This window comes from Anomaloglossus baeobatrachus, chromosome 10 (genome assembly GCF_048569485.1).
Source record: "Anomaloglossus baeobatrachus isolate aAnoBae1 chromosome 10, aAnoBae1.hap1, whole genome shotgun sequence".
In the NCBI taxonomy this organism is placed as follows: Eukaryota; Metazoa; Chordata; class Amphibia; order Anura; family Aromobatidae; genus Anomaloglossus; species Anomaloglossus baeobatrachus.
The window spans coordinates 140359186-140431274 of record NC_134362.1 but is presented as its reverse complement, the minus strand read 5'-3'; the positions used below and the strand labels follow the sequence as shown (position 1 = coordinate 140431274).

The 72089-nt window shown below is 45.9% G+C and overlaps 1 protein-coding gene across 1 annotated transcript; it reads right to left on the bottom strand.

Moving 5' to 3' along the window:
• Positions 1-15997: 15997 nt before the first annotated feature.
• On the bottom strand, positions 15998-56839 carry OSGIN1 (oxidative stress induced growth inhibitor 1). Its single transcript, XM_075326697.1, has 6 exons — positions 56766-56839; positions 27882-27977; positions 25170-25306; positions 23926-24117; positions 23746-23837; positions 15998-19532 (listed from the first exon to the last, which is right to left on the bottom strand). Exons 2-6 carry the CDS (start codon positions 27943-27945, stop codon positions 18545-18547), a joined length of 1473 nt encoding a protein of 490 aa, XP_075182812.1. The 5' UTR covers positions 27946-27977; positions 56766-56839; the 3' UTR covers positions 15998-18544.
• Positions 56840-72089: the final 15250 nt, after the last annotated feature.

Sequence of the window (72089 nt, the reverse complement as noted above, 5' to 3'; positions counted from 1 at the left end):
CTATCCTGCTCATATACCCCCATCCATGCTGCTATATACCCCCCATCCTGCTCATATACCCCATCCTGCTCATATACCCCCATCCTGCTCATAATATACCCCCATCCTGCTCATAATATACCCCCCTCCTCCTCATATAACCCCATCCTGCTCATATACCCCCATCCTGCTATATACCCCCATCCTGTTCATATACCCCCATCCTGCTCATATACCCCCATCCTGCTCATATACCCCCATCCTGCTCATATACCCCCATCCATGCTGCTATATACCCCCATCCTGCTCATATACCCCATCCTGCTCATATACCCCATCCTGCTTATATAACCCCATCCTGCTTATATAACCCCATTCTGCTCATAATATACCCCCATCCTGCTCATAAAATACCCACATCCTGGTATATGGCCTGTATCCTATGGCACAGAAAAAAAAACGTTTATGCTCACCTTTCCTCACTCCCTGCAGCACCGATCATCTTCCTCTCTGTTTCAGCTGCAGCGCCACTGTGTGGAGCCGTCACCGTTGTCTGCAGCATCGCAATGTCTTCCTGTCTGTGCCGGTCAGCTGATCTGTGTGTACACTAGCGGAGCGCACAGCGGTGACGTCATCGCTCTGCTCACCGCTCTCTACACAGATCAGCTGACCGGCACAGACAGGAAGACATCGCAATGCTGCAGGGGGATGGCTCCACACATGGTGACTGGTGAATACACTGATTCACTGCCCCCCGCACTGATAATGATGCACGGAGGGCAGTGAATGCACCCGCACATGATCACTCCAGGCTGTAGTTGCCATGGGTGATCATGCGGGCCGGCTGTTAATTATGCGCGCACCCCCTGCTCATCCCACCGCCCATCATCCTGCCCACCTGTCAGTGCCGGCTTCAGTGCTGAGAGATGATGGGTGGGAGGATGGGCGTGCATATGTAATGAGCGGGTCCACGTGGTCACGGCAGGCGCTGCTACAGCTTGCTCGTGCCGCTGATGACCCGCTCCACCGCAGCACCATCATTCCCCGCAGCCACATACAGACCATAAGACGCACCCCCCACTTTCCCCCAACATTTGGGGGGAAAAAAGTGCGTCTTATGGTCCGAAAAATACGGTAGTCCTGAAAAGATGTGATGGGTGCCTAAAAAGGACATTAAAGGGTTATTCCCATTTCCAAGATCCTGTCCCAATATGCAGTAGGTGTGATGATGATGATAATAATAATAACATTAGCAAATACCTCCAATTAGAAATATTGTACAATTCTTCTGAATCCCTATGTTGCTTACCTCATGTTCAGGGCATTGCAGGACCTTAGGTATCCATGGCTATGATCATGCATAAAGTCACAGTTATGCGGGCTGAATAGGATAACTGAAGTGAGCACTAATATATATATTATGAGTGCAAGCCAAGAGAATGACTTTTTTTCTACGGTTTTTATACAAGAAAATGCCATGGCAGATGACATGACCAGTGATGCCATAAATTCACCCTTGAATATTACCTGCTTAACCCAGCAGGAAGTACGCCGCCGCCTCGAAATCACTAAGGTTGACAAATCTCCGGGCCCGGATGGCATACACCCCAGAGTACTACAGGAATTGAGTTCTGTGATAGATAGACCATTATTTTTAATCTTCTCAGATTCCTTAATAACAGGGTCGGTACCGCAGGACTGGCGCATAGCAAATGTGGTGCCAATATTCAAAAAGGGGACAAAAACTGAGCCGGGAAATTATAGGCCGGTAAGTTTAACCTCTACGGTTGGTAAAATCCTTGAGGGTTTCTTGAGAGATGCTATACTGGAGTATCTCAAGAAAAATAACCTTATGACAGAGTATCAACATGGGTTTATGAGGGATCGATCCTGTCAAACTAATTTGATCAGCTTCTATGAAGAGGTAAGTTCAAGCCTGGACCAGGGAAATGCAGTGGATGTTGTGTATATGGACTTTTCAAAAGCTTTTGATACGGTGCCACACAAAAGGTTGGTACATAAAATGAGAATAATGGGGATAGGGGAAAATATGTGTAACTGGGTTAATAACTGGCTCAGTGATAGGAAACAAAGGGTGGTTATTAATGGTACGTACTCGGACTGGGTCTCAGTTCATAGTGGGGTACCACAGGGGTCAGTATTGGGCCCGCTTCTTTTCAACATATTTATAAATGACCTTGTTGGGGGCATGCGGAGTAGAATTTCAATATTTGCAGATGATACTAAACTCTGCAGGGTAATCAATACAGAGGAGGATAATTTTATATTACAGGGAGATTTATGTAAATTGGAGGATTGGGCTGAGAAGTGGCAATTGAAGTTTAATGTAGATAAATGTAAGGTCATGCACTTGGGTAGAGGAAATAACATTTATGATTATGTACTTAATTGTAGAACACTGGGTAAAACAGACACAGAAAAAGACTTGGGTGTATGGGTGGATGGTAAACTTCACTTTAGTGGACAGTGTCAGGCAGCTGCTGCCAGGGCTAATAAAATAATGGGATGTATTAAAAGAGGTATAAGTGTTCATGAAAAAAATATAGTTCTACCTCTGTACAAGTCACTAGTGCGACCGCACGTAGAATACTGTGTACAATTCTGGTCACCGATATATAAGAAGGACATAGCTGAACTGGAGAGGGTGCAAAGAAGAGCGACCAAGATTATTAGAGGAATGGGGGGGCTGCAATACGAAGACAGGTTATTAAACTTGGGGTTATTTAGTCTGGAAAAACGAAGGCTTAGGGGAGATCTAATCACAATGTATAAATATATGAGGGGACAGTACAGAGACCTTTCCAAAGATCTATTTACACCTAGGCCTGCGACTGGAACACGGGGGCATCCGCTACGTCTTGAGGAAAGAAGGTTTAATCATAATCACAGACGAGGATTCTTTACTGTACGAGCAGTGAGACTATGGAATTCTCTGCCGCATGATGTTGTAATGAGTGATTCACTACTAACATTTAAGCAGAGCCTGGATGCCTTTCTTGAAAAATTTAATATAACCAGTTATGTATATTAGATTTTATGACAGGGTATTGATCCAGGGAACTAGTCTGATTGCCGGATGTGGAGTCAGGAATGAAATTTTTTCCCCATTGGAACTTGTTTGCCACATTGGGGTTTTTTGCCTTCCTCTGGATCAACATGTTAGGCTACGGGTTGAACTAGATGGACTTAGAGTCTCCCTTCAACCTTAAAACTATGATACTATGATACTATGAAGCCAAAAAATACATACTACAGTTAGGTCCAGAAATATTTGGACAGTGACACAAGTTTTGTTATTTTAGCTGTTTACAAAAACATGTTCAGAAATACAATTATATATATAATATGGGCTGAAAGTGCACACTCCCAGCTGCAATATGAGAGTTTTCACATCCAAATCGGAGAAAGGGTTTAGGAATCATAGCTCTGTAATGCATAGCCTCCTCTTTTTCAAGGGACCAAAAGTAATTGGACAAGGGACTCTAAGGGCTGCAATTAACTCTGAAGGCGTCTCCCTCGTTAACCTGTAATCAATGAAGTAGTTAAAAGGTCTGGGGTTGATTACAGGTGTGTGGTTTTGCATTTCGAAGCTGTTGCTGTGACCAGACAACATGCGGTCTAAGGAACTCTCAATTGAGGTAAAGCAGAACATCCTGAGGCTGAAAAAAAAGAAAAAATCCATCAGAGAGATAGCAGACATGCTTGGAGTAGCAAAATCAACAGTCGGGTACATTCTGAGAAAAAAGGAATTGACTGGTGAGCTTGGGAACTCAAAAAGGCCTGGGCGTCCATGGATGACAACAGTGATGGATGATCGCCACATACTTTCTTTGGTGAAGAAGAACCCATTCACAACATCAACTGAAGTCCAGAACACTCTCAGTGAAGTAGGTGTATCTGTCTCTAAGTCAACAGTAAAGAGAAGACTCCATGAAAGTAAATACAAAGGGTTCACATCTAGATGCAAACCATTCATCAATTCCAAAAATAGACAGGCCAGAGTTAAATTTGCTGAAAAACACCTCATGAAGCCAGCTCAGTTCTGGAAAAGTATTCTATGGACAGATGAGACCAAGATCAACCTGTACCAGAATGATGGGAAGAAAAATGTTTGGAGAAGAAAGGGAATGGCACATGATCCAAGGCACACCACATCCTCTGTAAAACATGGTGGAGGCAACGTGATGGCATGGGCATGCATGGTTTTCAATGGCACTGGGTCACTTGTGTTTATTGATGACATAACAGCAGACAAGAGTAGCCGGATGAATTCTGAAGTGTACCGGGATATACTTTCAGCCCAGATTCAGCCAAATGCCGCAAAGTTGATCGGACGGCGCTTCATAGTACAGATGGACAATGACCCCAAGCATACAGCCAAAGCTACCCAGGAGTTCATGAGTGCAAAAAAGTGGAACATTCTGCAATGGCCAAGTCAATCACCAGATCTTAACCCAATTGAGCATGCATTTCACTTGCTCAAATCCAGACTTAAGACGGAAAGACCCACAAACAAGCAAGACCTGAAGGCTCTGGCTGTAAAGGCCTGGCAAAGCATTAAGAAGGAGGAAACCCAGCGTTTGGTGATGTCCATGGGTTCCAGACTTAAGGCAGTGATTGCCTCCAAAGGATTCGCAACAAAATATTGAAAATAAAAATATTTTGTTTGGGTTTGGTTTATTTGTCCAATTACTTTTGACCTCCTAAAATGTGGAGTGTTTGTAAAGAAATGTGTACAATTCCTACAATTTCTATCAGATATTTTTGTTCAAACCTTTAAATTAAACGTTACAATCTGCACTTGAATTCTGTTGTAGAGGTTTCATTTCAAATCCAATGTGGTGGCATGCAGAGCCCAACTCGCCAAAATTGTGTCACTGTCCAAATATTTCTGGACCTAACTGTATATAAGGATAAGGCTGCACATCAAACAGTATAATGCCTCAAGCATATGGAAAAATATTGGAAAATACAATGAAAAAATGCTACTTGCTAACTTGAACATGTGAATAATGAATTGCATACCTGCCATGAATATTAGGAAAAAGGAGATATTTAGCAATCGCATTGATCAATGTAACTGAGCCCCAAAACCTCGTCAAGGTATATCTCTATATTGGGGTCCCTAGCTCTGTGACCCTAACTGTGTCATCTCATTGCAATTAAAAACTGCCTCTCCTTTTTCCTAATATTCAAGGAAGGTATGCAATTCATTATTCACATGTTCAAGTTAGCAAGTAGCATTTTTCATTGTATATTCCAATATTTTTCCATATGCTTGAGGCATTATACCATTATCTAAGTTTGATGTGCAGCCTTATCCTTGTATAGTATGTATTTTTTTGGCTTGCACTCATAATATACATATTAGTGCTCACTTCAGTTATCCTATTCAGTTATATGTAGTTTTTTTTCTGAATGTGAACACAGCTCCGCCCCTTTCGGCCATGTTTTTTCCATCTCCTATATAAGAAAGTCCTTGGTTACCCCACTCCACCCACAGCAGTTTTTAATTGCAATGAGATGACACACAGTTAGGGTCACAGAGCTAGGGACCCCAATATAGAGATATACCTTGACGAGGTTTTGGGGCTCAGTTACATTGATCAATGCGATTGCTAAATATCTCCTTTTTCCTAATATTCATGGCAGGTATGCATTTCATTATTCCCATGTTCAAGTTAGCAAGTAGCATTTTTCATTGTATTTTCCAATATTTTTCCATATGCTTGAGGCATTATACTATTATCTAAGGTTGATGTGCAGCCTTATCCTTATATAGTATGTATTTTTTGGCTTGCACTCATCTATATATATAATTGCCTTATTCTGTCTGTCTGTCTGACTGTCTGTCTGTCTGTCTTGCTCTAAAATTGTGTCCTTACAGTGACAACCGTCGGATTGGCCGCTGGGCTCGGCCTGGCCCCGCCTCTCCACACGGATTGGCCGCTCGGCCCCACCCCCCGCATGGATTAACCGTTTTGGCCAGGCCCGCCCCCGCACGCGATGCCCGCTGGCCCCGCCCCCCGCATGGATTAACTGTTTGACCAGGCCATGCCCCCTGCACTCGATGCCCGCTAGGCCACGCCCCCCGCATGGATTAACCGTTTGACCAGGCCCGCCCCCCGCACGCGATGCCTGCTAGGCCACGCCCCCATATGCGGTGCCCTCTAGGCCATACACCCCACACGTGATGCCCGCTAGGCCACGCCCCCGCATGCGATGCCCGCTAGGCCACGCCCCTGCACACGATGCCCACGAGACCACCCCCCCGCACGCAATGCCCGCAAGACCACGCCCCCCGTACACGTTGGGCACCTGTACACCACCCCCCAGGACTACTCCTCCCATTATACTCCTCTTTCCCCAGGACTACTCCTCCCATTATACTCCTCCTATTATACTCCTCCTATTATACTCCTCTCTGAGGGGTTCACAGCATGGGGGATGGAGCACGATGGGGAGTGCAGCATGGGGGATGGAGCACGATGGGGAGTGCAGCATGGGGGATGGAGCATGATGGGGGGTGCAGCATGAGGGGTGGACCACGATGGAGGGTGCCCAGAATGGGGGGATGAAACCAGGGCCGGCGTCAGCACGCGGCATACCCGGGCAAATGCCGGGGCCCTGGAGAGCCGGGGGGGCCCACTCGGCCTCGTCAGTTCTGGTTCCCCTTGGCCGGGGCCCCCTCGCCTTAGTTCTGCTGCCCCCGGGCCGAGTTCCGGGGACCACAGTCCTCGGCAGGAATCTGCAGCGCCGTCCCTTTAAGGCGCGCAGACTTCCTGGTTTGAACTTCATCTGTGGGCGGAGCTACCAACCGGCCTGCTCAGTCCCACAGATGAAGGAGTTGCAGTGCCAGCCAGCGACCCCCAGCACAGCTCTTCTCTCCGGCGCTGTGTGGGCCCCCTCTCCACCGTGACCTGAGCGGTATGTGCCCTCCCCGCCCCCCGATTTATGGGCCCTGGTGAGCTGTATGGGCTTCTCCCCCCTTAGGTGTATGCCCTGCCCCCCCCCGGTGCTGTATGTGCTGGCCCCTGGAGCTGTGTGTGGGCCCCCCAGAGCCGCGTGTGTGGGCCCCTCAGAACCACGTGTGTGTCTGTATGTAGCAGAGCTATGTGTATATGTATGTAGCAGAGCTATGTGTATGTATGTAGCAGATTCATGTATGTATGTAGCAGAGCTATGTGTGTATGTATGTATGTAGCAGAGCTATGTATGTAGCAGAGATATGTATGTAGCAGAGCTATGCATGTATGTAGCAGAGCTATGCGTGTATGTAGCAGAGCTATGTGTGTATGTATGTAGCAGAGCTATGTGTGTATGTATGTAGCAGAGCTATGTGTGTATGTATGTAGCAGAGCTATGTATGTAGCAGAGCTATGTGTGTATGTATGCAGCAGAGCTATGTGTGTATGTATGTAGCAGAGCTATGCGTGTATGTAGCAGAGCTATGCGTGTATGTAGCAGAGCTATGTGTGTATGTATGCAGCAGTTATGTGTGTATGTATGCAGCAGAGCTGCATATGTATGTAGCAAAGCTATGTGTGTATGTAGCAGAGTTATGTGTGTACGTATGCAGCAGAGCTATGTGTGTATGTATGTAGCAGAGCTATGTGTGTATGTTTGTAGCAGAGCTATGTGTGTATGTATGTAGCAGAGCTATGTGTGTATGTATGCAGCAGTGCTATGTGTGTATGTATGCAGCAGAGCTATGTGTGTATGTATGCAGCAGAGCTATGTGTGTATGTATGCAGCAGAGCTGTGTATGTATGTATGCAGCAGAGCTATGTGTGTATGTATGTAGCAGAGCTATGTGTATGTATGTAGCAGATTCATGTATGTATGTAGCAGAGCTATGTGTGTATGTATGTATGTAGCAGAGCTATGTATGCAGCAGAGCTATGCGTGTATGTAGCAGAGCTATGTGTGTATGTATGCAGCAGAGCTATGTGTGTATGTATGCAGCAGAGCTGTGTATGTATGTAGCAGAGCTATGTGTGTATGTATGTAGCAGAGCTATGTGTGTATGTATGCAGCAGAGCTATGAGTGTATGTATGCAGCAGAGCTATGTGTGTATGTATGTAGCAGAGCTCTGTGTGTATGTATGTAGCAGAGCTCTGTGTATATGTATGTAGCAGAGCTATGTGTGTATGTATGTAGCAGAGCTATGTGTGTATGTATGCAGCAGAGCTATGTGTGTATGTATGTAGCAGAGCTATGTGTGCATGTATGCAGCAGAGCTATGTGTGTATGTATGTAGCAGAGCTATGTGCGTATGTATGTAGCAGATCTACGTGTGTATGTATGTAGCAGAGCTATGTGTGTATGTATGTAGCAGAGCTATGTGTGTATGTATGTAGCAGAGCTATGTGTGTATGTATGCAGCAGAGCTGTGTGTGTCTGTATGTATGTATCTAGCAGAGTTGTGTTGTGTGTGGCTGTATGCATGTATGATGTGTATCTATGTATGTCAGTGTATATGACTGTATAGATGTCAGTTCTATACGTATTTTTGTGAGTTTGTCTTTAAATATGTATATGTATGTGTACGTATGTGTGTGTCTGCGTGTGGATGGGGCCCACCGGGACTCTTCCGCCCAGGGCCCACAAAAACCTGGAGCCGGCCCTGGATGAAACACGATGGGGGGTGCGCAGCATGGGGGATGGAGCACGATGGGGGGTGCGCAGCATGGGGGATGGAGCACGATGGGGGGTGCGCAGATTTGGGGGATGGAGCACGATGGGGGGTGCGCAGCATGGGGGATGGAACACGATGGGGGGTGCACACCTCCCCCCAAAACACACACACCACCACGCACGCACCGCACAACACACCACACACACACTGGGAACTACAAACACCGCCCTACACAGACACCCACACAAACAGACAACGCCGCACACACACAACACCCAACACACAAACACCGCGGCACACACAAATACGCACATACCGCACAACACACACACTGCACAAACATACCTCCCCCCAAAACACACACACGCACTCCACACCCACACAAAGCGCGCAACGCACACAGCATCACACACACACAACGCTGCAGACACACAGCGCTCCACAAACAACGCAACACACAAACAACACCGCTCTCACCCCCCGCCACACCCAGACAACACCCAGAACATTTACAGCGCACTACACAAACACTTGGCAACTACACACAACATCTATATATATAACAAAAATCATACATTAACTACACAATACGTAAATTCTAGAATACCCGATGCGTAGAATCGGGCCACCTTCTAGTAATATATATATTAGTGCTCACTTCAGTTATCCTATTCAGTTATATGTAGTTTTTTTTTTTTTCTGAATGTGAACACCGCTCCGCCCTTTTCGGCCATGTTTTTTCCATCTCCTATATAAGAAAGTCTTTGGTTACCCCTCTCCACACACAGCAGTTTTTAATTTCAATGAGATGACATACAGTTAGGGTCACAGAGCTAGGGACCCCAATATAGAGATATACCTTGATGAGGTTTTGGGGCTCAGTTACATTGATCTAGCGATTGCTAAATATCTCCTTTTTCCTAATATTCATGGCAGGTATGCAATTCATTATTCACATGTTCAAGTTAGCAAGTAGCATTTTTCATTGTATTTTCCAATATTTTTCCATATGCTTGAGGCATTATACTATTATCTAAGTTTGATGTGCAGCCTTAGGCTTCTGCCACACTCACGTGTAAAAAACGTACGTGTGGTGTAGTCCGTTTTTTGTGTCCGTGTTCCGTATTTTGTGTCCGTTTTTCCCCTCCGTGTAGTGTCCGTATGCATATCGTGTGTCATACGTGTGTACGTGTGTGCGTTTTCCTGTGCGTGAAATACGTCAGTGTGTGTTCCGTGTGCAGTCCGTTTTTTTGTGCGTGTTTAACATGTTTCACACATTGAGATAATGGTTATCAGTTGGAATTAAATGACACATAGGTGTATGTGATTAGGACATAAATATAAGTTACCTATAAACTGTTTCCTGCTTGTATTCTGCCTTGCAGCACCTATGTGTTGTGACAAATTTTTCGCAATGCCATTATCCACGGAGGCCTTAGTGTTTTTATGTTGGATTATATCTCGTCGTTTTGGCGTTAGACGGCACATGTTGCAATATGATAATGTAAGAAGAAACAGATTGTGGGTGCATCCACTAATCATGATGCGGCCTATGCATGGTCATTTCCATACTTTATTTTTTGAGTTACGGAATTTCCCAGATAAGTTTTTTTCATACTGCCGTTTGTCAGTTGAGAGTTTTGATTACTTACTAAATATTTTACGACCTCATTTGCAACATCAGGACACTTGGATGCGGCTTTCCATTTCCCCTGAGGAGAGATTTATGGTGACTCTGAGGTATATTTTTTTTTTTTATTCTTTTTTAAATGTGTTAGGTTTCACATTGAAATGTGTAATTGATATTTCTTGATCTAATCTCAGTTTTTACTCAATGTTTGTGGTTTGTTTTGTTTGCTTTTCTTTAAAAAAACATATTGCTAATTGAAAATCATTCTTTGTCTTGTGTTCATAGATTCTTGGCGACTGGTCAATCTTTTAGTGCTTTACATTTTAATTTTTTGTTGGGGAGATCAACCATTGCCGTTATAGTACGTCACACATGCGACATGATATGGCAACATTTAAAAGAACAAATGATGCCTCAGCCAAACAGAGAAGATTGGTTGAAAATCTCTAAGGGCTTCAAGGACTCTGTGGACTTTCCTAACTGCATAGGAGCTTTGGATGGCAAGCATTTCAGAGTTAAAAAACCACCAAACTCTGGTTCACGTTATTTCAATTTTCATAAGTTTTTTTCGGTTGTTATTTTGGCATTGGTTGACACAGAATACCGTTTTATTTATGCAGACATTGGGGCCTATGGTAGTGCCTCAGATGCCCGTATTTTCCGTTCATCAAGATTAGCCCAACGCCTGCAAGAAAATTCATTATTGATCCCACCCCCAGTTGCCCTACCTGGTACATCTGGACCGTTGGCACCATATGTCATGGTAGCAGATGCAGGATTTGCATTAAACAAACATGTTATGCGACCATATCCAAGGAGATCAATTGATGACAGGAAACAGTACTTTAATAATCGGCTAACTAAAGCAAGACGTTATGTGGAGTGTGCATTTGGTATTTTAGCTAACAAATGGCGCATTTATCACACAACTATTCAGTTGCAGCCAAACTCTGTCAAATCTGTCATCAAGGCTACCATAGTGCTTCACAATTTCTGTCGGATACATGAAGGAGGAACTTATGTTGATGATGAATCTCAGATAAACCATGTTGTTAATCCAACAGGTGAACCTATGTCTCATAATTCCGTGACATCTGGCTTACAAATTAGAAAATTATTTACTGATTACTTTAATTGTTTTGATGCTAATAATAATATTGATGTTTGTTAAGATTTTTATGGGTATATTTTTGTTAAAATGTATTATTTTCACTTAGATGAAAATGTTTAATTAGTTTAAACAATCTAAGAGCTTAAAGCTTACTTGTATTAAAGTGAAAATGCGTTAATCACCAACTGACATTTCTGTTAACAACATGGATTTCTGAATGTTGTATGTATGTGTTTGTACATTTCTGTGTTAGTATCCAGAATTTTTGTTTGTTTAAACTTACAAAATTAATAATGTTAATCGTCTATGGAAAAAATGCAATATTATATATAAATTTAAAAAAGAAACAGAATCTTTATTTTGAAAACATATTTTTTTATTAATAATATGCCTATTATTCCATAAAGTAATGATGGTATTTTTTTTTTTCCCAATAAAAAATGAAAATCTTGCTCATCTTCTGTAAACTTTTACAAAGTTAACTTTTTTTTGTTTTCTTTACAAATTTTTAATATACTTTACTTAAAATAGTACACTTGTCAAATTTTTTTGCATTGCTTGCAATGTTGTTAAATTGTCAACCAATTATGTTGGTCTCATGTTGTACATTTACATAGACATAATAATTGGAAACTTGGTTTTGAGAATATAAGAACTCATCTACCCATCAAATTTGTTGGGTACAAATGTGTTCATAAAAAAATAAACATATCCATGGCATAAAACATATATGTCACCTGGCACAAAATATAATCACACATGCCTTTTTTTGTGTTTTGAAGACTCTGAGTTTAAACATTTTTGGCAATCCCTTTTTTTTTTTGGGTCACATTCATCATATTTGTTGGTTGAATGTAAAGATTACCAAAAATGTGTATCATAAGTCTACAAGATCTTCTAGGGAAGTAACCTGAGTGTTGCTGAGTATGTTGTTTTGGGTGGCCTCAGAAATAGTATTTTCAGGAATGGAAGCAGTTGTTTGCTGAACAACATTCCTATTACTAACTACAGTAGTGCGTGGAACAGTCTGTTCCATGCTGGTTTGGCCCAACACATTGCCTGTTGTTGAGTACACCTGTGGGTCTACATGGGTAAGTGGGTATTGTGTGTGTGTATGTTGTTGACCTTGAGGATAGTTGACTGATGTTTGTAAGTGTGGTGTAGGTAACATAGTTGAGATTGGATAATGAGGCATCATGAATGATTGTGGGTATGTTGAACCAGGAAACAAGTTAGGTAAACCACCAATATTTGTGGGTTGAGTAAAGTAACTAGTACTTGTAGTGGGTTGTAAATTCATATAGTTTATGGGTTGCTGTGAGGTAGCACTTTGTACAGTGCTTAAGGCGCCAGTATTGGTTGCAACATACCCTTGTCTAATTGGTGTTGGGAATACCGTACTTGAAGCAATAGAAGGTTGACCAGATTGTTGTAATACTGGATTAGTGACAATTACTGTTGCCATTGTTGTGTGTGTTGAAATGGTATTTTGATTGTCTGTTGTGTTTGGGACTGTATGTTGTTGCATAATGGTACGCCAATTTTCTATGGCCTCATAAACTCTCACTGGTTCCTGTTCTGCCTGACTAGCTGAAAGTAGGGTAAGCATAGCAGCACGTACACGTTCCTGCCTATCGGATGCAATTTTGGTTAAGCTAGTAGATAAAGACCGACAAAAACGCTCGGCATCTGTTTCTGGAATTAAAGTGTTCATTATGTGAATAATGCGTGTGTCAATTATTTCTGGTAAGGATCTCATTTCCTCAGGTCTGCGAATTCTTCTTGCACGGAGAGGTTGTGGTGCAAAACGTGGAAGTACATTTGTTTGTGTTGATTGTGTTGCTGGTGTTGTTGTTTGTTGTGTTGATGAGCCTTGTGTGTTGGTTTGTGCACTCTCTGTCCCACCCTCATGTGATTCAGTTGCTGCTGCTGCTGCATCTTGTTGAATCTCTTGATTTTCACTGTCTTCTCTGCCGGGTTCTTGTTCTGATGCTGAGGTGGCTGTAGCAGAGGGACCAGCTGTTGGTTGTTCATCAGAATCGTCGAGATTATTCTCCGTTCTATATTAAATTAGATAACATATTACAATCATAACATTTATATTTTTAAAAATAACTTCTGAAAATAAAGGAATTATTATGAAAAATTATTGTTTGGAAAAAAAAAAAAATAAAAAAAACAAAACACTTACTGTGTTACTTCTAAGATGGGTGCTAGGAAGCTTATTTGTTCATAATAAACATATCTGCGTTTGCGGCCTTGGCTGGATGAGGATGGTATAGGGTTGTACTCCCTTCGGTACTGATCACGTGCTGAACGCCAACGCCTTTTGACCAAGTCAACTGTTGAGTATAACAAAATATGTCACTTGCAACATTCAGCATAATTCTGCACACATTAATGATAATAATGTTTGCTAAATGTAATATACAATTTAAAAAAATATAGGTGGACAAATACATTAGAGGAAAATTCAGTATTTTATATATTGTTCACTAAAAAACATTTTGATACATTCACACATAACAAAAAAATATTTCTCAGAAAATAACTTTGAAGTAATTCTGATATAGATATTAAAAAGGTATGTTTTTTTATTAACAAGATAATTTAGGCAAAAAAAAAGAGAAATATTATTTTATTAATTTAGGTCATGATATTGAAATGTTATTATGAAAAAAAACCAAAAAAAACAATAAAACAAACATGATTAGAAATTGGGAAATAAAAATTAGACTAATAAAACATGGAATTGAAATTCACATGACAGTTTTATCTGTTAATTAATTAACTTCATGAAGAATTAAAAATCATATTACAAATTAAAGTTTACTTTGAATTATTGTACTTTTGAAATGTTTGGTAACCTTTATTTAAATTTAACATTAACTCAATAAATAGATTAATACATATAACAATTCTTCACAAAGTTAATTTTAATTAAAAACAACATTACAATAACAAAACATTCACAGTTTTAAATTATTAAAAAAAAAAAATATATATATATATTCAAAAAAAAACAAGATAAAAATAATATAAAAACTTACCATATTTAGCACGCTTTGAAGGCGAACATCTATCCCATGCATTATTGGGGTACACTTCCTCAGCAACTTGAAGCCAATGGTGGTCAACTGTCAGTCTGTCATGGTAACCATCAACACGTGTATCCCATAATGGTGGGTGAGTCTCGACAGCTGATATCAGTTTCTCCGTGTCCACCCGTGGAGCCATTATTATATTTGGAAGCAGAAATTGTGCTCAAAATAGTTCTTTCACAACACAGAAATACAACTGCTTGCTTGCTCACTCCTTCTGCAAATGCAAAGTAAGTTTTGAGCAAAAAAAATATGTTAGCTACGCCACCTGAAAGTATTTGAAATTGTAACAACCTTCAAATTTAAAACACGGACACGGACCACACGGATAGCATACGGAGGCCATCCGTATCACGTACGTGTAAACACGGACCCATAGGATTTAATGGATCCGTGAGGACGTTATGCCGGGGGAAAACGGACATGTCAGCGCTTTTTCGGCACGGTCAAACGTAGGCACGGAACGGACACACGCTCCGTGCCAAAACACTGACGTGAGGGAAATAAACAAGGCAGGTGCACCACCCTAAGAGTAATAAATAGTTAGGTGCTCACCCATGTAGCGGAAAGGGCTGAACAATGTATAAAGAAAAGAGCTACATATAACAGGGAGCACACCCACAATAGTATATATATACAAAAGGCAGTCTTTATTGTAACAGCAAGAATCCACAATGGTCCACAATGAGTTTTTATAAGCATGCTAAGAAAAGTGAGGATATGGCTGATAGACACTCAGGGATTCTGGCAGCAGAGAGGTGACATCTCGGCCAGAGATTTGAGTGTCATCACCATATAGGTGGTACTATAGGCCATGGGACTTTATGAGCTGTCCTAGAAAAAGGCAACGATGTAGAAGAGTAAGGGTTCAAGGACAGCAGCTTAAGGAACCCAAACAGAGGGCAGGAGATGAGATGTTAAACGTGCAGTTATGCGGGCGTCACATGATACGATCTATCGTGCGATCGCACGAGCGATCATACCCGCCCCCGTCATTTGTGCGTCACGGGCAATTAGTTGTCCGTGGCGCAAAGTCGTTAAACCCCCGTCACACGCACTTACCTGCTGAGCGACGTCGCTGTGGGCGGCGAACATCCACTTCCTGAAGGGGGAGGGACGTTCGGTGTCCCAGCCACCTCACACAGCGGCAGCCAATAGAAGCGCATACCACTCATCTCCTTCCTTCCGCATAGCCGGCGGGACGCAGGTAAGCTGTGTTCATTATTCCCGGGGTGTTCCACGGAGCGATGTGTGCTACCCCGGGTACGATGAACAATCGGCGCAGAGAAGAAGAAACGACTTTTTGAAAATGAGCGACGTGTCAACGAGCAACGATAAGGTGAGTATTTTTGCTCGTTCACCATCGCTCGTAGCTGTCACACTCTACGATATATCAACCGATGCCAGATGTGCGTCACTTACGACGTGACCCTGCCGACATAAAGCACGATATATCGTCTCGTGTGACGCCCGCATTAGAGAGGTATGAGGAGATCCAGAAGCAATTTAATCATTTGATCCTATAATATAACTTTTCATTTTGATGTGATGTCAGTCTCTATTGTAATTCCAATAAAGGATCATTTATGCTACCTTCCTTATTTAAATGAATTCACACAAAAGTTAATTTAGATACAGCACACAAAGACATTTTCTCCAATTTAATATTAATGTCATTATTGTGCGAATAATAAAATAGATTAAAATATAAAAACTTTAACAGTAGTTACAAAAATACAAACATTGAGAAAGAGTAGGATAAAAATACAAATGACAATATATAAACTTTTAAATAGAATGTAAAATACACAGTGAGTATACAATGTTTGGCATTTCATTCAGTGCAGTTTTATTTCATGTCAACTATAGCCACATTTATTTTAGTTTAAAGTGTCTTTTGACAATAGATCACATTTTTTCCCAAGACTAAAGGGTGCTTTACACGAGATGAACTATCGTGCGATGCATCGTCATGGTCACGGATTTCGTGACGCACATCCGGCATCGTTCACGACGTTGTCTCGTGTAACACCTCTGAGCAACACAGTATCGCTCACAAATCGTGAGTCGTTTATGCGTCGCTCAGTTACATAATATCGTTTATTTTCAATGGCGCTGATTGTTCATCGTACCCGGGGCAGCACACATCGCAGTGTGTGAGACCCCGGGAACGATAAACACATCTTACCTGCATCACGCGGCTCCCGCCAGCAATGCAGAAGGAAGGAGGTGGGCGGGATGTTTACGTCCCGCTTATCTTCGCCCCTCCGGTTCCATTGGCCGGCGGCTGGGTGACGTTGCTGTGACTCCGAACGTCCCTCCCCCTTCAGGAAGAGGATGTTCGCTGCCCACAGCGACGTCGCCCGGGAGGTAAGTATGTGTGACGGGGGTTACCGACTTTGTGCGCCACGGGCAACGATTTGCCCGCGACGCACAAATGACGGGGGCAGGTACGATCGATCGTGAAATCGCACGATCGATCGACCCATGTAAAGCAGGCATAAGACCCCCCAGCAATAGTTCTAATTAAGGATTATTACTCCAAAAGTGCCACCATGGAACGACAAAGTATTACAGGGTTCCGTTGATATTTAAGGTCCATATAGTGAACGGGTGAGACCCACTGTAGAAGCAATCTGCTCTGGTCTTGAGTAAAGGTCCATTTACACACTATGATATCGCTAGCGATATCGCTAGCGAGCGTACCCCCGTTGGTGCGTCATGGGCAAATCGCTGCCCGTGGCGCACAATATCACAAACACCCGTCACACATACTTACCTTCCTAACGACGTCGCTGTGGGCGGCAAACAACCTCTTTGTTAGAGGGAAGGTTCGTGCGCCGTCACAGCGCCGTCACACAGCGGCCGACCAATAGAAGTGGAGGGTCGGAGACCAGCCGCATTAACGACACGCCCACCTCGTTGCCGGAGGACGCAGGTAAGCTGTTGTTCGTCGTTCTCGGGGTGTCACACATAGCGATGTGTGCTGCCTCAAGAACAACGAATAACCTGTGTCCACAACGACCAACGAGATTTTGAAAATGAACGACGTGTCAACGATCAACGATTAGGTGAGTATTTTTGATCGTTAACACTCGCTCAGAGCTGTTACACGCAATGACGTCGCTAACGACACCGGATGAGCGTCACGAATTCCGTGACCCCCGACGACATATCGCTAGCGATATCGTTGTGTGTAAATGGGCCTTAAAAGTTGTAATTCAATTACATTTGACCTGACAGCCCCTGCATAATGACTTTTCCTATGGAAGTACTTTGAGTGAATTGGAACTGCTTGCTATAGGAAATTACATTCACATTTTTGAAAGACTTTTGCACATTTGTATCTGATTATACACAAAAAATGCAACAAAAGTCATAGGTAATGTTTCATACTGTTGGAACATATGCAATGATGTATATGGCTAAATAACAATAGCAAATGTAATCTTGTGAAATCGAATTCACCATTACGCAAAATGTAAACTAGGTTTGAGATTTAGTAGTTTGTTAGTTGATCTTCTACCTAAAAATCTTACTAATATCCTTCTTACTAGATATTATGTAGCACAATAAGAACATCTTGGAATGGTTGTCCACAGGCTTAAGCCAGGTAGGCATCAAGGTGATTACCAGCCTTAGCCCAGTATGTTAGCCTTTTTTTCTGAGTAGGCTTTCTCTTTTATGACAGGGGCTTTGGTTTTAAGTGCTTTAAATATGCTAAATGTATAAAATAATATATTATATTTTCATAGTTTTTTAGGTTGAACGTAGACATGAGTCCATTGAGTCCAACCAATAAGCTAATATGTTGATCGAGTAGGATGTCCGAGAACGTTTGCTAGGAGTTATTCATACATACATAACTGAATTTCATAATCCTCTCAATATCAAAGAAGGGCTCAATAGCAAAATATAGCCTTGTGTAACAGCAACAAGAAGGGAATGAGCCGAAATGATCTAAATAAGACGTTCTGCATTGTCATTTCTTCATGCTGATCCTGAAATTGTTGACCTGAGCCGTAGCTCTTCAAAGTATCCTGTAATGTGTTATTGTTCATCATTAGGGAGGTCTCTTCTGAGATTTTTGGATAGCGCTGGCCACAGCTAATGCACCGCCTTGTACAAAACGTACAAAATAATCACCAGCCAAGGGTCCAACTGCATACAGTCCTTTCTCTTGAATACATTCATAGGTGAATAGGTCAATATCAAGAGGATTCCTTTTAGAGTTGATTGGTTGCTCAGTATCCAAAGCTAAGTCTGTACCATTTTTGGGGAGGAAAGACAAGTTTGGATTGGAACCAATGAGAATCAGAACCATTGAGACATTAAATGCCTTATGCTGACCATGCTTATCTCTAAAGGTACATTTCTTCTCAGCATTGAAACACACAGCATGGTACTCTGGCAGACTCATGTAGCCCTTGTATGGTCCTCCCTGAAAGACTGATTGTTCTTTCATCATTTGGTATACCTTATGGTATTCTGGGTACATGACATGTGGTAACTGGTTGAAGATGAGTGCTGGATCGTTAACTCTTCTTCTGAAAGCATGGATTACTGGGATATTGTAATGATGAGCCAGCAAAATGGCATCTGCGGCAGTGAGTCCTGCGCCTATGACAAGCACCGGGTCAGAACCTTGGTGGACTTTCTTTGATTTTACTGCCTCTTCAAGAGCAGATATCTCATGTGAGACAAATGGGAGGTCTTCTCCTTGGATACCCAACCATGAGGGGCTGTCATAGGTGCCTGTTGCCAGAATGACATTCTCAGCATATAGGCAGAAGTTCTGCTCCAGACCAATATCATTTTTGATAAATCCACTAACTTGGAATACACTCTTTCCTTGGCTTGTTTCTTCGTCAAACCCTACATTATTCCAAATGATTTCATGCCCAGAAGTGTTTTCCACATCTTTGCTAATTTTTAAAACAGAGGTGACAACTGCACCAGATAAGAAATTATTCTCCAGTCTTTTATTCTTTACGTAGTACTGGTAATAATTCAGGATGTCCCCTGCTGTGGATCTATCATTTCTGAGGTTCCTAAAAATAAGAACAGTAAAACCTATATTAATATTCCATTCTACAGCCAATATTACCATAACTAATATACAAATCAAGTGATTTGTACAGTTAAAGAGAATAAAATCCCACAAGTCACAGCATATTACTGTACAGACATAGCATAACGTGGGCTTCACAAGATGAATCCCATTCTTTACAGAATATTTCTGTTACCATAGCAACCGAAGATCAATGACATATTCAGGTCTTCCTATTGCAGGGAATAGAGAAATATCCCCTTCCCAAGGAAGTTCATTTTAAGAAGTCCAATTTTCATCAATGCTACATTTTATAAAAAAGTCAATGAATCTTGCAGACAAGGTTACTTACACAGATTTCTGCCTATAGCAAGGTCTGGTAGACCATATGATAATTTGATCAGCACGCTTTTAAAGGCTCTTTTGCAGAGGTAAGCTGTCTAGGGTCGAACAGTCACTAATATGATCATTCGGTCCCCATACAGTTTGCAAGCTATCGGCTGCACATCCCTTGTTTACATAGGGAGATGTGCTGCCGACAATGGGTGTAAATGTTATCAAAAGAATGTTATAATGCTGAGAACAAAAGAGCGCAAAAAGTGTCTAATCAGATATTACAGTGCAGTGTTCATGATATTACCCTCACCTATTGGGGTTGTGATAGTCACAACCTCTATGAAGGCTTAAGGTAATGTCGCAGCCCCACGTGGGTTAAATTTCAGTGGCGGAGAGGAGAAACAGGGTTAAGGCTGCGCTGCTGCCGAATGAAGATACTGTTGATTATTAATAAACTTCTTTTATTTAATAGGTCTACGCGTTTCAGGGATCAAGTCCCCTTCTCCAGGACAAGAAAGAAAAATCAACAATATTAATAATCAACATCATCTTCATTCGGCAGCAGTGTGGCATTAACCTCCTTTTTCCTCTCCGGCACTGAACTCAAATGAGTGTTAATGGCTGCTAGATACAATGTTTACATTGTCCAATGATTGAGAACATGTGTTCTTGCAAACATTCTCTAGGCCTATTATCATGGAAATTCAGCCGGCTGGCTTCATAACAGAGCTGATATGGTCTCCTATGACCCAGCAGCTCTTGCTCCTTCCCTCTACACAACGATCACATGACTGCTGGGTTTGTAGAAGGAAGTGCCGATGGTTCTTCTATTATTGTATAGAGAGTGCTTCTTTTGCAATGTGTATATCGTGATAAAGCCATTATGGATGGTAATAACCCCTCTATACCTTGTCTATGGAGAGTCTGGCTGTGCCTGACAATCTGCTCCTTGCTCCCACAGCTGCATGATTGTAAGGAGCTGCTTATATACTATGCTGTGACTTTTTAGAACATTACTGCAGATTAGAACATGGACTGCTTGGACATTTAAAGTCTATGGGTGGTCTGCAAGTAATTAATATATTAATAGTCAATATTATCCAAAATGAGTGATGAAATATCACAAAAATGTTTACTGTTTGCAATGTAAGTCTGATTGATTAATTGCTCTCATTGAGAGAAACAAAATTATAATTATTTATTCTTTTAACTATCAATGTAAGTCTGGAATATAGTCAATTTTAATTGTACTTGACAAAGGAGTTATACCATTGTGCAAGTAAATAAAACGCTCAGTTTTTTAACTCTACAGCACTTTGTATGGGATACTGACAGCGCCAATATCACACTGCTTTTCCTTTATGGATGTTGGAGCACCATGAATGTTTGCTATGCACAAGTCCCGATTCTGGGACCCATATATATCTGTGTCAAGAAAACTCCATGTGCCCTGATATTTTGGTTTTATTTACTACACTCATAGTCAATAAGAAGAGACTCTGGAAGAAAGCTGCCACTGTATAATTGTTCTATGAATGAGCTGAAATTCACGTAGATCCAGTTCTGTTAAATCTGTAAACCTGTTTTGTAGGTTTTTTTGTTACGGTAATTTTTAGCAGAAATGTCAGGAATGTGTTTTGAATGTCATGAGGTTAATTATGCCTAAACAAAACCCATTATTTTAAAATATCTATTAAAATTAATTACTAGTCTGAACAAGAAGAGTGAACCGCGTGAGCATCAAGCTGCAAGCAATTTTTAGTGATTTGAAAATTGGCTATTCACGACCATTAAAAATGTCCTAATTATTTACAGTGCATAAACCATTAACGGCATAAAAACGAATTTTGGAATGTTCCCACCGGTATAATTCTATAGGGGGCTGTGCATCACATTGTGTTATTCCCATACAAGTTATGTGGTGTAGCGCCTGGTCCCGCCAGATCCCGAGGGGAGCGCTCTCCCTCACATCTGCCCAGCCCCAGCATGGCCCCCATGTGCACTCCCGGTCCCAGCCCCTGGCAGCGACATCCTTCCTCTTACCGGTCCCATGGCTCTGCAGGCTCTGCTCCTGGTTCGGGTCCTGCTGTGTGTCCTGCTCACTCCCGGGTCGGGCGCCCTGCTCCAGGAGCTGCTGCTCGTGAGGCCACGCCCCCTTTCTTAAAGCGGTAGCACCCCATTATCTGGAAGTGACCTCAGAGATCACCTGTTACCTTATGGGTATTTAGGTTCACCTCCCCTGGCAGCAGGCACCCGAGCAACGCTCCTACTAGTGCATTGCTAGTGTCCAGGCCCCTGTGTACTACCGTTTGTATCTGTGCATCATCTACCTGTTGCTAATCTTCTGTCTCGCCGTAGTGCCATCTGTACCTTTCCGGCTGTGGACGTCACCAGCCATACCTGCAGTGGACGTCACCGTGCCATACCTACAGTGAACGTCTCCGTGCCACCTGCTGTGAACATCTCTGGTGCCACAACCGTGTTCTGTCTGCTGCAGACGTCACACCCGTGCTACACCTGGCCGTACAGAGACTCCTACTACCGGTTCCTGGCTGCCGTGCATCTAGGCCCTTTGAGGAGGCACCACACAGTCCCTGTATAGGGGTTCGCTGCTAGTCGTCTTCTCAGGGGAGTCCGGTGCACGGTCCAGTGGGTCCACCTCCGGACGCTCGCCGCTCCTCGGTGAGCGTAACATGTGGGATACGAATAACTGAGATAAGGGACGTTACAATGCCTGGAGGCGGCGTGCTAATGTCACCTGCTGCAGATTGTATCTGCTGGATTGTATAACAGAATGCTCTGTACATAACATGTTCACCATTCTAAGCATGAAGCAACGTAATATATAGATAGGTGATAAAATGTGTATCCACGCAGGCGAGTACTAAGCTGTTCATACACATCACAGGAATGGTGTCCAAACATGCTGATTTCTGCAGGACGAGCCCACCCCATAACAGGAATGGAGGACACCATGTTCCCTCACATCAGATCTTTGTAAGATACAAGAATCGGGCCGTTGAACATCAACATGAAACTACATGCTGATGATTCTGAGACTTCTCATGTTAGAGTGGCGGCCATTCCTTGTCAATAGCTCTCCTCTGGCGAATACAGGAGAATCCTGAGTCAGGAATCTATGAGGTCCATATGCTCTAACATGTGTAAAGCCTGAGGATGATATTGGTCAATTTCTGAAAGATGTAGTTATTTACATATATTAAAGAGGAGGAAGCTTTAGCATAGAAAAATAGGCCATTTACTGCTTCTTTATTCGATTGTGTAAGTTCTATAGTTAACTACCAATAGCACTTAGACCAGTATATTTTTTATATAATATGATACATTACCGGAGGATATTTATATAGTTTTTTAACAACCAAGTGATCAATAGTCTGGTTTTCTTGTTGGATCTTCATGAGAAATGATGGTTGTGCAGTTTGTGAGCTTAACTTGTAGTAGATTCTTTTTCCTGCAGCTTTAGCTTTAGAGTTGTCTACCAAGGAAATGTTGAATTTCTTTGGCACTTCGATAGCATGGACTCCCATAGATCTCAAGAACATGACACTGGAGTGCTCGCTGTACTCAGCTATTTCCTACAGTCCAATTAATAATGAATGGAGAAGTGATGTAGATGCGGCTCCATCTCTCCAAAGTCTGAAGAAGTGAGGGTCCCTGCAGGTAAAGCCCCTAGGAGTAGCCAAGATTTCCCTGACACAGTGGATTGGTGATAACTTGTTATGGTGAACCATAATTGGAGCAATGAGCAGACATCAGAGATTATATCCATAGTGGTGAGCTTTATTTCAGTAGTTTTCTCATTACCTTGAACTCTTGAGCACTTAGTATATTTATCCACCAAATATTTGATATCTCACCTTTTTTTCATCCTCATCCAGTCCTTGAAGGATAAGTCGGGCAGCCCCATCCAGTCTCCACGGCTGAGAGTTATCATTGATCCCTCAATGGCCTGAAATAATAAAGTTAAGATTGGTTCTTATGGCTAATCTGCTACTTTGAGACCTAGATATTATTGGTTTTCCATCAGGAATACATACACTCCATGCTCCTCCGGGTGGGCCTCGCCCGAGCACCAGGTGACGAATCGCGCTTTCAGGTTGTAGAGACCACTGCAACACAGAATCCACATCTCCCAAAAAGTCAGTGTCCGGTCTGAGCAAAGTATCGAACAGTAGAGCGGCAGGACTGTTGGAGCGACCTTCTAAGCCCTCCGACAAATACTCCAGGTCCTGAAAGGGTTAAAAAATGAATTAGGGTTAATGGTCCATGGATCACAAGAAGAAAAAAGTACAATCATAATACAGTCTCTCCTTGTTTAAAGAGAAATATGACTAATAGGGAGATCTCTGTTAATCAACGGAACCGGGGGTAGTGTCCCGATGTAGACTTCATCATGTCAATTGTCCCATTGGCTTCATTATTGGCGTAACTTGCTAACGGAATGTGCACACCATGCATTTACTGGCTGGTATGCGCCACAACAACCTGAAAAAGCGCTAACTAAATATTCCAAAGAATGAACATATTAATTTCCATATTAAATATGACTCCCTTTAGTTTTTTTTTATCATCTTTTAATCCTTCAAAATTCCAAAGATGCCAAGTGATGAAAAGAAGTGACCTGACATTTCTTCAGGCGTTTTAAACCCTATAAACTCTGTACATCTTACAATACAAGTCAATGGGACGGTTCAGAATACACCCGGAAGACATCCGGGCACATTTTTGAGTGGTTTGACAGCATTTTTTGCTTAAAAATGGCTAATTGTTTCTTTGTTGAATGGAGTTCAGTAAAAAAAAGCTTCCCCAAGAACATTAGTAAAATGCTCTGTAACAGTGCCCTTTCCATAGGACAGGGTCTAGTATTTCAGACACGCACTATTTAAGCATTATTATTGGATATGCTTCCACTGTCATTGTGGACAGTATTTTGCCGCTGTATCTGTAACCCACGGAAGAAGCTTACATTTTTGCATTTTACTTTTTCTTTGTTTATTTTCCGTTCCTAGTTCCTGGTTTTGGCTTGCAAATACTGATGCAAATTCAGACCTAAATACTGCTTTATAAAAGTACAAGCAGCCCAGTAAGTGACAGATCATTGGAATAAGGGGCTCTGTCTCTACATCGTGCTGCTGGCAATTTAGTTAGCAAAAACCCAGTGACAGATTCCCTTTGACTTTTTTTCTAATATAGAACATAATTGTTAACAAAGAATGTGACAGAATAATATTAAATACTGACAATCTAACAGTTACAGATCATTTTTTGAGGCTATACTGACCTGTTGAGTGATAGCAACATTGGGAAGTTCTTCCAGCTTCCTTTGCAGTAAGGGGTTTGGATGTATAGCACCTTCTTTTATATATGGGGTATAACCAGAAAGCAGGTATGAGAGGCAGATGCCGGATGGACCGTTACCTGGAATAAGATATACAGAATTGTTTTTAAAATGTAATGCTACGAGGTATCACAGGCTGCATGTACTCATTGATCACAGGAGCAAATAAGATTTTACAGAATGTGAGCTAATAGGTAAGGGCGCTTTCACACATCCGGCTTTCGCCGGTTTGCCGGTTCCGGCGCATGCCAGTATAGTGTATGTAGTACAGTGGCAGCGCCGCAATTTTCGGGTCACATGCTCCGGTCACATGAAAGCATGTGACCGGAGCTTGTCTTGCTGCCACTGTACTGTATACACTGTACTGGTGTACGGCGGAACCGGCAAACCGGCGAAAAGCCGGATGTGTGAGAGGGCCCTAAGCAGCAGATTGTCATTCCTCAGGGGCCGGGTCCTCTCTCATTGCAGCAGTCAGGGCTATTACTGTATTTGAAGTAACATTGGTATCCAGGCGCTCTACAATGAAGCATCACAAAACAAAGAGAAGCCCATATTACATGTGACCATATAATGTGTACGAGGGGCTCCGGAGTCTCTCTCATTTGAAAAGGATCAGGCACTTTTAATTTTGGAACTCAATGATTTTTTGTCTACTATAATGACCACCAGCAAGTGCTGCACGCAGCTCACTCCAATACTATGAAGGTATAGGTTCTCTCTAAATCAAAGCAGAGGAGCTGCTCACAGGCTCCCCTCCCGGGCACAGGCTCCCCTCCTGGACACAGGCTCCCCTCCCGGGCACAGGCTCCCCCCCCAGGCACAGGCTCACCCCCTTCCCGGGCACAGGCTCACCCCCTTCCCGGGCACAGGCTCACCCCCCACCCCCCCGGGCACAGGCTCACCCCCCCGGGCACAGGTTTTCCCCCCACGGGCACAGGTTTTCCCCCCACGCACAGGTTTTGCCCCAGCGCACAGGTTCCCCCCTCACGCACAGGCGTCCCCCACGCGCACAGGCTCCCCTCTCGCACACAGGCTCCCCTCCCGCGCACAGGCTCCCTTCCCGCGCACAAGCTCTGGTAGAAGAATTGTATGTGTGCCACTGCTAAGTAATATACAAGAAAAATCAATTAGAAGTGCACAGCCATAATTTATATGGTAAATTTATCAGGAATAAGGGGGTGCACCTGTCAAGCAAAACCAACCATAGTAATCACAAGAAAAGCGTTTGACCAAAGGCACTCACTCCAAATTTAAAGTAATATAGTACGATTCTTTATTTATGTATCAAAAAGTTTAAAACCACACATACAAAATACAACACAGTGCAGACATATTAAAAAACACCAAGGACAATGGTAATGAAACCCAATCCAAAAAATCTTCTCCAAGAAATATATATTGTACCAGAATCACCATAGATAGTTCAAAATGCAAGACAATACAGATAAAGAGTCAGAAAAATAACCATCTTATAAATAGGTATATACTGAGACAGACATTCTATCTTTCAAGCAGCATTATGACCAAATGGTCAAAACAGCAGCTGCAATGCCTCATGGGCAAAGAGTTCCTATCATGGTGATTCCCTATCTAAAATGGAAGTGGAGAACCTGGCAAAACGCGTGTCACTATGTTAGCTTCATCAGGGGCAGTGGGTGTCAGTAGGTGATACCCACAGCCCCTGATGAAGCTAACATAGTGACACGCGTTTTGCCAGGTTCTCCACTTCCATTTTAGATAGGGAATCACCATGATAGGAACTCTTTGCCTATGAGGCATTGCAGCTGCTGTTTTGGCCATTTGGTCATAATGCTGCTTGAAAGATAGAATGTCTGTCTCAGTATATACCTATTTATAAGATGGTTATTTTTCTGACTCTTTATCTGTATTGTCTTGCATTTTGAACTATCTATGGTGATTCTGGTACAATATATATTTCTTGGAGAAGATTTTTTGGATTGGGTTTCATTACCATTGTCCTTGGTGTTTTTTAATATGTCTGCACTGTGTTGTATTTTGTATGTGTGGTTTTAAACTTTTTGATACATAAATAAAGAATCGTATTATATTACTTTAAATTTGGAGTGAGTGCCTTTGGTCAAGCTTTTTTCTTGTGATAACTACTGCTAAGTAATATATCTAATTAGCTAAAAGAAATTCATTACATTGTTTTATTTCTGATATTTCCTAATCTCCCCTGACGGTAGTTGAATTCAAGGGCATTTATCACACTCTTTAGAATATTTAGCAGACTGATAAGTCTCCTTAGTGCATTATTGTCTTCAGTAATGGAAATATGTTTCTTCTCTGTGGGAATATGTCCCAAAATTAATGAATGATTTTCCTACTTTGATGGTCAAGGAGATACGTTTAGATCCATAACAAGAGAGTTTCGCTCCCCGGTGGAGAACCTGCTGGGCAGCTTTTTCAAAAGGTTTATAGTGACATCAGCTGGCAGGCGCACAGCCTGGTTATGTAATGAAATACAAGCTGTAACTTGTCCTCGGGGACCCATAAACCAATGATTATATTAACGATGCTAAATTGGAGGTCACCGAGATATCAGAGCAGTCTGTGGCACGCACATGGCCATATATCCAGGGATATTATGGCGGGATGTGAAATGTAATGTTGGTCGGGGATTCAGAAACCTACCTATTATGAGCACCGGGAGTGGTGACGCCATGCTTGTGTGGAGCTCCGCTAACTTTGCAGACATATCAGTCACCGGTGGGAATCCAATCAAAGGTTCTGCAATGACAGGAGATTAATTGTTACTAACATAGAAGTTTATTCTTGCATTATATTACAAGATATATTTAAAAGAAAATTAATAATAAAGACAAAGATTCGCAAGCAGTGTACAGTATATACTGTATATGCTGGGCCAGAATGTGCATAAAGCCGGCACAAACCACCTCCTATTGTCGTCATTAGGAGATCCATTTTCGATCTCATTGGTGCACATTTTTCTGATGCAAATTTGAAAACTATAGTAGAAAAATACGCTGCTAAATGGCCAGGAAAATGCACATTAGATTTTTCCATACCATTAGCAGCACCCCCGCATCGTTAACTTCATTACAGCAAATGTCCATTTTCATAGATTGGCTGAAATATTTCAATTTTGCCCATTCATACAATATTTAAGATTAGACAAAGCCACATTGCCAGTCCCTGCAGAGATTTCTGTCCTGTTTTTACATTAGAATCTGTGAAAGTTCAGGTTCTGAGTGCATGATTGGCAAAATTAAAATATTTCCTGAAATCCATGAGATTTCATGTGTCAATGCCGCTCAGACAGCCCTGCCCATCAGATTCACCAATGCTGCTCAGACAGGCCTGCTCATCAGATTCACCACTGCCGCTCAGACAGGCCTGCCCATCAGATTCACCAATGCCGCTCAGACAGGCCTGCCCATCAGATTCACTAATGCCGCTCAGACAGCCCTGCCCATCAGATTCACCAATGCCACTCAGACAGGCCTGCCCATCAGATTCACCAATGCCGCTCAGACAGGCCTGCCCATCAGATTCACCAATGCCGCTCAGACAGGCCTGCCCATCAGATTCACCACTGCCGCTCAGACAACCCTGCCTATCAGATTCACCAATGCCGCTCAGACAGCCCTGCCCATCAGATTCACCACTGCCGCTCAGACAGGCCTGCCCATCAGATTCACCAATGCCACTCAGACAGGCCTGCCCATCAGATTCACCAATGCCGCTCAGACAGCCCTGCCCATCAGATTCACCACTGCCGCTCAGACAGGCCTGCCCATCAGATTCACCAATGCCACTCAGACAGGCCTGCCCATCAGATTTACCACTGCTATTCAGACAGCCCTGCCCATCAGATTCACCAATGCCGCTCAGACAGGTCTGCCCATCAGATTCACCATGTCGCTCAGACAGCCCTGCCCATCAGATTCACCACTGCCGCTCAGACAGGCCTGCCCATCAGATTCACCAATGCCGCTCAGACAGGCCTGCCCATCAGATTCACCACTGCCGCTCAGACAGCCCTGCCCATCAGATTCACCAATGCCGCTCAGACAGGCCTGCCCATCAGATTCACCAATGCCGCTCAGACAGCCCTGCCCATCAGATTCACCACTGCCGCTCAGACAGGCCTGCCCATCAGATTCACCAATGCCGCTCAGACAGGCCTGCCCATCAGATTCACCACTGCCGCTCAGACAGCCCTGCCCATCAGATTCACCAATGCCGCTCAGACAGGCCTGCCTATCAGATTCACCAATGCCGCTCAGACAGCCCTGCCCATCAGATTCACCACTGCCGCTCAGACAGGCCTGCCCATCAGATTCACCAATGCCACTCAGACAGGCCTGCCCATCAGATTCACCAATGCCGCTCAGACAGCCCTGCCCATCAGATTCACCACTGCCGCTCAGACAGGCCTGCCCATCAGATTCACCAATGCCACTCAGACAGGCCTGCCCATCAGATTTACCACTGCTATTCAGACAGCCCTGCCCATCAGATTCACCAATGCCGCTCAGACAGGTCTGCCCATCAGATTCACCATGTCGCTCAGACAGCCCTGCCCATCAGATTCACCACTGCCGCTCAGACAGGCCTGCCCATCAGATTCACCAATGCCGCTCAGACAGGCCTGCCCATCAGATTCACCACTGCCGCTCAGACAGCCCTGCCCATCAGATTCACCAATGCCGCTCAGACAGGCCTGCCCATCAGATTCACCATGTCGCTCAGACAGCCCTGCCCATCAGATTCACCACTGCGGCTCAGACAGCCCTGCCCATCAGATTCACCACTGCCGCTCAGACAGGCCTGCCCATCAGATTTACCAATGTCGCTCAGACAGCCCTGCCCATCAGATTCACCACTGCCGCTCAGACAGCCCTGTCCATCAGATTCACCAATGCCGCTCAGACAGCCCTGCCCATCAGATTCACCAATGCCGCTCAGACAGCCCTGTCCATCAGATTCACCACTGCCGCTCAGACAGCTCTGCCCATCAGATTCACCACTGCCACTCAGACAGCCCTGCCCTTAAGATTCACCAATGCAGCTAAGGCAGCCCTGCCCATCAGATTCACCAATGCTATTCAGACAGCCCTGCCCGTCAGAATCACCCATGCTGCTCAGACAGCCCTGCCTATCAGTTTCACCAATGCGACTCAGACAGCTCTGCCCATCAGATTCACCAATGCCACTAAGACAGCCCTGTCCATTAGAATCACTAAAAATGGATGAGAAAAGCACTTACTCTGAGTGTCATGGACCAGAAACATGCATCAGTTTTTTAAATGGATGTGTGAACAGATCAATAAACTCTATGGGCCAGTATTCTGTCCAATGTGTGAACCTATGTCTGACTCAAGACGTGACTCTTGGGCAAATGTTACAAAATCTCAGAATACCCCTATGCATAGCCTGAGGGGCAGTAGCCTGTGGCTTAAAGTGACTGTGGACATGATGGATGCACTTTATGTTTTCTGCTCTGAAAATGTAACAAGCACAATATCTCAAGGTTACCTTCTCAAAATGTGGAAAAACTAGTTGTAAGAACATGAGAAGTCTGTCACGTTCTAATCAGCTTTAGCGCCATATAAAATAGAATTGTGACCATGAGCCTATAACATGCAGCTTTCCCGACCTCCGCTGTGCTATACCAGCCACATTGCTCTAGTCTATATATACAAATTTCCCAGAATACAGTTTCAGTCATTTAAAATAGATAACGAGAGGAGAGGCTTTACCCATGCGAGTGTTTAACGAGATCTTAAAGGGAAAGGTCTGAGAAAAGCGGCTCAGTGTGTCTGTCCCCTGGCTGATAAGAGACCTGACTTCACCTATGGACGAATCTCTGGCCAATTCTTAGAATTCACTATCTGCGAAGAAAACTGTCTTAAGTTTTACGTACAACGTCCATACAATATACCTGTAAATAACGTTTGGTTAGATATTTTCTCCTATTAGTTCTATAGATATAGTATTTATGGCATTACGTAAGAAAGATAAAATATCTGTATGTCACTAACCGACTCCTCCTCCTCCTCTGTAAATCGCTATATATTAATGTTTGACAAAAGAAAACACTGATCTGGTAACACTGTAATGTTCAATATATGGAATGAACTTTGCCTCTTACACAATTCTACATTGAATGTGTGGCGCCCCTGACCTGGTCAGGCACCACTGAGTACTGCACCCATGCTGGGGACAGTACAATACAGGTAATCCAGAAGGCTGACCGGGGTGTGGTACACAGGCGCATAGTAATCAGCTCTCACACATGTACCCATGAGAGGACCCCTGGGGATCCCAGGAGGGGGAAAAGCCTTGACCTTCACTGGAATAGTGGAGGGGGCCAAAAGCCTCCATCTCCTCTCAAGGGGTGTGGTAAGAGAATCTGGTTGCTAGGTGGCGTAGGCAAGAACAGGAGAGGAGGGGCAGTGAGTCAGTTAGAGCAGAACTCCATAGGGCTCAGTGAGGAGCAGACCTGTGGGGCTGTTGCTGTCTAACAGCGCCCGCGCAGTGGCTACTGACGGGGGAGAACGGTCAACTAGGAGTGCTACCTGAAAGCCAGCTTCAGCTAGAGAGAAAGCACGGAGTGGGAAGTAAGGAGACTGCTAGAGAGCACCAGGCCCAACCGGGCGGCAGATCCCGAAGCGAAGATAGATCCAGCTTTCTTCTGCTAAACCTGCCGGTGTGGGGCTCTCAAAGCCCACACCACAACACCACAAAAGCCGCAGCCACGTAACCGCAGTGAGGGCCCATAGGTCACAGGAGGCAAGCAGCTGGAGTGGCCTGGTCCGGGGAACAAGCAAACGGCAAACAAAAGGGGGAGAGAGGCTGCAGCATCTTCCCTGGGTGACCCCCATAGGGACTCAAAGTCGGGGTCACCCCAAACCACCAAGGGCTAAGGAAGGCGAGTCAGTAGTCACCCTCATAAAGTCAGCCTGAAGGATACCTGGTTCCCATCTGGTTCATCCCAGCTACGCCCGGGCTACTCACCCTGCCATCAAATGTGAGTAAAGCCCTTGAAAGACAGCTCTGCCTGTGTGAGTCATTCTGCGACTTGTGGTACTACAAACCTACACTGGGCCCTGGGGCTTGCCTCACTCTCAGGAGGCTATTCCAACTAACTGCACACACCATCAGCCCCAGGCGACCCTCAACCTGCAGTGGCGGTCCCTACTGACCGCAATACTGAGAGTGGCGTCACGACAAGAAGAAGATCTCCTACCTGTGACCAGCACCAGCTACGTGGAGTCCCTGAAGGTATGCACCGACACAACACCTGTGGGGCTTCACATCTGGCGCTGTGAACAGGATAAGGACTAGACCTGTCCAGACAGGTGACCATGTGCCTGGGCGGTCCGCTTGAAAAATTGGAAGCGCCGCCATATTGCCACCATGAAAAGCGCGCTGAAAAACAACAGCAGCCCGCGCTGGAAGAAGTTACCGCCCACGAAGAGGTGCGGCTACCCAGAGATCCCCTGGAGAGTTCTGAGCTTGCCAGCGGAGAGAGCGGAAGCGTCCGGAGACGGCGGAGCAGGAGAGAAGCCAGCAGCTTGCTAGAGAAAATGGCGTCTGAGTGCAGAGACCCAGAGCCAGGCTCCGCTGCCTGGTGGTGTCGGGAGCTCGCCGAGTTCTGCGATCAACTGGAAGCCAGGGTCGGAAGGCTGATCAGAGAGGGACGCGAGGAGTTCCTATGGATGACCGCGGCGGTTCGGGCCTACGAGGAGAGAGCCGCGCACCGAGTGCCAGATCGGGCGGTGACAACTCAGACCCCGATGCTGCCAACGATGGGTGAGTCGAGTGATGCCCCGGCTAGCGCAAGTGCCCCGACCCCTACTGCCACGCCCGCGGTCCCTGAAGAGGCGCCCGGTGCGGCGACGCTGAACCAGGCCGCAGCCACGCCAGGTGCGGCCCGCCAAGCCCCGGCCGCCGCAACGATGCCCTGCTCGGCCCGCCAAGCCCAGGCCGCCGCAGCGATGCCCTGCTCGGCCCGCCAAGCCCCGGCCGCCGCAGCGATGCCCTGCTCGGCCCACCAAGACCCGGTCCCTGCAGCGACGCCCAGCCCAGCCTGCACGGATCCCATCGCAGCTGCGACGCCGATCCAGGCCGCCGCCATACAGGGCGCGGCCCGCCAAGACCAGGCCGCCGCCATGCCAGGCGCGGCCCGCCAAGACCAGGCCGCCGCCATGCCAGGCGCGGCCCGCCAAGACAAGGCTGACGTACCATTTACCCCGGCCCGCAAGGCCAGAGCAGACAAGGCTCCCCAGGTTCAGGAAGTCCCTGCTAGGCAATCCCTGGTAGGTGAGGACTCCGCATACTGGCAGCTAAAAGCCGACCTGGAAGCTAAGTTCCCACGGGAGATGGTGGAGCGGTACATGCTCCCTCCGCACACCCCAAAGAGTATCCCGACAGCTCCCGCAGCAACCACGGCAAAGAGTTCCCCACCTGGGCCGGCAGAAAGAAGTCCATCCCCAGCACTGCTACCCAAGGAGTGCCAGGAAGAACTAAGGGGGGGAGGAGGCCAGGAGGTTGAGGGGCTGACTCCAGAGCCATACCCAGAGCCAGAGATGCTGCCTTATTCTCGCTGGGATGAGGAAGACCTGACACCATCTGCAGAAGAAGAACTGCCCAAAAGCCTTACCTGGGAGTTTGTGAGCTGCACCCTACAGAATCCAGCCCGTAAGACACACCGCAACAGAACGCAACTATCCTCTGCACCGTCATCTCCAGAGCAGAGAGAAGTCACCGCCAGAGACCTGCAAGAAAAACGAGCCCTGAGAAGGTCCAAAGCCCAGGCCAGAGGACCCCTTTTCAGAGGAGTAGTGGAGGATTTTAATCTGAGAAGTGGATATGGATTCATCGTAGCACCTGGTATCAAAGAAGGGATATTTGTCAACAGAAGAGATGTGAGAGCTCATCTGCCTAGAGGACACCCTGGCAGAAACTTAAAAATGGGAGACTCAGTACAGTTTACCCTGCATCGAGGCGAAAGAGGCTGGTACGCGCTAGATGTAGCACCATGTCCCAAAGAAGAAAGAAAAGACAGAGATAAAGAAACAGATGCAGCAAAGGAAACAGATGAAGATCAAGAAAGAAAAGACAAGGAACCTACAGATGAGACTACCTCAGACGACGACAAAGAGCAAGAAAGCAGCAGGTGCCGCAGCCCAACAGGCCCAAGCCCTGGTATGGAGGAGTAAAGGAAAGTAAGAAGTTCAGCAGTTAGAAAGTTAAAGTTTTGAAAAGTTTGTTTTGCAACGTTTACGTTTAAGCATGTGCCCACAAAAACTATTGTGAGAAAACCATAAACCTTAAGGCTATGAACTGGCTATAGCCACAAACTCTCGCAGTGTAAATAGTTACACCAGAGGGCACCACCACCACTAGAGTCAGCCTGTTTAGGGGCTTGGCTCGTCTGCAACCAGGAGGAGCCCGTCCATATATAGGGCCTTGGCTCACCTGCGACCAGAGAGCATGCCTGTTTATGGGGCCTGGCTCTCCACCACAAAGAGGGTACCTGGTCAGCACCAACTGTGGAGGCCGCCTCTGCATCCTGCCAGAAGAGGCTGAAGGCGCGGATCCACCAGGCCAGGTATACCCTGAAACCACCAGCCCATGTAAGCCGCCTCTACATCCTGCCAGAAGTGGCTGAAGCCGCGGCCAACGTGAAAGGGTTTTGGGTGGGTTAACGGACTTGTGGGTGGAGGGTGGTGATGTATGGTACCTGGTGCTTTTAAATGTTTTACATGTTTTAATGTTTATGCATTTTAAAATGTTGTCTTGCAGCCCGAGGACGTGCTGGTGATAACTAAGGGGGAATGTGGCGCCCCTGACCTGGTCAGGCACCACTGAGTACTGCACCCATGCTGGGGACAGTACAATACAGGTAATCCAGAAGGCTGACCGGGGTGTGGTACACAGGCGCATAGTAATCAGCTCTCACACATGTACCCATGAGAGGACCCCTGGGGATCCCAGGAGGGGGAAAAGCCTTGACCTTCACTGGAATAGTGGAGGGGGCCAAAAGCCTCCATCTCCTCTCAAGGGGTGTGGTAAGAGAATCTGGTTGCTAGGTGGCGTAGGCAAGAACAGGAGAGGAGGGGCAGTGAGTCAGTTAGAGCAGAACTCCATAGGGCTCAGTGAGGAGCAGACCTGTGGGGCTGTTGCTGTCTAACAGCGCCCGCGCAGTGGCTACTGACGGGGGAGAACGGTCAACTAGGAGTGCTACCTGAAAGCCAGCTTCAGCTAGAGAGAAAGCACGGAGTGGGAAGTAAGGAGACTGCTAGAGAGCACCAGGCCCAACCGGGCGGCAGATCCCGAAGCGAAGATAGATCCAGCTTTCTTCTGCTAAACCTGCCGGTGTGGGGCTCTCAAAGCCCACACCACAACACCACAAAAGCCGCAGCCACGTAACCGCAGTGAGGGCCCATAGGTCACAGGAGGCAAGCAGCTGGAGTGGCCTGGTCCGGGGAACAAGCAAACGGCAAACAAAAGGGGGAGAGAGGCTGCAGCATCTTCCCTGGGTGACCCCCATAGGGACTCAAAGTCGGGGTCACCCCAAACCACCAAGGGCTAAGGAAGGCGAGTCAGTAGTCACCCTCATAAAGTCAGCCTGAAGGATACCTGGTTCCCATCTGGTTCATCCCAGCTACGCCCGGGCTACTCACCCTGCCATCAAATGTGAGTAAAGCCCTTGAAAGACAGCTCTGCCTGTGTGAGTCATTCTGCGACTTGTGGTACTACAAACCTACACTGGGCCCTGGGGCTTGCCTCACTCTCAGGAGGCTATTCCAACTAACTGCACACACCATCAGCCCCAGGCGACCCTCAACCTGCAGTGGCGGTCCCTACTGACCGCAATACTGAGAGTGGCGTCACGACAAGAAGAAGATCTCCTACCTGTGACCAGCACCAGCTACGTGGAGTCCCTGAAGGTATGCACCGACACAACACCTGTGGGGCTTCACAAATGCAGTCATCTATTACTGGAATATTCCAGACTTATCTGCTCGGTAGAGATCTACAGATCAGCAATCTTGTAACTGTGCGATGGCCTTGAGTATAACACCATCATCATGTATATGGCACTATACATCAGACATTAATATCGCTCTCTATTTTATTCCCTAGTTTTTATTTCATCAATACTAGCATTTGATTCGCTATTAGACAAATACAGTTTAACGTTTCTTCATGTAGATGTAGACAATAACATATGCACGTGATATTGTCTCCAAATAAATATGATGCAACATAATGGGAATATACTTTATACTCAAAGGCATGTATTTAGAGCTAAAAATTATTTATTATTCAAAATGTTGGACCATTTGCTTTATATAGCCTCAGCATTGCAGCCTCTAGTGATAGCTGCAGAATGAGTTTACTGAGTATCCATAGGAGAGCTTATTTTGACTTAATATGACAATCAGCAACAGTTAACAGATATGGAGAGTGAGGCAGCACATCAAGCCTGAGAAAACTCACTGAAGCTGAAAAGTCAGATGGTTTAATAAAGGTTCATTTCACAGGATGTGCTACCACATTCTACATATCTATTGAATTTTTGTAGCAGGAACTTAAAGTTGTTGAGTTTTGGACAAGATTTTCAGAGTTTCTACTCAGCTTCTGTTCTGTTGGGCTTGTATCTTGCGTGCACTGTCGTACCCCTAAGGTTGGACTTGTATCTTACGTGCACCGTTGTACCCCTAAGGTTGGGCTTGTATCTTGCGTGCACTGTCGTACCCCTAAGGTTGGGCTTGTATCTTGCGTGCACCGTCGCACCCCTAAGGTTGGGCTTGTATATTGTATTAACCGTCGTACCCCTAAAGTTGGGCTTGTATCTTACATGCACCGTCGTACCCCTAAGGTTGGGCTTGTATCTTGCGTGCACCGTCGTACCCCTAGTATTTGTAGTGGATTTGACTATCTTGTTTCCATTATATTAATGTTGATTATATCTTGGAATCATGTATCATGTAAATACCCCTTGTCATCTTTGTTAATGGGAATATACAAATAACCTTCCTTGATGGTTCGTACACATGTCTAAAATGATTGGTTAAAGCGCAATTTATTTTTTTTTCACGTACCTTGAGATATATCCCTGGGTTAGGCATTGATTTGTGTGTTCCTGCATATGTGTATGACAACAAAGAGTCAAGTGACTTTATCGTCTACACTTTGACTCCAAACATACCTTTTTTTGGCAGTTTAATTTGTTATTAATTCACTTAAATTGGCAGGGTACAGAGAGGGTCAGTTGATGTGGAAACGGGGGCACCCAAAAAATTATGTTGTCACACCCTCCTTTGTCAGACAGGAACGAGAACTCTTAGGGCATTATAGGGATCCCATAGTAAATTCAATTATTGTTCCCCTCTACTGTCCCTGTAATTGTGTTCACTAGCACTGGGTGTCAATAATTTTAATACATTTAAATAAAGATAATATTTTTTATTAGATTCTGAGGTTTTTCGTAATTACTAATTGAGCCTCAGTTCATTTGCAGTTCACCGTCGTACCCCTAAGATTGGGCTTGTATCTTGCGTGCACCATCGTATCCCTAAGGTTAGACTTGTATCTTGCACGCACCTTCGTATCCCTGAGGTTGGGCTTGTATCTTGCGTGCACCGTCATGCCCCTAAGGTTGGGCTTGTATCTTGCGTGCACCGTCGTACCCCTAAGGTTAGGCTTGTATCTTGCGTGCACCGTCATACCCCTAAGGTTGGACTTGTATCTTGCGTGAACCATCGTATACCTAAGGTTAGACTTGTATCTTGCGTGCACCGTTGTACCTCTAAGGTTGGGGTTGTATCGTGCATGTACCGTTGTACCCCTAAGGTTGAGCTTGTATCTTGCGTGCACCGTCATACCCCTAAGGTTGGGCTTGTCCAGTATCTTGCGTGCACCGTCGTATCCCTAAGTTTGGGCTTGTATCTTGAGTGCACCGTCGTACATCCAAGGTTGGGCTTGTATCTTTTATCTGTCTCTTTTTCTGGGTGCCTCTTAGCTGATTGATGACAAAAGACTACGTAAAAGTTAAATGTGCAGGGAAACAAAGAGCCTGTAGAGGCCAAACACTAAGAGTTTTAGATGAAACCCAATGCTAAAAATAATGAACCCTAAATTTATTATAAAAAAAAATCATCCCTAAATGTGAACAATCCCTTTAAGTTATGTTGGATAAACTTGTATAAATAACATTAGTGAATTGCAGAAATAGCAATCCATTCATTTCATAGTTGTAACCTTCACAAGTGAGTATAAAAATCATTTGTATAAGACACATATGACAAGAGTCACTTTCTCAGTTACATGGTGGTCCGGATTGAGCAATTGGATAGCCGAACCTCAGAGGGTGACAGCAGATCTGCATATCCTGTACATCAGGGAATCTTCTATAGGTGGGCTAGGCTTTCTGCTTGGCATAGTCCCGCTATCTTACTTGAGCAGAACAAATATTAAGGAAATTCTTTACACCTGGATATAATTATCACTAATGTATAAATACAACACACAGTGATTACAGAAGAAAGTGATCCAAAGGTGTGACCTGCCAACTACAATGCTGAGGGCAGAGGTACGACAGGTTACAAAAATGCATTTAGCGCAATGTGTGACCTGTGACCAGTCATGGTGCATTCAGGGATCTTAATTTCAGATGAAACTGTCCCTTATAAGTGTTGTCTAGAATTGGAAAACAATTAGAAATATGGTAAAAAGTAGCATCCAACCCTCTGCTGCTCAATTTTCTGCGGTTCCCCATGGTCTTTATTGACTTTGTTGTAGCAATTACATCACCAATATCTATGGACCGCTGAAGCCAATCACTGGCACAAGTAATATCCCTACTGAGGCCAGGGATTAGCTGCAGAGCTCTGGTTTTTTTATTTGATCACATTTTTAGCTTTTGGTAACCTTTTCCCTGACAACCCTTAATCTAAACCAGATTTTCCTTCTGTGTGAGGGACAGATCTGTGAGGCAGATGACGGTATTTACGTTATATCACTATAAAAATAGCTCTAACCGTCATATGACGAGGACATTGTGTGTGACAGGCTTTATGTTCTCTGCTTCGGGGGCTGCAGCTCCTTCATTTGCTCCAGTAGAAGAGGCAGCTTTAGATGCTACTCAAGGCCTAATGTAAGGAGATCGCAGGCATGTGAGAGATGTTACTACTTGAGCATCGTGCTGGGGTATATAATGAAGAACATTCCTCTAGTATCTGCCAAACGTGCACAAATTACATCTTACTACAGTCCCTGGAATTAATTACTATTGCATCGTAGAATGCCAGAGGCCATCATTTCATGTAATCTGACTCACACCCTCCATTACGCCTTCACCGAGGCATCCGGAACAGTGTAAGAGCTTTTCTAGTTTAGTGTAGATGAAGCCTTAAGACATGTTCACAAAATCTGCAGTGGGATTACAGTAATGCTGCAGGTTTTCGCCACATTTTACCCTCATTCCAATCTTCACCCTTGTGATATATAGGGTTTAGTTTGTGGTAATTCTGGAAAATACAGATTTTCCACCAGCATAATGTGCAGGAGCCTAAGGTTATGTGCACATGACTTTTTTCCGGAAACCTCCTTGAAGTAGCACTGACTAAATGCTCACCACTAACAGCCAGACTGGTTTGTCAGGTCTCCGTAAGGAGAATAGTCTTCCCCCGTGATCCCCCCAAAAAAGAACATATTCAATTCTATATAAATTTCTAGTATCTATTTCTAGTTCTACATAAAAGTCACTTGCAGTTCATACTTTCAGGCTTTAAATCTCAAGAATCCAAAGATGCTAAGTGGTTAAAAGAAGTGACCTGATCATTCTTCTGGATCTTTAAATTACAAGTCAATAAGAAGGCTCAAAAGATAAGTTCTCCTGGTGTTTTTGCTCAAATGCAGTTAAAAAAATATTTGGAAAGTTCAAACTTTCAATAAAAAAGACGTCCAAAAAGAGAGGAAACCTGAAGGTACATTCTATTAAGTGGATCTTATTTACTTATTTCTTAATTATATCTGTAAAACTTGGTGACCATTATCATGGCCGGCTTTAGGCATGTGCGACTTGTGCGCTCGCACAGGGCGCCGACGGCCATGCTTCAGGGGAGGCGCCGCAGAGAGGTAAGAAATAAATTTCTTGCCTCCTCTGGTCCCAGCACTGCGTTTTCACTGTAACGGCCGCCGCGCGGGCAGCAGGCTTTGTTGAGAGGAGCCGCAGGAAGACCCTATGTTTGAAGCTAAACGTACTGTCTCTAGCGTCGCCTCTCCATCCCTTTCTTGAAGCTTGGCAACCGGGCGCCAGCTGCCTCACTGTGCGGGCGGCCGGCTGCCTCACTGTGGCTGCCTGCGTCTCCGTGCTGGAGGCCCACCGGCTGCCTGTGTCTCCATGCTGGAGGCCCGCCGGCTGCCTGCCTCTCAGTGCTGGAGGCCCGCCGGCTGGATATCTGTCTGTGAGGGGGCTCCAGCTGCATGTAGGAGGCTGTGTGGGGGATCCTGCTGCGTGTATGAGGCTGTGTGGGGGCTCCTGCTGCATGTAGGAGGCTGTGTGGGGGCTCCTGCTGCATGTAGGAGGCTGTGTGGGGCCTCATGCTGCGTGTAGGAGGTTGTGTGGGGGCTCCTGCTGCGTGTAGGAGGCTGTGTGGGGGCTCCTGATGTGTGTAAGAGGCTGTGTGGAGGCTCCTGCTGCGTGTAGGAGGCTGTGTGGGGGCTCCTGAGGCGTGTAGCAGGCTGTGTGGGGGCTCCTGCTGCATGTAGAAGGCTGTGTGGAGGCTACTGCTGCGTGTAGGAGGCTGTGTGGAGGCTCCTGCTGCGTGTAGGAGGCTGTGTGGAGGCTCCCCTGCTGCGTGTAGGAGGCTGTGTGGAGGCTCCTGCTTCATGTAGGAGGCTGTGTGGGGGCTCCTGCTGCGTGTAGGAGCCTGTGCGGGGGCTCCTGAGGCATGTAGCAGGCTGTGTGGGGGCTCCTGCTCCATGTAGGAGGCTGTGTGGAGGTTCCTGCTGCGTGTAGGAGGCTGTGTGGAGGCTCCTGCTGCGTGTAGGAGGCTAAGTGGAGGCTCCCCTGCTGCGTGTAGGAGGCTGTGTGGAGGCTCCTGCTTCATGTAGGAGGCTGTGTGGGGGCTCCTGCTGCGAGTAGGAGGCTGTGTGGTGGCTCCTGCTGCGTGTAGCAGGCTGTGTGGGGGCTCCTGCTGTGCGTAGGAGGCTCTGTGGAGGCTCCTGCTGTGTTTAGGAGGCTGTGTGGAGGCTCCTGCTGCGTGTAGGAGGCTGTGTGGAGGCTCCCCTGCTGCATTTAGGAGGCTGTGTGGGGGCTCCTGCTGCGTGTAAGAGGCTGTATGGGGGCTCCTGCTGCATGTAGGAGGCTGTGTGGGGGTTCTTGCTGCGTGTAGGAGGCTGTGTGGGGGCTTCTGCTGCTTGTAGGAGGCTGTGTGGGAGCTCCTGCTGTGTCTAGGAGGCTGTGTGGGGGCTCCTGCTGCGTGTAGGAGGCTGTGTGGGGGCTTCTGCTGCTTGTAGGAGGCTGTGTGGGAGCTCCTGCTGTGTCTAGGAGGCTGTGTGGGGGCTCCTGCTGCGTGTAGGAGGCTGTGTGGGGGCTCCTGCTGCATGTAGGAGGCTGTGTGGGGGCTCCTGCTGCATGTAGGAGGCTGTGTGGGAGCTCCTGCTGCGTGTAGGAGGCTGTGTGGGGGCTCCTGCTGCAGGTATTTGCATATAGTTGTAGTGTGGCCTCTAGATATAACTCCTGTGGACCCCAGACACCCCAGTCCGACCCTGCATTCATCTATCTTTTATATAATACTAGCTGTAGTACCCGTCGTCGCCCGGGATAGTAACTGTCTCTGTCTCTCTCCCAGTCTCTGTCTGTGTGTTGCGGTCTGTCTGTCTCGCTGTCTGTCTCTTCCTTGTCTGTCTGTTTCTATCTCTCTGAATTTGCATCAGTCTATCTGTCTCAATCTCTGTATCTGTCTGTCTCTCTCTCTCTCTCTGTCTCTTTGCCTGTCTGTCTCTTTGCCCGTCTGTCTCTTTGCCCGTCTGTCTCTTTGCCCGTCTGTCTCTTTGCCCGGCTGTCTCTTTGCCCGGCTGTCTCTTTGCCCGGCTGTCTCTTTGCCCAGTCTGTCTCTTTCCCAGTCTGTCTCTTTCCAGGTCTGTCTCTTTCCCGGTCTGTCTCTTTCAAGGTCTGTCTCTTTCCAGGTCTGTCTCTTTCCCGGTCTGTCTCTTTCCCGGTCTGTCTCTTTCCCGGTCTGTCTCTTTCCCGGTCTGTTTCTTTCCCGGTCTGTTTCTTTCCCGCTCTGTCTCTTTCCCGCTCTGTCTCTTTCCCGCTCTGTCTCTTTCCCGCTCTGTCTCTTTCTCGCTCTGTCTCTTTCCAGGTCTGTCTCTTTCCAGGTCTGTCTCTTTGGACGGCTGTCTCTTTGCCCGGCTGTCTCTTTGACCAGCTGTCTCTTTGCCCGGGCTGTCTCTTTCCCAGTCTGTCTCTCTATGTCTGTCTGTCTTTTTCTGTCTCTCTCTATCCGTCTATCCTATCTTATACTAACAGTTTATTTTGTTCCTATAGCAACCACTGACAGTTGCTATTTATAAATAGCTATGGCTCCCAGCTCCATTTAGTTTAATGGCTACAGGATTTTTGTGGAGTAACTGGAAAGCACGGGGTTAAATTTTCCTGCCCAAACATAGTCTATGACGTTCCCTGAGTCACATGGGGCGTCTGTGCAAAATTTCGTGATTGTAAATGCGACGGTGCGGATTCCTTTAGCGGACATACATACACACACACATACACTGAGCTTTATATATTAGATGTACTGTATGTGTGCCATGTATATGGTGTAATTTATGCAGTGGCAAAATGACGGGGCCTGTGGGTGATGGGGGCCATTGCTATCTCATTGGATGCATGGTTGAACACCATTGAGGAGCAGTTGGCCACTGGCTCCCTGTTTCGCCCTTGCTCTGCAGCTGTGGGCCCCAGATAGGTGTAATGACATCAGGGGGAGCCTGTGACGTGATGCCAGTGGGCCCTGCAGCTGCGGTCAGAGTGGGTGCAGAGCATATGTAGGGGGTAATATATATATTTATTATACACGCTACATATGCCCTGTACCTGTCACGTGTAATGTAATGTAATTCTGAATATTGACCTGCCATATCCTAAAGGTGTGTAATATGTGCTCTGTTAGGATTTCACTTGCTGGTTCGAGTGGTAGTCATCTGATCTCTCACATGCGATTTACCATGTTTGGTCATTTGCAGAATGATGTCTCCTCCTGTTTCTCTCAAATTGAAAATTATAACAATGAGAGAAGCAGGAGGAGACGTCATTCTGCAGATGACCCCCAGTCTGCAAATCACTGGTGAGCGATCACATGACCACTCAGATTGGCAAGTGAAATCCTAGTCATATATTATATACTTTGGGGATGCGGCTAATCTGCAGAATGTCACACAGGGGAGACACTGGTCAGTGCAGGGCAGCAGAGCAGGGAGAAGCCGCTGGGGACCGGCCTCCTGGGCTCGTCATCCTGGTTGCATTGTCCCTGGACAGATATTAAATGTGTTTTATTTGAAACGCGGCAGCATCAGAGTAAAATATACACGACTGCAATAATGGAGCCAGTGTCTGATTCCTTCCACCCGGGGATCGTGCAGAGGAATCAGCGGTCAGAGAACTTATGCTGTAACAAAATAACAGTGGAGTCTCATACGTGACATGGCGTCACTGCCGTCTCCACATCACATGGAATGGTTACGTGTAGGTATGAAGGCCATTCTATCAATGTAATGCATCGCTAGCAGCTGAGGTGTATTATGAGCAGCTGCAGCAGCTGAGATGTATATTATGGGGTTCTGCAGCAGCTGAGGTGTATTATGAGGATCTGCAGCAGCTGAGGTGTATTATGGGGTTCTGCAGCAGCTGAGGTGTATTATGAGGATCTGCAGCAGCTGAGATGTGTATTATGGGGTTCTGCAGCAGCTGAGGTGTATTATGAGGATCTGCAGCAGCTGAGATGTGTATTATGGGGTTCTGCAGCAGCTGAGGCGTATTATGAGGATCTGCAGCAGCTGAGATGTGTATTATGGGGTTCTGCAGCAGCTGAGGCGTATTATGAGGATCTGCAGCAGCTGAGATGTATATTATGGGGTTCTGCAGCAGCTGAGGTGTATTATGAGGATCTGCAGCAGCTGAGGTGTATTATGGGGTTCTGCAGCAGCTGAGGTGTATTATGAGGATCTGCAGCAGCTGAGATGTGTATTATGCGGTTCTGCAGCAGCTGAGGTGTATTATGAGGATCTGCAGCAGCTGAGATGTGTATTATGGGGTTCTGCAGCAGCTGAGGCGTATTATGAGGATCTGCAGCAGCTGAGATGTGTATTATGGGGTTCTGCAGCAGCTGAGGTGTATTATGAGGATCTGCAGCAGCTGAGATGTGTATTATGGGGTTCTGCAGCAGCTGAGGTGTATTATGAGATTCTGCAGCAGCTGAAATGTGTATAATGAGGTTCTGCAGCATAGAAGGTGTGTATGATGAGGTTCTGCAGCAATTGAGATGTGTATGATGTGGTTCTGCAGCAGCTGAGGTGTGCATTATGAAAGTCTGCAGAATATCACGATTCAGCGCGGATTTATCTTACAAATTTTCCAACAAAATTATTTGCAGCATTGCCAATTGGGGTGAGCCCAAACTGGTTAATAAATGGATTGCAGTATATATCCATAGTTCTTCAATACACAGGGCCTCTCGCTCATGATGTGTATGTGGTACTGCAGCTTAGTCTATTCAGGTCAGTAGAGCTGAGAGGCAGTGACACATACACAGCACTCCTCGTCCTCAAGGTGTGTATGTGGTGCTGCACCTCAGTATGTTCAAGTCATTAGAGCTGAGAGGCAGCGACACATATAACCTGAGGACTCTATATTACATAGCAGAGATTTTTTTTCTAATTTCGTACATTCCCCTTTAACATCTGTATTTTGGACTTTTTGGTCCGGCGTACACACAGCATCGGCCGCCGGCTCCATCGTGCATTATCTGGCATCATCCTGTACTTTTATCCTCAGGATTTGTATAGTAGATGCTGATCCCACCAATGAGACCACGACCTGCGCCGCTCTAAGTGTATAGGAATTTATATCATCTCTCTATGAAGAGCGGCAGCGCCTCATTCTGCAGATACATGTGCACCCCATTGGGTGGATCCGCATGTTCCATCCATGATTTAATATCCAGGGATACGGCATAAATGGTTGAAATCGGAAGACCTCTAAAAGAACGAGATCAAACGTGGTGGATTTGAGGTGCAGATTCTCCAGCACAAATATGGAGTTTATTGTACATTTGAAGAGATCCATTTTATTAGGATATAAAAAAATTGGCTCCTGTCATCGTTTGTTTCCTGGGAAACTGGGTAAAAAATCAGTAGGGGGGGGGGGGGGGCACCAAAGGGCAGTTTTGCACAGGGCACCATTCAGGTTAAGGCCGGCCCTGACCATTATCACCACAACCAGGTGGATTGTCCGGTTCCCAGAGGCCTAATGGAAAAATGCCTCATTATTCGCCAGCATAGGAGGGAAGGCTTCATTTTAGAGCTTTCCTGAATGACAGTTTTGTTGTGACAAGAGAAATCTCCGCAGGGTGAGCTGATCATCACAATAGCAATGTCATGAGACCGCTGATACTTTTATTAAGTGTGTCTAGTGTTCTAAGCTCCACATGACTGTGTCTTATCAGCGCAGATTGCCCTCCTCCTGCATCCCTCCTGCTCCTCTGTTCTGCCTTCATTAATCATTCCTGTGCACACAGATATGCAGAGCCACACCTGACCATGTGACACTTCAGACACGTGCTTCTAAGTACAACCGTGAGTTTGTAAATACAGAGGAGCGCAGGCCCTGACCACGCATCGCTCTACATGGAGGTCTACCATCATTCAATTGTTTTTATTGATTTTCCATGTTAAAATGAAGACCATGAGCTGGGATAGCATAGAGTAAGGCTATGTGCCCACGTTGCGTTCTGTCCCTGCAGATATTTCTCCAGCAATTTGAACAGCACACGTGCACTTCAAATCGCTGCAGAAACAGTCCGTAATGAAAAGCCAATTTCATGCGCTCTAGATGCAGCCCCTCCCATAGACAGAGCGGGGGCTGCATGCAGAGCGCACGAAAGAAGTGACATGTCACTTCTTAGGACGCAGCGATTCAGCAGCAGACAAAGCGCTGCATTCTAATACGCCACGTAGGCATGGATTAGACACAATCTTCTTAGATTGTGCAGGGGACGCAGGACGCATGCAGTTACGCTGCGGTGCAGATCGCAGCGTAACTGCATGAAAATACGCTACGTGGGCACATAGCCTAACAATAGGAAAAAAAAGGGTCATGGTTATAAGGGTTAACTTGGGGGTAATGGAGATCTATTGTGAGCTGCAAATATTTCTATATCAGAGTGATAGGTCAGCAAACATTTACGGAAATGAGAAGTTATACTTCTGCGTTCCTGGTTGTCCAAAGTGTTGGGTCTATGTATCAATATACATTACATCAGCTACACAACCTCTGGGAGGGAAACATTTTGTTGTGACCCACATTGATGGTAACTGATGCTAAGCTGCTCTCCGAGCCCTTGTCTGACCCATCTAACAAGCATTGCACTTGTAAAGAATTTTTTAAAGAAGTCCTAAGTTTATGACATGGCAAGCAAAGTGTACTCCATATTTCATTTCAGGTATTGAGTTTGGTTCAATTTGTCATCTGTCATTTGTCACAAATGGTTAGACCTTTGGTATAAAGCCAAAAACATTATTGTACTCATATTTGTCAAAATTAAAAAATAAAATAAATAAATAATTATATATATAAAATTAATTTATTAAGTAATATTATTTTATTATAAATGTATATATGTATACACATTTAAAATAGAAATTATAATAAAGTAATATTAGATCAATTATAAATAAATTCTGTTTATTTAATAATATTGTATTATATATTTATATATATATATATATATATATATATATATACTGGCTGTAGTACCCAGGCGTTGCCCGGGATAGTAACTGTCTTTCGGTTTCTCTCCCAGTCTCTGTTTGTGTGTCGCTGTCTGTCTGTCTCTCTGTCTGTCTCTTTCCTTGTTTGTCTCTGTCTATGTCTCTGTCTGACTATTTCTATCTCTGTCTGCATTTGTATCAGTCTATCGGTCTACATCTCTGTGTCTGTCTGTCTCTATCTCTGTGTCTGTCTCTATGTGTGTGTCTGTCTGTCTCTTTCCCCGTCTGTTTCTTTTCCGTCTGTCTTGGTCTGTCTCTTTCCAGGTCTGTCTCTTTCCAGGTCTGTCTCTTTGCCCATCTGTCTCTTTGCCCGTCTGTCTCTTTCCCCGTCTGTCTCCTTGCCCGTCTGTCTCTTTGCCCGTCTGTCTCTTTGCCCGCCTGTCTCTTTCCAGGGCTGTCTCTTTCCAGGGCTGTCTCTTTGCCCGTCTGTCTCTTTGGCCGTCTGTCTCTTTCCAGGGCTGTCTCTGTGCCCATCTGCCTCTTTGCTCGTCTGTCTCTTTGCCCGTCTGTCTCTTTGGCCGTCTGTCTCTTTGGCCGTCTGTCTCTTTGGCCGTCTGTCTCTTTCCCCGTCTGTCTCTTTGCCCGGCTGACTGTTTCCAGGACTGTCTCTTTTCAGGGCTGTCTCTTTCCCCGTCTGTCTCTTTGCCCATCTGTCTCTTTGCCCGTCTGTCTCTTTGCTCGTCTGTCTCTTTGCCCGTCTGTCTCTTTGCCCATCTGTCTCTTTGCCCATCTGTCTCTTTGCCCGTCTGTCTCTTTGCCCATCTGTCTCTTTTACCGGTCTGTTTCTTTCCAGGTCTGTCTCTTTTCCCGGCTGTCTCTTTGCCCGGCTGTCTCTTTGCCCGTCTGTCTCTTTGCCCGTCTGTCTCTTTCCAGGGATGTCTCTTTCCAGGGCTGTCTCTTTCCAGGGCTGTCTCTTTCCAGGGCTGTCTCTTTCCCCATCTGTCTCTGTCTGTGTCTCTGTCTGTCTGTCTTTTTCTGTCTCTCTATCCATCTCTCCACCGACATCATATAACCTCCCACATTAGCTTCAACTAACATTTTATTTTGTTCCTATAGCAACCACTGACAGTTGCTATTAATAACCTATAGCTCCCACCTCCATTCAGTGTAATGTCGGCAGGATTTTAGAGACTAAAGGTCCAGTCACACATAACGAGATCGTGAACGAGATCGCTACTACGTCACAGTTTCCGGATCGTTGCTGAGTCGTTGGTGAAATTGTTTGTGAGGTGTCACACACACCGACTTTAGGAATGAGCATGCGACCCGTATGACAATCTTGTAAATCGTCGGGACCCTGTCACACAACAGCTGTGGTAACGATTCCAATCCTCGATTAGGGGCGTAGTGAAACGCAGTGAGCCACATAGGCGTGCATTTGCGTCGCCTTTTCAACACCCCTCCGCTCCAATTGGTGGCCAATACTGCATTCTGATTGGGCGGGTGGGCCGGCCTAAAAGGTAACTTTTGTATCGCATCATCCTTTGTCACTTCTTTTGAGATTTGCTTTGAGAATAGAACCTGCGACACCACCCTGATCCATTCGTACTTTGTACCCGGTTGCTTGCTTGCTTTTCGGATCGAAGCTGCATCTGCACCCGGATTCATCCCTCCTTCGTTCCCGAGTGTTTATCAGCGCCAACCAATCGGTGCAGAGGGGGCGCGGAAACAGGGACGCAACTACACGCCTACGTGCCACACTAAAGTTCTAATCTAGGTTGTTAACGAAATCGTAGGTAGGTGTCAAACATACAGATCCATCTTGCCCAGCAGGACTCCAACGAGCCAAAAATGGCCCAGGCTGTTCAGCATCGACCAACGATTTCACAGCAGGGGGCGGATCGTACGTGTCAAACATGACGAGATCGCTAGTAAAGTCGTTGTTGCGTCACAGAAACTGTGCCGTAGCAACGATCTCGTTCACGATCTCGTTAAGTGTGAAGTGGCCTTAACTGTAAAACACAGGGTTAAATTTTTCTGTCAAAACATAGTCTACGACGCTCCCTGGGTCACATGAGGCATCTGTGCAAAATTTTGTGATTGTAAATGCGACGGTGCGGATTTCTTTAGCGGACACACACACACACACATACATACACACATGCATACATACACTCAGCTTTATATATTAGATATACATACATACATACAGGATATATATACACATATATACAATATATATATATAGATATATATATATACATATATATATATATATATATAAAATTGTTTATTTATTTTTAATATATATGTGCACGCTATCCCCTGCCAGTTCATTAGCCCTTTTTGTCCACCTGCTGATCTTGTGTATGTTTTTAAGAAGCCCAAAAAAGATACAGTGTAGAGTAGGACCCAGCAAAGGAGGGTACCGTGAAGTGGTGCTGGGCTAGTGTTACAATGGCCATTCTAATATTCTAAATACCTCCAAAAAATTGTTTTTTTAGGAAGAGTATTTTTGTGTTTTTTCAGTGTGCGACTGTTATTTTTATTTACATATAGTTGCATCATCTACAGATTACGCACCTGTTCACATTGGTAGGTGCTGCCAGCCAAGTTTGAAGTCAGATTAGTACCAGCATGGGATTCCGGCAAGGGAACCCCTGTTTCATTCTTTATTCATCATACATTCTCTCTCTCTCTCTCTCTCTCCATATAAATAATTTAAAATATATATATATATATATATATATATATATATTTACTTAAAATATAACTTATTATAATAAAATAATATTAAATAAATAATATAAATATAGACATATTTTATTATAATAATTTATATTAAATATTGCTACCACCTAGCTACACTGTCTTGCCTTCACTGCATTTACCCACTTTAATAAAGGTAGGTGAAAAGTACTTTCCCGTAAAGACAGAATATTTTACAAGTAAAAGTACAGCATCAAAAATAAAGCACTCACAAGGCCACATTGGAGGCAGATGACATACGAATATATGCAGGAATATCAGGAACAGCCTTCGTAACAGTGACTATGCAGAATATTTATTGAATTCTATCACAAGGACTCTGCGTAATCTCTGCAAGTTTATACAGTGTAGGTCACACCTACAGAGACTATTAAACAGCTTTGTCGGGTAAATAAATGCCTACAGTGATATTATGTATTTATATTAAATTAATCTCAGTTTCCCAGTTACAAAACATACCTTTGAACAAGCAAACTCTATTTTGATGGTAAATGATCTATAAAACGCCTGTCAGAATGATAAAATTGTTACATGAATGTATGAGTATATATATAGTACATTATACATACATATACATTTAATATCATAGGCATAATTAATGGAACCACTAATTTGTATAGGTATATTACAAAATGTTAATGATAAAATGAAAACAAATATTTCAAAACACCTTGATTTATTCTGTATTGTGTATGAGCACCCCACACCAAAATCCCCACATTTACACACTGGATGATATTGTCGCGGGCGGGTAGGTAGGGTCGGCAAGGTGCAGGGTCGCTGGGACTGCGCAGCATGGTGCCGGAAGGCACAGTAGTACGCTCTCAGCCACAAATGTACGCAAAGTCTCTGGTAAACCAAACGGCTGGATGGACAGGTCCTGCAGCCGGCTGCTGTAGTTTCTCCCGGACGGTTGGTGGTGGCTGCCTTTCCTTGCACCTGTGTGTATGTTCGGTCCCGATGGATTCCCACCGGTAACCCGCTCCCCAGCGTGTATATGTGCCGGAGGAGCCCTTTTGCCCGCAGGCTCTGGCCCTTGGAACTCTAGCTGTGGCGGTAGCTGTATTTCCTTTTGCTGGTCAGACGGTTGCCTTCAATCGGGTCTTGGCTGTTAGGAAACCCCTGGGGTTCCGGTCACTGACAAATTTGACCTCTAATGGCGACTCCAAGCCTGGTTGGGGTCTGTAGGCCCTGCCTGTGTGTGCTGGCTTCACTTCGCTCCCCGGTTCGGTACCGGTGGGCCACCGCCCGTCCCCGGTCCTACGGTTCCGCGTTGATCTGCCTCTCCTGCAGACGGCCACCACCGTCTGCCAACCTTGCTCTTGGTGCCCGGGCCACACACCCGGACACGGTCAGTTTGCTCCTCACTCCTTCACTTCCCTAACTGATCTGTCTTCCTTTTCCCGCCTCCAGGACTGTGAACTCCTCAGTGGGTGGGGCCAACCGCCTGGCTCCACCCCACCTGGTGTGGACATCAGCCCCTGGAGGGAGGCAACAAGGATTTTGTGTCTGGCTGATGTTCCTGTCTCGGGGTGGGGGTGTGTGTTGCAGTACCTGTGACGACCTGGCTAGTCCAGGGCGCCACAATATCATTGAGGTTAATAATGGTTGTCAGACAAATGCTCTGCCACACTGAATACAATTGAGCAGAGAGATCATCAAGATCGGCTGCTGGTAGCTTCCTTTCTAGTTGAAGTCCAGTGATGTCTCCCAGATGTGGTGGGTGGGAGACAAGTGGAGAGATGCTGCAATTGAGCAGAGAGATCATCAAGATCCGCCGCTGGCAGCTTTCTATGTAATTGCCGCTCAGTGATGTCTCAGATGTGCTCAATGGGAGACAAGTGGAGAGATGCTGCAAGCCATAGCAGCCCGTATAGGCCATGCAGGCTGCTCACATTGGGCTGGCACCTATCAATCCACCGCTGTTAAGGCCGCTTTACACGCTGCGACATTGCTAGCGATGTCGCTGGTGATCAAACCTGCCCCTGTCGTGTGCGCGTCACAGGCAAATCGCTGCCCGTGGTGAACATTATCGCTAGTACGTATCACACGCACATACCTTCCTAACGACGTCGCTGTGGCCGGCGTACAGCCTCTTTTTTAAGGGGGCGGTTCATGCGGCGTCATAGCGACGTTACACAGCGGGCCACCAACAGAAGCACAGGGGCGGAGAGCAGCCACATTAACGCCACTCCCACCTCGTTGCCGGAGGACGCAGTTACGCTGTTGTTCGTCGTTCCCGGGGTGTCACACGTAGCGATGTGTGTTGCCTCAGGAACGATGAACAACCTGCGTCCCAAATGAGCAACGATATTTGGGAAAGGAACGACGTGTCAACAATCAACGATTTGTGCTGCTTTTTGGATCGTTAGAGGTCGATCGTTGGTGTTACACGCAACAACGTCGCTAACGAGGCCGGATGTGCGTCACGAATTCCGTGACCCCAGCAAGATCTCGTTAGCGATGTCATTGCGTGTAACGGGGCCTTTAAAAGGCGACATCCTCAGCCACCACACTCTCAGTACTCATATCCCGCTGCTCTGTTCCACTGATGCTCCCGTTGTTAATTTCTTCACCTTCCAGCTTCCTGCGTAAGCTGTGCTCACTCATCTGCCTCTCTAAATCTCTCAGCTCTCTGCAGGATTCGCTGTCAATAACACAACACTGACCTCTGGCTCTGCAGCCACTATAAAAGCTAAGTTAGTGCCACATCTAGAACGGTCTGGCTATACTGTTTAAAGAGGCTTTCCCTTTCCAATTAAATTTCTTCTCTGAGCATAAAAACAAGCTGCGCTGTACTCACCTTCCCCGAGTCTAGCAGCGAGTCTCCGCAGCTGCTCCTGGCATCTGGCATTGGCTGCATGTCACATGTTAATCAGTGAGCTCTGCCAGTGTAGACAGAACACTGCACTCTGGGCCACTAATTGGCAGCAGTACAGTCTATATGATGTCAGCGCTGCCACCAGGCACTGTGAGCAACAGCAGAGGCTTATCAGTGGACCCGAGGGAGGTGCAAGGTTTAATTTTTGTATAAACGTAAAAACATTAATGAGGCTGTCCACTACTTGAACATTGATGGCTATCAATGTCTGATCAGCCGGGGTCCAACACCCAGCATCCCCACCAATTAGCTGTTCTCAGTGCTGGCAGCAGCAGCAGACAGCTGGAAATGCTCAGTTCCGGAGCCAGTCCATCTTCTAATAGCGGCCGTGGTAGGGTAGCCACTGTCACAAGACAGAGCAGATCCAGAACTGAGCATTTCTCGTTGTCTATTGCCACTGCCGGCACCAAGCACAGCTGATTGGCGGGGATACCAGGTGTTGGACCCCGGCTGATCAGACATTGAAGACCTATTCTAAGGATAGGCCATGAATGTTAAAGTAGTGGACAGCCTCTTTAACTGAAAGATGACAACCCCTTCAACTATTTATACAGGGTCCCCCTCACTTTTACATTCTAGGAATAGCATACAATGTATTCTCCTCTTTCACTAATCTTTTTCTGATATGTACAGTTTGCGGTAAACAAAAAAAAAAATAAACTGTGCTTTACTCACCCTAACCAGGTCCAGTGCTGAGCCTCCGACACTGCTCCATTAACTATTACTAGGCTGTTAAGTGTTGATGTAACGTCGAATTGATACAGCCAATCACTGAGCCGTCAATCCGCAACTCTGAGCGGCTCATACTTATTAGACGGACAGAACTGCTGCCCTTTTCCTCAGTGATGGACAAATAACAACGTAGGATACACAATGTAGAAAACAGTGCAGGACACGAGCGCTGCTGATACTGCCCGTCCAAATAATAGAAGGTTCCTTTATTTGTAAAATATTCTGGCTACTACTTCAGTATCGTAATGAGTATTCAGAATATTTTACCAATACAGGAACTTTGACTTCATCTTCTATTACAAATACACATATATTTCTATATAGAGATGTAGCTATTCTTCATTACATAACGGCCCTCACTCAATTCCCTAAGAGGCTCCCGGTTGGTGTTCTCGGCTTTGTCAAGCACGAGCCACTTAGTTATAACAAGTGTAGAAGTCCCTCATTCTGCTGACCAGGACCCCCACAGTAAGGCACCCCTCCACGGCATAGGATAGGTTATAACTTCTTGTCACCAGAAAGCTTAAGAATGGTGACATCTACCCAGATAGGAAGTTGAATGCATGACTAAGCCATGGCTGAAACGCGTCGGATTCCTTAGTTTTTCACCACGGTGTCATTTTTTACTCTAGTCTGATTGAATGATATACATTTTCTACTGATGAAATAAATGTGAAATGTTACAAACACTACTTTTTTATTATGGGATGGCTCTCTATTGCTGGACTCCTCATCGTTTACTGAGTATCACTATGCCTTGCCAAGGATTTTTCCGTGCTGATCAAGAGGACCAGGATACATCTGGTGAACACAGTGAGCTGAGTGACAAGTTTTCCCTCTCTTCCATTGAATGTTTGCTTTCTATAGCTTCTTTGTGCTCTGTCTATTGCTGGCTGCAGAATGAGTTAACTGAGAATCCGTCAGGAATCTCGTTCTGACTGTCTGACGGGAGAGTTTGTAACTCTTTTATCTGTCTTTTCCTGAGCTCCTCTCATCTGATTTATGACCACAGACCACATCGACGGTGAATGTGCTGCCTGTAAAAGCCAAGCGGTGCTACATTTTTAATGAAGACTAATTGCAAAAATGATTTTTAGCCCAAAATACATGTAAAAAAAAAAAGGTGGACAACCCCTTTAAGGAAGAGAATATATAGATGTATATATCTTTTTATAGATATCTATTATGCAAACAACCTGTGTGAAATGTTGGTGACATATTAACTGTGTCATATGTCACTGCAGGCCTGTGCGCTTCTGTTCTGTCTGATTGTGTTATCACGTCTACCTAGTCTGATGGTCTTTATACTCTGAGGTTATAGATATAAAGTGTAGCTTTACAGCGCAGTTTATGGTCTTCTCATATTATCACTGTAATGTGCTCTCTCCGGAGCATCCATAGCTGGCACAGAATGTGAACATTCCAGACTAGTGAGATGATATTATACACACACATTCCTAATGCTTCATTATAATGCATTATTCTCGTAAGGAAGCTTTACTTTACTTTAAAATTGCTGTGAAGAACATAATAAATTGCATAAATAACAGTTCCCTTCTTCACTACTAACAAACTGAATCTTTTTGTTAAAGTTAACCATTTATCGAGCTCAGACAGTTTAGTTACTACAGTGTACATTGCTTCCCTGCAACAGCTTTTATAGGGGCTATCAGGCAGTCTCTTCATAGAACTGATCTGTCCCAGATTAATTAGGAATTAACATAAGCAAAAATGGCAACCACAGTGATATCATTCAAAAGGACACTGTGATTTCAATAAACATCTGCTCAGTTTATGACAAATAAGAAGTACTTCACCCAAAAAATTGATACAAGTAAAATATATCTTTGTACCGTGTTAGCCAGTAGAGATAAAAAAAATTGTTTAAAAGAACTGAGAGTCCTCAGTGGTTGATACCTTTTAATGGCTAACTGAAAAGATGGTAATAATTGCAAGCTTTCGAGACTACTCAGGTCTCTTCATCAGGCATGGTATAACACAAAATCTGAAGAGTCACATAATTTAATGGCCACAAAATTTATGGCCACAACAGTTTGCCCCCTGCCATAGAGATAGTTCTGTTTTATATAACTTGTTTGTTTTTTTTTTGTTGTTTTTTTTTGTTTTTTTTTTACTGCACTATTCTGTGTCCTGTTGTGTATAAATATGTGACTCTTCAGATTTTGTGTTACACCATGCCTGATGAAGAGACCTGAGTAGTCTCAAAAGCTTGCAATTATTACCATCTTTTCAGTTAGCCATTAAAAGGTATCAACCACTGAGGACTTCAGTTCTTTTAAACAATTTTTTTTTCACCCAACAAGACATTTTCACCACCAAAAATCACTTCAAAGTGCCAGGCAGTAGATTTCTCCCTTGTGTGTAACTTGACATCCTCCGCCTGTTGTCAAGAGTGATCCGTCATAAGCAGCTGAGAAGCAGAGACTGATAGGAACAGGGGACGTTATCTGCGCCTTCTCTCCTGTCTGTCAAATTGTATCTGCTGATATAACAGGACAATTGGACAATGGCAGACTCAATGAATTCGGTGACCTAAGAGAACAAGTAATAATGTCTGCGCCTATAGTGCTGGCAGAATAAGGATAATGAATGAATGGCAAGTTGACATGATATAGTCGGTGAGCCAAAAGGGCTTCTAAATTGATATAGGGGCCAGCTCTCTGCGCTCTTTAACCTGTGCACTGATGGCATTTTAGCAATAACCGTATACAATCTATGAGGTTGTCACTGCATTTGTAGGTGTGACGTTGTGTTTTAATTTCACAGCCACAAACATCCCGCAGTGTTCGATTTTTTTTTCCGATTATTACAAAACAAAATCTATTGAATCGCGTATCTGTATCACACAATCAATGGGAATATTGCTGAATTACAAGTATATGTGTCGTCACCCTAGAGCGGTCTGATCAGTGGTCCTCAAGCTCTTCAAGGTCTTCAGGTTTTGCATTGATGGGCAACACTGCCAGAGCATGCTGGGAACAGTAGTCTTATCACAGCTTAACCTGGTCTATATGGAAATAGTAGACTTCAGCAGATGAACTTCATGGGTTTATTAGAAGTTCTCATTCATTTCAGCAGTATTTCCATGACAGCCCCCTGTAATAACCCCATACATGAAGAACAGTAGGTCAGGCTCTTACCAGATGCAGCAATCAGCAGTGTCAGTCCTCTGGTCCTGATCTCTCCATGTGCAGAGCTGTCTTCCCTGCTATATATAGCTGGTAACAGGTAGTTTGATGTAGAAGGAGGAGCTGGGGACTTGGAGGAGGAGGTCTACACATTTCATGGGATAAGCATGAGTCAGCATGGCTCTTGTTACTGAGCTTATGAATGGGCTCAGCCTCAGTGACATAACTAACATGACAGTGATGAGGCTGGAGAGGGAGAACCCAACCCAATGAGGAAAGAAGAATCCGGAAAAGAACAGGCTGCGGAGGAGACTCAAGAAAGGGGGCGACTTCGGGAACACAAAGGGGTGCAGTATTCTTCCTTTTTGCATGTCATGTATGACTGAAGGAGGAAGTCAAACTTTAGAAACTGCTTCTGCTCCACAAATTGCAGATGTAGCAGAGCTGACTTGGTCATTTGACACTGTTGTTATGTAATCACACTGCTTTTACATAGGACTGCCGGTAATGTGTATATTTCTAGATACGTATCACAATTCCCAAACAATGTGAGGCCAAAGAATAAAGAGAAAAATCTTTGCTCTGTAGAAAGATGTAAGATACAGCTGTAAAAATCAACAGAATATCGAATATTAGATACAAATGTTATACTGCAAATATGCACATTCATAGGGGGTGCATTATACTGTATGGAAGACTATGGGGTATGCATTATAATATATGGAGGACTGTTGGGAGGGCATTATAATATATGGAGGACTATGGGGACTGCATTATTGATATGGAGGACTATTGGGGATACATTACAATATATGGACAACTATGGGGTTCGTTACAATATATGGACAACTATGGGGGATGCATTACAATATATGGAGGACAATGGGGTGTGCACTATAGGTTATGAAGGACAATACAGTGGATTATACTGTAAGGAATACTATGGGGAGTACATTATAATATATGGAGGACTATGGGGAGTGCATTATAATATATGGAGGACTATGGGGAGTGCATTATAATATATGGAGGACTATGGGGAGTGCATTATAATATATGGAGGACTATGGGGAGTGCATTATAATATATGGAGGCTTATGAGGGATACATTATTGATATGGAGAACTATTGGGGATACATTACAATATATGGACAACTATGGGGAGTGCATCTATATATATAATTGCCTTATTCTGTCTGTCTGTCTTGCTCCAAAATTGTGTCCTTACGGTGACACAAACTGATTGGCCGCTGGGCTCGCCATGGCCCCGCCCCCCCACACGGATTGACCGCTCGCCCAGGCTGCGCCCCCACACGGATTGGCCGGCCGCTCGCCCAGGCTCCGCCCCCCCCACAGATTGGCCTCTCGCCCCGGCACCCTGCAGGCATTGGCAACTCGGCCACGCCCCGCCCCCCTCACGCAATGCACGCTAGCTCTGGCCCCGACCCACGCATTCCCCGAACTGACACGGTCACAAAGCCACGACTACCAGGTGAGTACTGTACCCCTGGGAGCCCACATCAGCGTACGCCGCCAAACCAGCCGACACATACCCTCGCATTGCTGGGGCTGGCCGGCGTATGCTGGTGTGGGCTCCCATGCGAGCGGGGGACGAGATGCGCTGGTAACCATGGTAGTATAGTTACCAGCGCATCAAGGTCATGCAGCGGCGGAAAATACACACACGCACACACATAACAGCACACACACACACATCAGATCACACTCACTCTCACACACACATCACATCGCATCCACATACTCACAACATCCTGGGATATCGCTTGCTTCTCGGCGGCGATATTGTGCTGTGAGCTTCCAGGACCTGCCGGAGGATCACATGGCCAGAAGCATGTGGTATCTCCGGATGTTGTGAGTATGAGCGCGTATGTGCGATATCGTCAATGTGTGTGTGTGTGAGTGTATGCGATCGGGTGTGTGTGAGTGTATGCGATCGGGTGTGTGTGAGTGTATGCGATCGGGTGTGTGTGGGTGTGTGTGAGTGTATGCGATCGGATCTGTGAGTATAGGCAGAGGAGCACGGCGTGCTGGAGGAGGCTGGGAGGAGAGAGGCTGATCCTGGGGAAGGCTGGGAGGGGGAGGCTGAGAGAAGAGAGGCTGATGCTGGGGGAGGCTGAGGCTGGGGTAGGCTGGGAGGAGAGAGGCTGATGCTGGGGACCGAAAAGGCATCAGCTGGGGACAGAAAAGGCTGATGCTGGGAGGAGAGAGGCTGATGCTGGGATGTGAGAGGCTGATGCTGGGGACAGAAAAGGCTGATGCTGGGATGAGAGAGGCTGATGCTGGGATGAGAGAGGCTGATGCTGGGGACAGAGAGGCTGATGCTGGGAGGAGAGAGGCTGATGCTGGGGACAGAAAAGGCTGATGCTGGGAGGAGAGAGGCTGATGCTGGGATGAGAGAGGCTGATGCTGGGGACAGAAAAGGCTGATGCTGAGAGGAGAGAGGCTGATGCTGGGATGAGAGAGGCTGATGCTGGGGACAGAGAGGCTGATGCTGGGAGGAGAGAGGCTGATGCTGGGGACAGAGAGGCTGATGCTGGGAGGAGAGAGGCTGATGCTGGGATGAGAGAGGCTGATGCTGGGAGGAGAGAGGCTGATGCTGGGGACAGAGAGGCTGATGCTGGGGACAGAGAGGCTGATGCTGGTGCAGCATGGGGGATGGAGCACGATGGGGGGTGCACAGCATGGGGGATGGAGCACGTTTGGGAGTGCGCAGCATGGCGGATGGACCACGTTTGGGAGTGCGCAGCATGGCGGATGGACCACGTTTGGGAGTGCGCAGCATGGCGGATGGAGCACGTTTGGGAGTGCGCAGCATGGCGGATGGACCACGTTTGGGAGTGCGCAGCATGGCGGATGGAGCACGTTTGGGAGTGCGCAGCATGGCGGATGGAGCACGTTTGGGAGTGCGCAGCATGGTGGATGGAGCACCTTTGGGAGTGCGCAGCATGGGGGATGCAGCACGATGGGGAGTGCGGAGTATGGCAGATGGAGCACGTTTGGGAGTGCGCAGCATGGCGGATGGACCACGTTTGGGAGTGCGCAGCATGGCGGATGGAGCACGTTTGAGAGTGCGCAGCATGGGAGATGGAGCACGATGGGGGGTGCGCAGCATAGGGGATGGAGCACGATGGGGAGTGCGCTGCATGGGGGATGGAGCACGATGGGGAGTGCGGAGTATGGCGGATGGAGCACGTTTGGGAGTGCGCAGCATGGCGGATTGAGCACGTTTGGGAGTGCGCAGCATGGCGGATGGAGCACATTTGGGAGTGCGCAGCATGGGAGATGGAGCACGATGGGGGGTGCGCAGCATAGGGGATGGAGCACGATGGGTAGTGCGCTGAATGAGGGATGGAGCACGATGGGGAGTGCGCTGCATGGGGGATGGAGCACGATGGGAAGTGCACACCTCCCCCCAACACACACACACGCGCGCGCACTGCACAACACACCACACACACACACTGGGAACCACAAACAACTGCCCTACACAGACACCCACACACACAGACAACGCTGCACACACAAATATATGCACATACCGCACAACACACACATTGCACAAAACATACCTCCCCCAAAACACACCACACACACACAAACCGCGCAACACACACACAACGCTACAGACACACAGCGCTCCACAAACAACGCAACACACGCAACACACATACAACACCGCTCTCACCCCCCGTCACACCCAGACAACACCCAGAACATGTACAGCCCCAACACAAACACTTGGTAACTACACACAACAACATCTATATATATATATATATATATATATATATATAAACAAAAATCATACATGAACTACACAATACGTAAATTCTAGAATACCCAATGCGTAGAATCGGGCCGCCTTCTAGTTATAATATATGGAGGCTTATGAGGGATACATTATTGATATGGAGAACTATTGGGGATACATTACAATATATGGACAACTATGGGGGTCCATTACAATATATGGACAACTATGGGGGGGATGTATTACAATATATGAAGGACTATGGGGAATGCATTATGGAGGATTATGGGTAGTGCATTATAGTTTATGAAAGACAATGCAGTGCATTATACTGTAGGAAAGACTATGGGGAGTGCATTATAATATATGGAGGACTATGGAATGCATTATAATATATGGAGGATTATGGAGGGTTCATTACACTATATGGAGGACTAAGGAGGGTGGATTATATGATAAGGAGGAAAATGCAGTGCATTAAAACATTCTCATTATACAATGTGGAGTGCATTATAATATATGGAGGACTATGGGTTGTGCATTATAATATATAGAGGACTATGGGTGGTGCATTATACTATATGAAGGACTATAGGACGTGCATTATACCATATGGAGGACTATGGTGAGTGTATTATACTATATGGAGGACTATGGAGGGTGGAATATATGATATGGAAGACTTTGGGGTGCATTATAATATAAGGAGGACTATGGGGAATGCATTATATGATATGAAGGACTATGGGGAATGCATTATAATATATAGACTATGGAGGGTGAATTATACCAAAGAAAAAAAGGGAAGCTCACCATGCTGTATGTAGCAGTTTCAGTCCATGAAATGGGAAATGGGTGCCAGATCCTCTGGTAAGGCATTGACCAGAAAGGTAGAAATGGAGGAGAGAAGGAACAGCATCTTCCAAGAAGCGATGAGTAAATTAAAAAAATCTTTATACAAAGCATTTTAAAAACACAAAAAAACTGCAGCATGTTAACACCTGACACGTTTCTGGTGCACAAAAAGACTCCCTTAGTCATAGGAATGGTTACAAGATATGATTAATTGGTCTCTAAATACAAATACACCAATGGGCGGTCAAAGAATAATTAATGATTGAAAAGGTACAAACCTCTTAACGATAGTACATGCACACCAAATTTAACAAAATATGCTACGGAAGATAAGACACAGATCTAAAAAATAAATAAATAAATATAAATATTTGATTCTATATTGGCTGTTATTTTTTTCTATATTTCCATGGTTTTTCCAAGTGTATTCTTTACCTACAGGAGTTTTTCAACACAGTGAATTTTCTTTGCAGGTGATCATGCGTAATGAATTAATGAATGACAAAAAAAAAAAAAGGAAAAAAAATTCTTGAATTTTACCCTGTCCAACATGAATCTTAAATGGAAAATAAAGGATGTGTATTTTATTCGGAGGATGCAGATTTCTTTTTTCCTATATGACGTTTTCTCGTTGGTCCACGGCTGTGCAACCGGACTCTGAGATTATAGAACCCGAGGGGGACTATTAGAGCGATTCTAGTGAGTATAAATTTTTCTTCAGTCATTGGAGTACTAGGAAAACTTCTCCGTGGTTGCGGCACTTAAGTCGCTGATGAGTCTACCCACTCCATGCTGTAGCTATCTTCACTGCAAGACATTACTCTCAATATCCTGCACCAAACTAGATGGGTCAATTTGAGCTAACTCAAAATTTTGATTTATCGTGTGCAACAGCCGAAAAATGGGACTGTGGCCCCTTTAAGAGTTGTGGTAGCTTTGGAAAAGTGGGCTATATCAGAGGGCAGATAAAGATTCAGACAGTCTATACCACCTTGGTTTCCCCAGTTGTACTCACTCAAGCATCTGCAGCTTGTTATTTTCAGCCCAAGATGAACATAAGACACAAAAGTCAATATTCTGTTCGTGACGCCAAAATGTTAGATGTAACATACGTCACACTCAGGTAGTACATGCACGAGGCACTATTAGGCCCAGACGTAGGTGTCGAGCGGTGGTGTGGCTTTTCTTCGGTGATCTGCAGTTTGGGGTGTCACGGTGCTCCTACATGGTTCCTGTCACTCCAAACCTTTTCCCAGGGGACATCTGTATGAGGTACGTAGGTAGGAATAAGGCAGACCATACCTTGGGATGAACAGTTCAACCACTTTACTGGATAATGTGGTGCCCCTGAAGCTCTGGTCACCACAGATACTGCACTCCAACTGGGCTGTAGTACTGATCATGGATCCAGGGGAGGTCGATGCCGGTTTCATCATACGCAACCACATACACACAAAATTTGCCCCTTCCCCACTGGAGACTGGGCTAGGATCGGGTACCAAAGGGGTCGCCTACGGTGTGGCATTTACAGGGTGTCATCACAACTGAGGCCACAATCCACTAGCTTAGGACCTGGGTGAGGGGAGGAGAAGCCACCAGGGGGAGTTAGGAGTCTCACACACACAGTAATAGCGAGTTCTCCAGCAGGAGTAAGGCTATGTGCCCACGTTGCGCTCTGTCCCTGCAGAAATTTCTGCAGCGATTTGAACAGCACATGTGCGCTTCAAATCGGTGCAGAAACAGTCCGTAATGAAAAGCCGATTTCATGCACTCTGGATGCAGCCTCTCCCATAGACAGACCGGGACCTGCATCCAAAGTGCACGAAAGAAGTGACATGTTGCTTTTTAGAACGCAGCGCTTCGGCAGCAGCCGAAGCGCTGCATTCTAATACACCATGTGGGTATGGATTAGGCACAATCTTCATAGATTGTGCTGGGGACGCAGGACGCATGCAGTTACGCTGTGGTGCAGAATGCAGCGTAACTGCATGAAAATACGCTACGTGGGCACATAGCCTGACAGTGAGCTGATGTCTTTCCCGGTAGCTCCTGTGGCACATAGGAGTTTAACGATCGCAATGGAGATACCGTATCAGTTCTCCGGGGCCAGCGCAGTGCAGGGTGCAGCACCCTAGGGTGGTGCAATTCCATGTTGCATCATCAGAGTCTGCCAGACGGAGGACTTCCATGCTCCTCCGACCACACAAGTTTCCAGAGCCAAGCGGCACCTAGGATTCCGGGGCCTAGAACACGGTCAGACTCAAGGGTATCCACGCTACTGTGCCGCCCCCACACCAGCAGCCGGTGCTGCTCGGATCCGGATCCGCAGTGTGGCTCAATGGATTCTACTGGACCCAGGGGTCGCGTGGACACTTCAAATAAAAGGGGACGTATTTGTACGGGATTTGCCATAAACTGTCTGTGACACCACCCACGGTGTGTGGTGAGGTGTAGCACCACCGCTGCTGTTGTGGGACTCCCGGGCACGATGGCCGGGAGCTGGATGTTAACCCCTCCGTGGGTAGGGATGGATGCCCCGGGGCCCAATGTCTCTATGCTGGGGATGGTGATGGCAGGGGCCGGCGCACTCGGTCAGACCAGGGATGTTACTCACGGTTGAATAAATCACACAAGTCCTGTGGTAAACCAAGGTGATGGTAGCCGGCCGCCGTGGCCGGGTGTATTTCTGGTCCCACACCCGGGCTGGTGGTCAGTGTCACTTCCCTCTGCACTCTGTGTTTGCTGTGTTGGACTTCCCGGTGTGTAACATGGGAGCCGTGCCCGCTGATGCTGACCCTTGGGATTTATGGGCCCTGGCGGATGCCCTATCCCTTTTGGTGGGTGGTTGTCTACTTTTCGGGGCTTAGGTTGGGACAGGACCTATAATCCTGCCCTCAATTGGTTAATTAGCTAGGCCGTTGGTCCCGGTCCTGGCTTCAGGGTCCAAGTACCCCCTCTGTGCACGGTTTCCGGGTCGGTTCTCCGGTGTCGGTACCGGCGGGCTACAACCCTGCCCCGGTCCACCTCGGATCTCCGGAAGTCGTCTTCCCGTCTCCTGCAGACATGGACTACCGTCTGCCACCTAGCCAGCACGCCGGAGCTCCAACCCCGACGCCTTTCCTTTCCGACTTCAACTCCACTTCGACCTTCACTGAACTTAAACTAGGCTTCACTTAACTGCAACTGACTCTTTTCCCGCCCCGAGATCTCTAGACCCCTAGGTGGGCGTTCTCCATCCGCCTGGTCCCACCCACTGCTGTGTCTGTCCTACCCTGAGGGGGGTGACTAGGATTTTGTCGGCTGGTTTAACCCTGTGTGGTAAAGGTGTTATGCGGGGGCCTATCTTGTGTGACTACCTGGTTTTGCCAGGGCGTCACACTACTGGCTTAGGGAACAGTACTCTACCTAGTACGGAAGGGACTCTAAGTGCTTCAAGCCACAGGGACCCGCACTACAAAGCGCAACAAGGAAGGACCCACAGAATATCACACTGGTTGACCTTCTGTGGGTCCGGGATCGACCAGAGACCATTATGGCGGTGACCGGTACTACTTGGCTGGCAACTGTAGTTGTGAGTAAACAACACCTTGAACCCGCAGAGACTGTGTCAGTTTTCCTTATCGGCGTCGCCACCCAGCGCTTTGGCGCCGACGGTCCCAATGTCTCACTTCGTCAACCACTCGGGGCCTGCTCTGCCTGTGGGAAGCGACACCATCCCGGCTGCAATAACACCTGCCCCGGCGAGGAATTCTGCAGCGGTGGCTACTCCCTGGCTGCATACCACAGGTCACGACAAACTTTCCCGACTACCCCGCTTTACTTTCCTTTTACTGTACGCCTTGGGGCAACAGAATTGGGCAAGGCCACTCGTGATATCGCCTGACCCGACCCGCAACAGCCCAGCAACGAGTAGGTTAACCACCTGCCCCGTGGGGCGCTACAATAACATTGATGGTTCACATCTTCTGGAGCATGCAGCTGCGACACTGGATCTCCATACAGGCTTTGGTTGGTTGGCCACTGGTTTTCTGTAATGGCAAATCTATATCTGCGGTTTGGCCTTGCTGCGATGGGCTCTGAAAAGACTTGTCTGGCATGTACAGGACATTAGCCGCCCTTGTCATCTGCTCACCACCTCAAGCTCGGCTTGTCTCATCTGCCTACGGTCAACTCTCCCTGGTTACTATACTGACCAGGCTATAGAGGATAATGATCACGCATCGTCCAATACAGTCCCTTGCCAACACATTCCACCACCTGCTGGTCTCCAGTGGCATTACAGTGCAACAGTGCTTGTGGGGCCCTTTTGTTGCCATCATATTTTATGGATGCAATGAAAGGAAAATATATGGGTTTAAATAGGAGGCAAATTACTTTGTAAGGGCAGAAAAGTTTGTGAGATAAGTTCTTCTGTGATCCATCAGAATATTAATTCTGATGTTTCAAGGGGCAAATTTAAAAATTCTGCTATGGTGCTCCATGATTTCTCTGTATGCCTTTGCCTCAAAGGGTTAAACCTTAACCAAACCGACAAAATTGCATCATGCTATTTCATGGCACTGTACATATGAAAAGATGGAAACTTACATACAGCAATTCATAACATAAGTACATAATACAGGACTTAAAACAAGTAAATCTAACAAGACTAAAGGAGTGACAGCCTGGTATAGAGGGAAAGCTGACCCTGCCTGTAAGCGCTTACTACCTTTATATATCCACTGTCATCATTCCTCCTCAAATAAATAAAACTACCTATAATAAGAAATCCCTTAAAGAGGTTATCTCATACATTTACATTAATTGCCTATCCTTAGGATAGGTCATCCATGTCCAGGGCCGGATTAAGGTTGGTGGGGGCCCCTGGGCAGAAAATCTGGTGGGGGCCCCATAAACGTTAACATTTTTAGCCATATTAGTAGAGCGCGAACTGGAGCATTTAGATATAAATCCACTGAGCATGGATCGTATCCTGTTCTGCCACATTCAGATTTACAGTACTACAATACAGACACAGTCCAGGATCACTCACAGCCGTCACTTATACACAGAAAGAAGAGTTACTCACATATTTTTAATTGATCCCAATGTTAAGGCAGCCAGGGTTGGCTCCAGGTTTTTGTGGTCCCCGGTTGAGTCTCAGTAGGCCCCATCCACATGCAGACACGCACATACACATACAGGCATACGTACATATACATATTTGAAGACAAATTCACAAAAATACATTTAAACAGACAAATATATGCACAGTCATATACACTGACACACATGCAGACACAGACGCATTACAGGTGTTAATATAGAGAAGTCACTAGCAGCCTCACTCCCCTCTCCCGCTTGTTTCCAGCTCCTCCAGGACAGATGGCTGTGTTGCATGATGGCCATCACTAACTGACATGACTGCACACCATGCACACTGACACAGCACTGCTGTATATACATGACAGGAGGGGCTGGGGCCTACAATATATACATTACAGGAGGGGCAGGGGGCATAGACGATACAGAGGGGGGGGGCATAGACGTTACTAGAATGGCAAACAGCTCTGGTGGCGTACACATTACTGGGATGGGTGGCTTAGCACTCTGGGGGACCCATATAGTTCTCGGGGGGCCGCACAGACTGCTCTGATTCATATATACACACACACAGCTCTGCTTCACACCACACATCTTTCTTCAGCTCTGCTTCACACACACACACACAGCTCTGCTTCACACACACACACACACACACACACAGCTCTGCTTCACACACACACACAGCTCTGCTTCACACACACACACACACAGCTCTGCTTCACACACACACACACACACACACACACACACACAGCTCTGCTTCACACACACACACAGCTCTGCTTCACACCACACATCTTTCTTCAGCTCTGCTTCACACACACACAGCTCTGCTTCACACCACACATCTTTCTTCAGCCCTGCTTCACACACACACACACACACACACAGCTCTGCTTCACACCACACATCTTTCTTCAGCGCTGCTTCACACACACACACACAGCTCTGCATTACACCACATCTTTCTTCAGCTCTGCTTCTCACACACACACACACACACACACACAGCTCTGCTTCACACCACACATCTTTCTTCAGCTCTGCTTCACACACACACAGCTCTGCTTCACACCACACACACACACAGCTCTGCTTCACACCACACATCTTTCTTCAGCTCTGCTTCACACACACACAGCTCTGCTTCACACCACACATCTTTCTTCAGCTCTGCTTCACACACACACACACACAGACACACACAGCTCTGCATCACACCACACATCTTTCTTCAGTTCTGCCCTTACCTGCGCTGATGCCATCCTCCTGCTGCTCCGGTATAGGCCGCCGTCCTCCTGCTGCTGTTCCGATGCCGCGGCCATCCTCCTGCTCCGGTGAGTCTCCTCTCCTGGCCGTGGCGTGGGTCATCTTCTCCTCCGGGGCCGCGGCGTGGGTCGTCTTCTCGGCCGCGGCGTGGGTCGTCTTCTCGGCCGCGGCGTGGGTCGTCTTCTCCTCCGCGGCCGCGGCGTGGGTCGTCTTCTCGGCCGCGGCGTGGGTCGTCTTCTCCTCCGCGGCCGCGGCGTGGGTCGTCTTCTCCTCCGCGGCGTCCTGCTGTGACGTCCGCGGCGTCCTGCTGTGACGTCCGCAGCATTGGACGCCGCAGCAGAGCAGGGAACAGGCACACCTCTGACCCCGGAAGTACAGACGCTGGTACTTCCGGGATCAATTAGCGTCCTGCGCCCGCAGTTTGTTTTTGCGTCTTAGAGACGCCGATACAAATAAATGTAGGTGCTTCCCCCCCCCCTCCGAAAACACAGCTGATTTAGACTGTGTTTACGGAGGGGGAGCGGGTGTAAAGAAAAAAAAAAAAAATTGCTGACGGGTGGCAAGTATGGCCCTGGTGGTGGGGGCCCCCTTGGAAGCTCTTTTGGTGGGGGCCCCGGGGCTGAAGCCCCGCCTGCCCCGCCTATAATCCGGCCCTGTCCATGTCTGATCTGCCAGGGTCCGACACACCGTACATTAGCTGTTCTCGGTACCATTCAAATCAATAGGATACAGATATGCAGTACCTGGCTGAGGCCACTATCAGAAAACAGAGCATCTCCGGCTGCCTGCTGACTGAAAACAGCTGATCAGAGTACATATATTTCATGTCCTTACTAATATATGTAGCTTGGATCCATACATTCTGATGTTCTCACTAATATATAACTACCAGGAGCCCATACATTCTGATGTCCTCATTAATATATAGCTACCAGGAGCCTATACTGTCTGACGTCTTCACTAATATTATGAAATAAAAAAATGATCAGAATATCCAAACAGACAAATTTGAAATGGCGAAAACTGAAAATGCTACTAAATAATACTGCTAAAAAATATACAGCTACACTCTTAAAATCTAAGGTATACAATCATTGAATATAAGAATTTTGGAAACTGCACTACTGCTATTGAAAATAAGTTTTAAAAATGAAATACTTAGTGCACAAAATGGTCAGTTTATGAGAGCCCAACTGCCAGCGACAAGGCGTATCTCTTTGTTGGGTCCCTACCCTAATATAACTCTATCTGGGCTTAAAGCCTAAAATGTTATTGCCTCAAGCCAATGGGAGGAGTGCTTATTCAGAGAGGAATAAACTACAATTTGAAATAAAAAAAACTCACCTGCATATCCACACAGACAAAAAAAAAACTGTCTTGTGATTTAATTGTTAGTAGTAGCCACACCTGTTTCTAGATTGTTCCAGAACTCCAGAACTATTTTCCCCAGCCACAGTAAGCAAGGGATACTGAGCTTGCGAGAGTGCAGTGAAGTCCGAGGGAGCAGGTAAGTCCATAGTTTAAGCACAATATCATAGTTTGACACAAGAGCATAGTTTGGAGTTATCCTTGCAAGTTTTCAATAGTTTTTCTACTTTTATTTGTACTGTTTATCCCCATTTACTAGGTGCTCCATGGACAATGCTACCAAGTGTGTATCTTGTGAGATGTATGTGTGGCGCCCCTGGGCTTCAGGCGCCACATGGTATTACACCACTTTTATGGGGTAATATCTATCCCGGGTCAAGAGGGGCTTAACCTGCCGGTGCCTTCACAAGACACATACAGACAACAGTAGGTGCTTACTCACAGGGGGATGGACTAGGGCATACAGGGGAGTTAGCCATCACGAAGCATGGGACTTTCCCAGTCGTTAAGAAAGCCACTGGGGGCGGGCACCATATGGGGTAGAAGTAGGTGCAACCATCACACAGCAGAACCTTCCTGGGCACAGCTTGGGATAACATCTAGCACTGACAACAGGAGTTAGTGTTCCTCTCTCTTCGTGGGCCCGTGGCTTGGAGCAGGAGGCTTGGCCTGTGTTCCGGATAGCAACCGAGGGACACTTCTCTAAAAGACTTTCACGGGCACTGGCGGTGACTGCCGACTATCCGGGATCGTCTGGAGCCCATCGTGGCAGAAATAGGAACTCTGGAGACCCTTCAGCAGCAGCCTATCTGTACCACAGGTGGCATCATGATCCTTAAAAAGACTTTCCTAACCTTCGACTACCATCTTCATCCTCTCTACCACCCTCCGACCCTCCTACCTGTATGCCTCAGGGTAACGGAACTGGACCAGGCCACCCCGTGACAACGCAGAGGATCTGCACCCCCGACCCGGTGACGAGTAGGTTAAAATACTTGCCCCGTGGGGCGCTACATATGCATCCCTTGAACAGCCATTCGAGGGTGAATATGTCTGCACTCAATGCCAACATGTTACATATTGGGAAACCCAGGTAACTGATCTAAATATGCGGCTTGCAACACTCAGGAGCATTGCAAACCTGGAGAGGAGTTTAGAGCTCACTGAGCATGCTCTGGCTGGAGCTAGTAATATGGAGGAGGGTGAAGGTAGGAAAGGTCAGGACCCAGAGGTAGGTAGCTGGGTAACAGAAGAAGAGGTAGGTGGAAAAGTGTCAGGGAGCCTAGCCCTGATCTGGCACAACCTAGTAAGTATTCCTGCTTGGCTGATATTAGGAATGAAGGGCCAGGACTAGGATCCTTACAGCAGGATGTTGCTCCTAGCAACCAGGTAAATGGCTGCTGTAGGAAGGAGGGAAATAGGAGTGCAGCAAAGCCCAGACAGATGTTGGTGGTAGGGGACTCTATAATTAGGCGGACAGACAGGGTCATCTGTCGCCGAGACCATGAATGACAAACAGTGTGTTGTCTGCCGGGTGCTCAGGTTCGGCATATTGCAGATCGGATAGACAGATTGCTGGGTGGGGCTGGGGAAAACCCAGTGGTCATGGTGCACAGTAGTACTAATGACAAAGTTAGAGGCAGGTGGAAGGTCCTTAACAATGATTACAGGGATCTAGGAGAAAAGCTGAAGTCCAGGACCTCCAAGGTGATGTTTTCAGAAATACTACCGGTGCCACTAGCGTCACTAGAAAGACAGCGGGAGCTTAGGTAGATAAATACGTAGCTTAGAAATTGGTGCAGGAAGGAAGGGTTTTGGGTTCATTGAGAACTGCGCCAACTTCTCAGTTGACTACAGGCTCTATGGTAGGGGACGGGCTGCACCTCAATGAGGAGGGAGCAGCTGTACTGGGGGAGAAAATGGTCAGACAGATGGAGGAGCTTTTTAAACTAGGATCTGGGGGGGAGGGAGGGTAGTGGAGCAAATAAGGGGATAGATAGAGCAGATAGAGGGCAGTGAAACTGTAGGCGTCAATGAAAGTTTAGGGGGGCTGGGACATGCAAGGAAAGTAGGGAGGCTAGGTGTAAGAAATTGCGTTAATAGTATTAAATGTCTACTGGCAAATGCAAGAAGTGTTGCAAACAAAATGAATGAATTGGAGACTACTTTCAACTATGGATTACGATGTGGTGGACATTACGGAAACCTGGCTGGATGAGAGCCATGACTGGGTGACAAATTGTAGAGGGTGTACATTGTGGAAGGACAGGAAAGACAAAAGGTGGAGGGGTGTGTATATTTATCAAATCTAACCTAAGACCTGTATTTAATGATGATATTGGGGGAACTTCAACAACGTAGAGTCAGTATGGGTAAATGTACATGGGGGAGGGGAATAATGGAAAGCTGCTAATTGGGAGTTTGCTATAAGCCTCCTAACATACCTGAACAGGTAGAGGGTGAAAGGGCTGCAACAAATTGAAAAGGCAGCTAATAATAATCGGATTCTTATTATGGGGAATTTGAACTATTCAGACATACAGTGGGACATAGAATCTTCTGGTTCTGCTAAAAGCTGTAAGTTCTGATCTACTATTCAAGACAATTACGTCTCTTAAATAGTAAATGAACCGACAAGGGGAGATAATTTGCTAGATCTGGTCCTGTCAAATAGACCAGATGCAATTTCAGATCTACAGGTCCGGGAGCACTTGGGCACCAGCGATCATAATATTGTAAGCTTCAATGTAATATTCAATAGAACATTTCAAAGGGGAAATGCTAAAACCTGGAATTTTAGGAAAGCTGATTTCAACAAATTAAGGGAAGAGCTTAAATGTGTAGATTGGGACAATGTTATAGTAACTGGGGATACTGAATATATATGGGGTAAGTTTAAGGATATACTATCCTACAGTCCTGTAAAAAACTTATACCCTCTGGTAATAAAGTGTCCAGGAATGTAAAGAAACCACTATGGATAAAT

Bases quoted from the DNA above. Each gene is read 5' to 3' on its own strand.
- OSGIN1 (XM_075326697.1), bottom strand. From the start codon at position 27,945: ATGTCTGCAAAGTTAGCGGAGCTCCACACAAGCATGGCGTCACCACTC. The intron at 24,118-25,169 runs GTCAGTATAGCC...TAACCCTTTCAG, and splicing joins ATGTTGCTATCACTCAACAG to GACCTGGAGTATTTGTCGGA. The intron at 23,838-23,925 runs GTATGTATTCCT...TTATTATTTCAG, and splicing joins CACCCGGAGGAGCATGGAGT to GCCATTGAGGGATCAATGAT.